The sequence below is a fragment of the Nelumbo lutea genome, chromosome 1, assembly GCF_056320005.1.
Source record: "Nelumbo lutea isolate HS-2025 chromosome 1, American lotus-T2T, whole genome shotgun sequence".
NCBI classification, from domain to species: Eukaryota; Viridiplantae; Streptophyta; class Magnoliopsida; order Proteales; family Nelumbonaceae; genus Nelumbo; species Nelumbo lutea.
The window spans coordinates 147,378,612-147,450,419 of record NC_142684.1 but is presented as its reverse complement, the minus strand read 5'-3'; the positions used below and the strand labels follow the sequence as shown (position 1 = coordinate 147,450,419).

The window sequence follows — 71,808 nt, the reverse complement described above, 5'->3', positions numbered from 1 at the left end:
TCAAATTCCAAGACTTGTGCCAAGACATGGGGATCCGACAAAACTTTACTTCAGTCGCACACCCTCAAACAAACGGTCAGGCAGAAGTCACAAACAAAGCCATCCTCCGCGGACTGAAGGCACGGTTAGACCGAGCTAAAGGGTTGTGGGCAGATGAGCTACCTAGTGTCCTATGGGCCTACTGGACCACAGAGAAGACCACCATGGGAGAAACCCCCTTCAACCTCACCTACGGCACCGAAGCAGTTACCCCCGTAGAGAGTGAAGAACCTACGCTGAAACTAGAAGCATACAACGATCAGACGAACGAAGATGAGCTACGTACCAACCTCGATCTACTCAACGAAGTAAGGGATCTCGCGTACATTAGGACCGCAGCCTACCAGCAAAGAGTAGCTCGGTACTATAACGCCAGGGTCAAGAAGCGGAACCTCTGCGTTGGCAACCTGGTCCTTCATAAAGTTATGGTACCTGAGCCCGACGCTGGCAAGCTCGGATCCAACTAAGAAGGACCTTACCGAGTGAAACGAGTGCTCGAGGAAGGAACGTACGAGCTCGAGACCCTCGAAGGGAGATAAGTACCTCAGGCATGGAATATTGTCAACTTAAGACAATACTATTTGTAACAACTGAGTAGGCATGAGCCACTCCTCGAGCCTAAGGGCCAAAATACTGAGCTAATATGGCCTTGACACAATAGACCCAGTCGCCTCTACGGCATGGGAAAATTCTAGGAGAATTGACTATAAGCCACTCCCAAAGCCTAAGGGCTAAAATGCCGAGCTAACAAAAGACCTTGACGCCATACCAGACATAGTTGCCTCATCGGCCTGAGCCTAAGGCACAGGCAGTTCGGGCAAGAACCTTGTGACAGATAGCCCACCCCGGCATGCAACAAGTTAAACCCGTAAAGGACAACTGATGTCAACTTAACCCGGGTGCAGATAGGTCGGGCATGTACCCTACTATGTCACTCACCACGGTGTACATTAGGCTACCCCTAAGTGTTGGAATACAGTTCGAGGCCACAACAGTTGAGGAACCCTCACTTCGGGTAATTAGCCTAGTAGCCTAACAGTTTAGAATAAGACAACCACTTCGGCAAGTAAAAGAACATTGCACAAGTGTTTTGCAAAGTGAATTTTTCATTACATAAGCTCCATTACATTGCCTAAATATGTTAGTACAAAAGAGAAGGAAGTTGAGCTCGCAGGCCCAGAATACAAGGAGCACCTGACTATTTGGGAGGCTCATCAGCCTTACTCGGGGCTTCTTCAGGGGCCTCCTCGGAAGAATTAGTCAGATTGGTAGCGTCAACCTCCCCGTTGCTGCCATCATCCTCAGAGTCTGGGTCATCCGCGGCCTGGCGTGCCATGTCATCCGTGATGTTGAAAGAAGTGAAGCCACTTATATCTAGGTTGAGGTTGGCATGCCTTATCCACCACCGGTCGAGCTTGAACCCCCTACATTAGGCCTTTGATATTACGTTATCGAACCTAGACGGCTTGACGTAGTCGATGACGGACTGAACCTTGGTCTGCTTCAGAGCATTGTCAAAGATCTCTGTCTTCTCCTTAATATCGGCCTTAAGAGACTCCACCTCGTGCTCCAAGGCCTCCTTGGTTCCCTCAAGGGCCTACATCTCGAGCTGCGAAGCCTTCTAGGGCATTTTGAGGCTTTCGACCTCGAGCCTCAGGGCTTCCTGACCAACTCGGAGCCCGTTCACCTTGGCCTTTAGCCTCTCTCGTTCACGGGTCAGCTCCTCCCTCTCTAATGCCAAGGCGTCATTCAGGCTCCTCTGAGCAGCGGCAGCACTCTCCAACTGATGGACCTTGTTCTGTGTTGCCTTATGCTTGGCATGAACCACGCGGGATGACTCCTTAGCAGCCAAAGCGTGCCTTAGGTGTTTGTCAGATTGGAAAGTTAAGGCGTGCACGGTAGTGTTCGCCTAGTAGAAGGAAACTGGTCAGTAAAAAAAAAGGGAGGGAGAGAAAGAGGGATAGAGTGTTGGCTCACGGAATACGAACTTACCACCATGATGTGGGTTGCAACGCGGTCCCCGAGCTGACCTGGGGGGAGTTTGGCCCAACTCACGACCTCTGCATTGATGACACCCCTCTTACTTCAGTCGAAGCTGACCTCGGGATCCAAGATGGACTCCTCCTCCTCTCTGGTCCCCGAACTGGATGCCGTTGCATCTGTAGCACGGTGAGCCGACTCTTTGGTGGCCTCGGTAGCTGCCCCAGTAGAACTCGGAGCCTCAGCGGCAGCCCCAGCTGGCTCGTCCACCAACCCCTCCGTAGCCTCAAGCTTTTGGGGTGGGAAATCACCCTCCAGATCTATCACTGGAGGGGCATTGTTGAGCTCGGGCTCAGGGGTGGGAACCCGGGGATGATCGGGCTTGGGGGAGGGAGCCCTCGGCAACTCCACACGAGCCTTCTTGGCAGCCCGCTTCTTCCTCTTTTTCATTTGATTGAGGAGTCCAGGAGCTGTAATCCTTTCTTCTTCGTCCATGGAACCTGCAACAAAGTTGGCGTCAGTAAACCCGAAGACACCAAGCAGATAAAAGCAAAGCACCAAAAGATAGAAATAGACCTACCCAGGCTCAAACCAGCCTGAACAAGCTTCTCTTCGGTGATGTACTCCCGATGATCGAGCTCAGCCTGAGCCCACGAGTGGAAGGTCTCCCACGTCTGCTGATTGAGGGTGATGTCGGTAGCCTGGGTAGCCACCCTCCAGCTAGTGAAGAAGGGCCCCCCCGTGCTGGCCCGGACCACAAAATAGTCCCGCTTCTAGGCCGGAACCTTGCTCGGGAACTTATGCAGCAGCTTGAAGCCTGGGCGAGGAGACAAGTAGTAGACCTGCCCATGCTTGGGGGGAGCGCTAGATGCGCTCTTCTTTATTAACAATATGGAGCAGAGTATGTCCGCGTCCAAAGAGAACCGTCGTTCGCGACAGAGGGAAATGGTTCCCACCAAATCCCAAATGGAATTGGGGTGAAACTGATCCAATGTGATGCTGAAACGCCCCAACACCTCGAGGATAAGGGGGTGAAGAGGAAGACGAAGCCCACCGATGAGTTGTTCCCTGAAGATCACGACCTCATTTGGACAGTGCTCCCAGGGGAAATTGCTGGTGGGGAGGCTGTAGTAGTACTCTGAAGAAAGGTTAAACTGCTGAATGAGGTCTCGGAGCCTCTCCAGCGTCAGAGTAGAAGGACTGAACTGGTCCAGCATTCGACCTCGATGAGAGGTGGACGCCAATCCCGAGGTTTCTCGTGCCTCATGGGAAGGCTGGGCAACAGTAGGGTCATCATGACCCAAGGTGCCCACCTTGGGTCCATCCGAGAAACTGCCCCCACTAGACATAAGGAAGAACAAACTGAGAAGAAAGTAAAGAGGGAAGACTCGGGGATTCACCAGAAAGAGGCAAAACCGAGCTGGAGACCTCATACGCGAGCTCAAGGCGAAAAACACTTAGCGTCGAAGGAAAATGGCCAGGAGTCCGCTATTTATAGCCACGGGGCCTGGTAGCCAATAGTCAAAGATTGGATCAATCCAACGAACCTCAAAGAAACCAGTTGCAGGACTCTCAAGGCGAATTTGGTTTAGCGTGTTTTTTAGCATCCACGCAGCATAAAATGTGTGACGTTTGTGTGTGAATCGCACAAGACACGAGTTTTTCCCTCTGCAGAGACCGAATACCCAACCAGTCCAACCGCTAAACCGCCCAACATCGCGGCGTTAGAACCGAGCCAAATCCACCCAGCAAACCGTGAACTCCTCGCACTAGGGCCCCGTCCCCATCACGGGGAGTGGTGGGCAATTGATGGAGGATGATTTGGCCCAATCTCGTAGCACGGGTACATGTGTGCATGACCTTGCTCAAACGATGACTCAGCGTGACAGCACAACAAGCGCAACCGCAACTTGGTGGGAAGGTCCCACCGAGTTCAGCCTGGCAACTCGACGGAATAGATTACTCGCCGGGAGCCGCCTGGCCTGCACCGCCACCCCGGGGGCTAAGGCATCCTAAGCTACCTCCGAGCTCGGGGCCCCCTGACCTTTCCTAATACCCGAGCTCCTCCTAGTGGATCTCGGACCACTCCCAGACAGGAACACACCGATCCGCCTATAGATACCCCGAGGTAAAGACACCTCGGGCCAGACAGCTCGGCTTAGCTTGCCACAGGCAGCTTGCTACTTACGAGATAGCGTGGCGCAGGGTAGCTCGTGGAAAGGTAGCCCGTCACATCGTAGGAAGACCTCCTGCTGACCACCGTACCCGACAAATATGGGAACAACAGCCATATCTTTCATCAGACAGCGTCATGTCTGCCACCTTCAGAGGGTGCCTTACACCTGATAGGCACGTACATTGCAGCAACGACCCCGTGTGTGCCACCTCAGCCCTGCCAGTAACGGCTACGGCAGGCTGGCAGTGGCAGTTATACCCGCCCTGTCAGAGGCCAGTAGGCCTGATACAACGGATTTTTGTTATAAGGAGCTAGTATCAAGGAATGAAGGTATGATCTTCTACTTACGCGCTATCTCCACTCTTAGCCTTCTTCTTCTCCTTGCTTCTCCTGCAGAATAGTAACTTAAGCATCAGAGTGTTCCCGCCAGGTGACCCCCCGGGAATTCTTTTTCTTCTCCATCTCAGATACCTTCCAAGAGCCATGTAAGTGTCAGCTAAGAATGACCGAATTGCGCACCATCAACTCAAAAGTCAGAACTCTAAGTATCTTAATAGAAAAGTTGAATAAAAAACTACCCAAAATGCTACATTGTTAGCTTTTTTTTTCCAAGTTTATATCCAAAAGGGACACCAAATTCCTAACCACCAATTGAACATCTATTTATATGGATCAGAAAAACAGCTCAGACTTTAGCAAATTCTATTGCTAGAGAAAGGATCGATTGGGAGGTCCTATTTTGGATCTAGGAGAGTATGCTTTGCTGGGCTAGGGATAAACTTTTCTTGTATTTTTGGAAGAGCATGAAGGGTCAATTAAAAATCTTTTGATTGGGTTAATTATCACCCTTTTACTATATGTATTTTTAACTATCTATTTTTTTACATTCTAATAAAATTCTGGTTTATTAATAGTCCAAACTCAAAATAAAGATCATTTTCTTTTGGTATCCTTAATAAATCCAGTTTATTGAAGCTAGTATCTAACTAATTAACCATAGAGCATGATTAGAGTTTAAAAAGCATTTTGCCCATTCAAACGATAACCTCTTATTGTTTAAGGCTATTTGCTCATACCAGATACTACATAATTCAGTTGGGATTGTTCTCCAATTTACCAAATTGCACTTTTTTCTGGAAGCAACCATTTCAGGCAATTCAAGGAACAATCAAAAATAGCAAATGCATCAAATTGCACTTTTTCTTTTATTTTGGTGTGTCCTATTCCACTGTCTACTGTATACTATCAAATATCCAAAACACAAAATAGAGTTCCACACCTCTCTAATTCTTTGATCAATTAGAATAGGAATGGCAACAGAGCTCCACACCCCTCCATTGATCCCTAATCCCCGATGGGGATGGGTTTCCCGTGGAGACCTGAATCCTCAAAATATTTTAGTTAACAGTATTTTTTGAAAAATAAATTTATTTACAATAAATAAAAATTTTAAAATATATATAATATTTAAATGTATTTTGATATATAAAAATAATAAAAATAATATCATATTATATATATATATATATATATATATATATATATATATATATATATATATATAAATCGAGGTCAGGCGAAGCAGGGATTTCGTTCCCTATCCTCAACACCCTGACCCATTCGGGGATCCCTATTAATCCTCTTCCTCATCCCTGCCCTACCAAAACAATTCTCATCCCCAATTCATCAAGTCATGGAAGTCGGGTACCCATTGAGGATGGAGAAAATTTCCATCCCTAAATTAGAATGGGATATCATCCATTAGTAATAAATGGTTTAATTAGCACAATATACTTCTTGCCACATGTTAAGTTGTTCTAACAGTATACACAATTCTATTCTATCTCTAGAAAATGAAATGTATTAAGTGCTATAAATATAAAAAAAAAAAATCATTATCAGGTGAAATATATCACGAAATCTATTCTAATGAAGTATGGTCACATGAATTCAAATACAAATACCAGCAGCCTCATAATCAAGTGCAAACACAAAACCAAAGCGAATTTGAACTATGACTCAATTTTGTAGGTATTGGGTAAGAATGTAATTTTGTACTAAAAAGTAAACTTTGTTAAGTAATGGTTGAGCCTAAAAGCTTAAGTTGTGAGATGAGGTTTTTAAATAGGTGTTTATGTTTTCACATGCCTTCTCATGCAAAAACTTGTTGGATTTGAAACGTGGACAAATACAAGCCCATCTATATCTTGTGCTGATATTTAATTAATCATAATGCAAGCAATAGGTTTAATACCATGTCAAAGAATCATCCAACCTAAAAACTTAAATATCAAGTGAGATCCCTGAATAGGTTTTTATTCACCAAGAGTATTTCTATTGCTTTTACATTCAAAGTAGAAGGGAAGTTTAATTCCAATGCAAAAAGATGGTCAAAGGAAAATAAGTTGATTCCAGCTTAGAAATTCAAGTTAAGACACCATAAATTTCTCAATGTAGAGCCGAACTAGGTTTGCATCCATGTTAGTACAATTACTTTTTACACTCTTACCAATTACTTTTTTTAACTAAAATTACTATATTAAGCCAAAGTTAATGAAATAAAGTTCTGTACATCTAGCAACCAAGCTGATGGTCAGTAACAGGGGATTGGGGGTTTTGGATCAGATTACAGAGATTATTTACTTTATTCACAATCCATTGGACCGATATAGTACAGTCCTTAAAACATTTCTCATTTCGCGCATGCCAAATATAATATAGGGCAACAACATACCAATTGAGGATCCATTTAACAAGATGTTTATGATGAATGCTCGTCATCAAATCTTTTAGGTTGTGTTTGGTTTTAAGGAAAAAGTAGGGAAAGGAAGGGAAATCTTTATAAATCTTGTATAGGTTTTCCTACTTTTTCCTTCAAACCAAACATAGCCTTAGGCTGCGTTTGGAAATTATGCAAATCTCAGTTCAGTGCATTATTGTACCCCCATCCATAATTGCATGTATTTGGAAACATTGTAAAAGTACTCCTAAAATCAATGTAAAAATGCAAACATGTGAGGATTTACATCGATCTAGGGGTGAAAAACTACATCCATTTTTTCGAAGTAAAATTTCATTCTCTTCACTTAGGTTTACCCTCACCTACCAGAACAGTGATTTGAATAACGACTATTTTTCCATATCTTCACAACATTTGAGATGTGAGAGTCCGATAATCTGTCCAAATGTTCAAGCATCTGACTATGCACAAGGAACTCATGGCCAGATATTCCTAATCGTTGCAACCAGTGATGTTATGTTCGACAACATAGATTTTGACACCGAGAGAGGAAAGGAGGAACACTAGGATGATCTGGCCAGGTAGGTACAACGATCGAGAGAGGAAGGTGTTTATCAAATAGCTACTCAATGCCCTTTTCCCGATGGTATCTCAACGATGCCCTAAATACCGGGTTGTTCGATTATATATGGGTTCAGTTCTATAACAACCACCACTGTAACAACTCCAATGACACCGATAGCCTAAAGAGCTCTTGCAACTAGAAGACTTCAAGCATCTCAGCGAAGATCTTTCTAGGATTGTCAGCATCCCTACAAATGTGTTAGCCTCTCAAATCCTTCGGATGATTAAAAGGGATCTCCAAGGTATGAAGGGGACATGCTTTTAGTCTAAGTACTTCGATGATAAAAGTGGGTATAGTTCCTCCATTATATGGGTACAGCTGTACAGTTCCTTTTGGTCCATGTCTACTCAATGGACAAGGACACAAGGATCAATGTGGAGTTATATTTGCTTTGTTCTAGATTTTATGGTGGTCCTGCAAGAAATCTAGCAGTCAGAAGGCCTAGGGATCCATTCAATACTTTTTCATCGGTGTAAGTTACCAAATGCTGGCAAAAGTCTCTTGATTGATTTACATCGTTGGTGCCAAACAAGAAAAGAGTAAATCAAACATAAAAAAGTGAACCGATTTGTATATAACAAAACCGGTAGAATGTCAATTTATACCTTACAATTTTGCATTTACTTAGCTTCCAAACACAGCCTTAAGCTCAATTTAAAGGAATATGTATTTGTACAGTACAAATATATACAAAATAAAATAAAATGTAAGGTTTTGCACTCTATGTATTTGTATTTGTACTCCTTCCAAATTGGGTCCAAGATTCTTGAAAGAATAGGTGATTTGTGGTCTCTATCTACTAGTTGCAAAGTGAGCATAGGATATCTTGATCACTTGTAAATAAGTTGTACTTCACCAGGATATAATTGTTTATGACCCTCCAAAGGAAAAGTTGGAATCTGGGAGGGATAAGTAGAACCCATATTCTTTAAAAAGATTTCTCTGAGCACCATATATTGATTGATTAGTGGGTTGGGCAAGGATCTTGTACGCTTGTTTTACTGTGAATTTTCCTGAGGGATGACCAAGCAAAACCCATTGGGGGGAGGGACTTTTGAAAAAAAAAATGGCGTGTTTACAATGTCTTGGGTAACAAAGGGATCAAAGTAGATCTTGATTTGATCTTCATTCCAAGAACCTTGTGATGTTAATGTGTTAAGAGGCTCATTCCGAAGGGTGGTTGGAATGGGTCGAGGTGCCAAAACAAAGTTATTACCTGATTGGATCCAAGGGACTTGGTTTAATTGGATATTGGAGTCTGCTCACTAAAAACCCTACTTCCCTAAAAGTCTCCTAGATTAGGGGGGACCACATTCTTCTGAGGGGTGAGCCTGTTGTAGAGATGGAATGTGGGACTAATGCCCGATTTTTCAAATACTTGGCCTTTCAGATTTGGGCCCAAATTTTATGTTGTTCATTCAGGAATCGTCAAGCCAACTATTTTTACAAGGCTAGATTAACATGTTTGAGCAGTCTGAACCCCAATCCTCTTTGATTTCTTTGCTTGGCTAGATTATTAGCCAGGCATACCATCTGAAATGGGTGAGGCCTAGTTTTTGACTTGGCCCACTAGAAATTTTGAATGGCCTTCTCGATTTAATTGGTTGTTTTCTGGGGGGATTTCACTATGTTCATGGGATGAACTAGCATAGCTTGCAAAATTGCCTGAATGAGGGCTTGTTTACCTACTTCACTAATGACCGAGGTCTTCCATTTATTCAATTTTGAGTGTAAAATTTCCAAGGTAACATTGCGTTTGTTCCTAGACCAAGTAAGAGGAATCCCAAGATATTTGGTATGAGCTTCAAGGATTTTCATGTGAAGTCTACAGACCACTGATGTTTAGATGAATATTTTTGCTAAATAAAATCCCAAACTTGTCCAAATTGATACCTTGACTACTAGAAAGGTTCTAGAATTCTTTAAGGAGATATTTTAGGTTATCCAAATCCTCTCTATGGGCTATAAGGAAAAGCATGACATCATCCACAAACAAGAGGTGGGAAACAGTGGGAGCTCCACTAGCTAGTTTAAAGCCTTGGATTTTATTCTCCAATTCAACCTTTAGGAGAATCCTAGAAAAGCCCTCCATTGCTAAGATAAAAAGGCAGGGGGAAAAAGGGTCTCCTTGCTAAGGCCAAATAAACTCATTTGGGATCATGTATGGGTAGGGAAATCTTTCTATACTATACCTAGATAAATTGGTTCAGACTAGATAAAGAATGTGTATTGGGATTTTCTTTTTGATTAATGCATTGTTGGGATGGAAAGGATAAAAACAAGGAATAAGGTCATATATCATATATGGTATATAAGGTCATATATCATAAAAACAAGGAAGATATGAAGCTTCTATTTGTTCTACTTAAATTAAAGGGAATAATAAAAGTAGTAGTAATATAAGTAGCAAAAGAAAATAAAAATAATAGTAATACAGCTATCCACAACAAAGAGGTGCAATGATCAAATAGCTAGCTTCAAGGCCCATCTTGCCTTTTCTTGCAATAAGTGGGTCCAAGTAGGTCACTCCTCATTGATTGGTCCTTAACTTGATCAGGTTGAGTCCAGACAAGTTACAAATCGTCAAAGCTATTCAGTTTTTTATATGAGAGAGGGTAATTGTTAATTGACGAGTCCAACCCATTAGGTGATTGGTGATGGTATTAATGTTCTATTCTTTTTTTTTTTCTAATTTCTAAGTAGTTCTGTGTCCATCCCACTTTGGTTGATTTGTGTGGGTCGACCATTTCCATTTGCTAATAAGACTGTTTGGTTCAGATCCTTGGGTAATCCTTCTCTTATGTCTATTTTTTTCATTAAGGGGGTGTTCCTTTTTTGGATTTGGAGAAAGGGGAAAGTTGGTCAAATGGGATTTTGGTTCCTAATGACCAAGAATCCCATGTGCTTTTTTTAGTTTTATATGGAGATCTGGGGAAGTTTATTTTTCTGGGTATCACTTACCTATCTCCTAGGTAAGTAAATAACTTTCCCACATAGGGGGAAAGTTACCAGCACTTGAATGAGATAAATAGTCCTTTTTAATAATGGATTTCTATGGATAAAATGGTCATTGCATTATTTACCTAAGAAATAAAAGAATATGTATAAGTGCACTTACCTGAGTAAATATTTCCCAAGAAAAAAATTACCCAAATAATTGCATTTACCCGGATAAATAACTTACCAAATCGGGGCCTAAAATGAAAGTCATTTCATTTTACTTCTCACATTCAAAAAGACAGTTAAATATGAAGCAAAGCAAACCAAAACTTACACTCAACTCTTTAGCATTTTCCACCGGTGCAAATGAAATTTGTACGGCAATCAAACCCTTTTTTATGTGTGCGAGAACTGAATTTCCAAGACATCAAGCCAAGTTAAAATAATATATATATATATATATATATATATATTCTAAGAGCTTAACATTTCATCCTATTGGTTTGATATTGATAAAAGTCGAATCTCAACCCAATTACATCCTTTTTTTTTAATAACTAAATGGAGCTATATAACTAGCTCGATCAGTTGACAAATTGGTTGACCCATTCAGTTGACCCGCTACAAATGGACCTAACCCATTTGGATCTTTATTATTTTTTTCTTCAAATATGAACTCTCAGATGACATATCTATTGACGTGGGCTTGGCTGGTTTTCGGGTTAGACCTATCCGTCTATCCCCATCCCCATCTGAATTAAATTACACAGCTAGGCCTATTTTGTGGGTTTTTGCGTTGGAATGGTGTGGGCACGGGTTTGCCCTGACGAAAGCCGTAATGAGACGCCAGTGCGTGCGCTCTCGAAATCATATCTGTAACACGTGCTAATTGATTTAATACGTGTGAATGGAGGACTTGTGTGACCTGTGAAGTGGGAGTGGCAGTGGGACTGCGTTGGTTCATCGGAGCGAGCATTGATGGCGTCAGTGCTGTCTCTGTGGGTGGGGTCGCCGGCCTTCTCAAAAAGGACAGCTCATTCATGGCGTTCGATCTCTCTCTCTCTCTCCCCTCCTTCTCATCCATCACTTCTCTCTTCGTGGCAGATAACTCATAACCAATTTTCTTTCTACTCTCCTCCTCTCTCTCTCTCTCTCTCTCTGATCATTCCGCCTCTCTCTCTTACCGTGAATACTGAACTGCAAACATGAGAGGGCGGGCGTCATTCAGTCTTTATCTTCTAAATATTTCTCTCGTCTTTCTGTAAGTATTCATGTCGCAACCTCTGATTTTATCACCTTTGTCTTTTGCTATTATTAGCTCTTATTTCTTCGTGTTTAATTTTGATTGTTTTGTTGCATAATCTGTTGGCTTTATCACTTGCCTCACCATGGAATTGGGACATTCTTTTTTTTTTTTTTTTTTTAAGTTATTGGGCTTTTTGTTTTTGTTTTTTGTTATTTTCGTGGCTTAATGGAAACAAGTTTTGGAATTTGATGCCTTATCATGGTGCTTGGTTCATATTTTTCTAGTGGATTTCGTTTTTGTTTCTTAATTGGTTCGAGTTGGAGAAATTTTCTATGGAATTCGTTGGGACTTCTGTTCAATTTCCTGCACATCTTACCTGAAGTCATTTTCATGGTTAAATTTAGTGTTACACGCCATTTGGTGTTTCTTTATCTGGATATTCGGACTTAGGACTACTGTTGCAATTCTTCCGGGTTATGCCAATGTTAGGGTTAGATTTTTGAGATAACGGATACTTTTTTGCTCTATTTTCTTTTAGTTAAATTGAGAGAATTCCAATTGTAAAACGTAGCTGGTTCTTTTAGCTATGATATCCAAAGGATTCTGGTAACTAATAATCCACGACCAGTAGGTGATGCCTAGACCTACTTAAACTAAGAAGTGGTTTTGGCTTTGGTTCAATATGTTGACTTGTTGACAAACTATCGAGATTCTTCAGCATGACTTGGACTAATGTCAAATTAAATTGATTTGGTCAAATCCGCTTGCTTGGAGATTCTAAAAGAAAATTAAATTCTTAAAAAAAAAAAAAAAAAGAGAAAAGCTGTCATTTTTATACTGGTGAAAGTGAAATATTTAAACTCTGAGTTTTTACCAGAACTTTTGGAAAACCATTAACTCGTATGTTTATCTTGAGCCATCTCCCTAAGGTTGCTTTTGTTTAACCTGCAAATGTGCCTTATAAGGTAGTTAAAAAAATACTAATTCTGTATAAAAAATTGCAAATGAGATTGTCTTTTCTTTTTTCATTTCCAATTTTCTTTTTCTTTCTTTTATTTTTTTACCTTTATACAGGTATATATTTTGTTGGATCCAAAGCAAAAGCCAAGAAAATTAAGAAAGCCAGGATGATCTAGATCTAACACATGGCTGGATGCTTTGCTGCATTGAGGTGCAAGGGCATACTTACATTTGCACTGTCCACAGAGAGTGCATATTGTGGAGCCAAACCATATTACCATTTAGACTTTTCTTTTGTTCCTTTATAAATTTTGGGTTGTGCAATCAACCTATCCTTGATTATATCACTAAGATGGCTCTAATTTTCTTTGAATGGGAACTGATTGTGTGCGATCTGGATGCTCCTAACTGGAGGGCAGCTCATTCGTTGGTTGCTTAGCTAGTCAGTCGAACTGCAAGGAAATAGAGCTCAAAGGACCCGAGGTGGCTTACCCGATGTGGGCGCTCCGATACTTAAGTTAGTACTTCTTAGTGTGCGAGCTGAAAGTCTGATAGCAAGTAGGCTAGTGAGCAATAAATCGCGTGTACCTTGTGCCGTTGGGGTTGATGCCCTTAAATAGGTGAGCTACCGTAGGTCTCATGAAAAACCTCTGAGATCTTCGGCCCGTGCTGTTAAGAGTCTGTTCCACACCACAAGGAGGACTTCGTGCTAGCCGATAAGGCTTATCGAGTTCGTCCGATCCAGGCGGTATAAGGATAAGACCTACAGTCATGTGACGTGATCCCGAAGAGCTCGGAGACAGCTGGCCTGCTTCTAGAAGATGGTTGTGTCACATCGGCAGGTTGGGCCATCACGAGCTGCTTGGACCTCGGTCATGGCCGAGGTGCCCGAGGTACCTGAGCTGACCTGGCCTACTGAGGTGGCAGAAAGTGCTAAGTCAATGTCCAATCAGTAGGTTGCTTCCACATGTCCGTATATGAGTAGGTCGGGCCAAATCACCCCTCATCAGGAACCATTTTCCATAGCTTTCAATGGATGACCTTTTTTTTAAGGTCCTTTTGGCTTGTTATGTACAGCTTCTCATTGTACAAAGGACCTTTACATTAATACAATTATACTTCACCTTTTCTCAAAAATTCTGTAAGTCTGTTCCCATCTTTATTTGTTAGTAGTGCAATTTAATTTGTACTACTACAAGTGAATGGGATTGCAAATTTTATTCAAATTTGCTTTGGATTTTACTTTATTTTTTCTCAGCCTTCAGCTTCAGGTCTTATTTTACTTCATTTGCACTGCAAATAAACAAAATAAGGTAAAAGCTAAAACAAAAATAAACCAGATCTATTGCACTATCATGCTTTTGCACCATTGTAAATAAAATTGCACTGCAAACTAACCAGGCTAGAGAGTTTCATACTTTATGTTAAGGCATGTGGAAATAATGATATCCTAGATTGCATCCTTAGTAGGTTTTAGAACACTTGCCTAAAGAGTTTCTAACATACTATCATTTTTACACACCAGTAAATCTTCACATTATTGAAGCTTTGGGGGTGGCACAACAAATATTCATTTCTTATTGATGGCGATGACTGGACTATGGGTAGTGCTTCATAATCTTCTTTGATGTGATTATTTGTGAATTTAGTTTATGTACAGTGATTTACCAAGTAGACTTCTCTATACTGTACTCCTTATGCTATATACATTGACCGTGTAATTGACACACATAATGATTACCGTGCTTCACCAATGCTTTAATGCATGTTAGAGATTCTGCAAGCATAGTCATGTCTGTTTTGGCTTTACAAATACAACATCATATATCCATTTCCTTCTCTGATAAGTTTATCTATTGTCCAGGCCTTTGTGAATATAACTGCAGCCCTTCGGGGTATCAGCAAGGTTCTGCACTATTGGAGAAAAAGGGAAATGCTATGTTGCCAGCTACCTCCCCAATTGGGGCTCCTCAGCCCTTTCTTCCTCTTCTGGCACCTTCACCACTGACACCCTTCACAAACAGCAGTGTGCCAAGATTGTCAGGTGCATTCTGCATTATCCCTCTAGTATTATATACTTGAAACTAAGTGGCTTGACAGGCAGGAATGTGAATGCAAATTCATTCTGCTATATTTCTTTCAGGACTCTGCACCTTAAATTTTTCTGCATCTGAAAGTATGATGAGTAAAACTGCAACTGATTGCTGGGCTGTTTTTGCTCCATTTCTAGCAAATGTAATATGTTGCCCACAGTTGGAAGCCACTCTTGCGATTCTTATGGGGCAATCCAGCAAAGACACTGGGGCTCTTGCTTTGGATGCGACCCATGCAAAACACTGCCTCTCTGATGTTGAGCAGATCCTAGCAGGTCAAGGTGCAAGTGCAGATCTTCAAAAAATATGCTCAATTTATCCATTAAATCTAACTGAAGCCTCTTGCCCTCTCAAAAATGTTATTGAGTTTGAAAGCACTGTGGATACATCTAAACTTTTGGCTGCTTGTGAAACGATTGATCCTGTTAAGGAATGTTGTAGCCAAATTTGTCAGAATGCAATATCGAAAGCTGCACAAATGATTGCCTTGAAAGATTGTGGTCTTTCAAGCACAGATGGGGACAACCTCTTGCTCGGGCACTCATCTAGGATTGATGATTGTAAAGGCATTGTTCTTCGATGGCTGGCTAGTAGGCTTGGTCCTTCTTCTGCAAATAAAGTTCTTAGAGGACTTTCTAATTGCAATGTCAATAAAGGTATGCTTGGAGAAAAGGCGCTTTATGTTATTGTTTTATGAATATATTACAGTTTGAAAATAGAACATTGGTGGGTTCCATCAATACTCTATTATCCCACATGTAACCATGCAGACATCTTTGATGGTCTGTAAAAGAAATGGTGACTGGAGAGTAGACTCTGACTATTCACAATGTTATGATTATTTAATCAGTGTGTTTTTTCTGTTTTTTTACTTCTGTTTTGTAGGGGATCTCTTTGTTCAGGATGTGTTGAACGCATATGTAGAACAACCTATTAGGGATGTATTTGGGTTGGATTCAGATTGGATCCATCTACATCCAAATCCATACAATTACCAAAATGTTAACTCCAAATAAGATATGAAATCTTATATGTTGGACTCGGATCGGATTAAGATTTAATCTGACTTAACGTGCATAAATTGAAGAAAAAAATTAGAAGTTTTAAAAAATTATTTACTTTTAAACTTATACATGCATAATAAATTTATTTAAATATAAAATATTCAATTTATTTGTTATAACCTTTTTATAATTGTATATAATGTCCATATATATAACTATACTGCATACATAAAATATTAATATTTAATCAGATCGGATGTTGAATCAGGTATCAGATTTTCAGAGTCCATTGACAGCCATATGGCTTGTGCCGTTCATAATAGATGGATGTCCATGGTCCATCTAGCAATGCCCTTTGTCCTTTTTTGTGATGAAACTCAGGAAAAGTTCACATGACGAGTTACTTTATTTGGTGGAACTTTGTAAAGGGGAGGTCTTTGTTGGAGTATGCTGGTTGACCCAATTGCCATCCACTCAATAGTACATAGAAGCTGGACTTTTTTTTTTTATATGGGTCAGGTTTACAACTATGACCAAGGCCTGATCTTATAAACTGGATTGGCTTGCTGGGACCAACATTAGGTAATAGTGTTTTAATATGTTTTTCAGTGATTGCTTAGGCTTAATAGCAACTTGAGGATAATTCTGGTTCTTTCTGAAGATGCTTTTATTGCATGTTTATTCTTTCCAAAGTAGTGAAATGAGGAATATATGAGAAAAGTTTCCTGATCGGGTAATTTGTTTAAATTCAATTGAGTTTACTTTACCCATTTCTGCTACATGTAGAGGGAATTGGCCAATCTAGAGCATCCATCAGCCATCCTTAGTTAGCAACATATCATCCTAATTTTTAATTGAGTATTCAATAATTCACTTAGTAAGTACCACAATTTTGTTTAGTAATAGTAGTATGATTAATGATAAGGAAATTCCATTGTTATTGTTGCTGTTGTTGTCATTTAACTCTACTACTTTTCCCAACTGATAATAGTTGTCAAAACTCTTACTTTGTTTCTAAAGATTAGAAAATTCTCATAAGCAATTTACCTCTTTAATCCCTTTTAACCAGTAAATATCAATTTTCATTAAGGATTTACCTTTTGTAAGTAACATTGAGAAATGCTAGAATCTTTAACGACAAGGAGAGGGATCAAACATGTGTTTTAGAAAGTATCTTATGTAGGGCCATAAGTTGGGTAAAATCCTTGGATCTGTTTTCCACTTACACTTTCGATGACATAAGGAGAAATTGGGAACAACTAGCTAAAAGTTATGCAATCAGAAGCAAGCCAGTGGTGGATTGGAAGCCTCCTGATGCAGGCGTCATTAAACTAAATTTTGATGGCAGTAGTTTGGGCAACCCGGGGCCATCTGGAATAGGGGGAAGTCTTCAGAAATGATGAGGGACAGATTGTAGCTCTATTTTCTGGTCCTATAGGGTGGGGAGACTCTGTAAATGCAGAACTCCAAGCTGTGTTACAAGGAGCAGAATATGCAAGAGAGTTGGCAGTGGAGCATTTAATGATTGAAGGTCATTCCAAATTGGTTATTGGATGGCTAAAAGAACCAAAGGCGGCAGCCTGGCCGTACAGGGGGGCTTTGAGAAGATTTAAGTGGCTGACTTCAAATATTTCAGTCACAGTTCAATGGGAAAGAAGATCGGCAAATGAGCTGGCAGACCTTCTAGCTAAACAAGGAGTACATAGGAATCAGCTCTTTTGGGCTCAATTGTAAGCTTTATGATGTAGTTTGGAGGCTGCACCTCGCACCTCTTTGCGGGGAATTGTATGATGAATACTTAGTTCTTTATTTAATAAAATTTTCATTATCATTGTCTATCAGAAAAAAACATTGAGAATATCATCAGCTATATAGCAGTGGAATCTCCACCCTCTTTCTCTGCTTTTTGAGAATTAATACTATACATACTTTACCTTCTCTTTCTCTCTCTAGTGAAATACACATAGGAATATGTAAACAGTGTATGTCTCTATAAATACGCACGGAACCAACTCCTTACTGCTCTTTACAAATTCCAATCCCCAGAATCTCTCCAATCTGCACAATCAAATTTTAGTACAAGCAGATTTACTCTGAAGGGTATTCACCCCAAACCAGGTGCTGTGTGCTTACTCCTTGTTGAGCTAGAGAGTCATGAAGAGATTTGGCTGAGTGGGGGATCTAGATAAAAACATCTTCCATTTCATTAGCTAAATTCCTTACTTCCTAATCTGGTGCATAAAGTGCCATGGTTTACCTTTCTCGCTTTTCCTTTTCATCTTTTAAATAACCATTAAAATTTCCTTTTTTTCATCACCACCATCTTTTAAACGACCATTGTTGTTGTTATTGTCAATAGAATAAACTGACTGGTTTCAGTTCTTACTGAACAACTTCCCTCTATACTTCTGAGTTTCGGGCATATTTGATGTTATGAAATTTATTTGATCTCATTGTTCATGTTCCCAACCCTAAAGCTTTTACTGATATTGGTTACTTTTCTCCTGCCTTAGTCTGTCCACTAGTTTTTCCTGGCATAGAAAATGTTGCGAAGGAGTGTGGGAATGGGATAAGTAACCAGTCAGCTTGCTGCAGTGCCATGGAAAATTATGTATCTCACTTGCAAAAGCAGAGATTCATAACCAACTTGCAAGCTCTTAACTGTGCCGCAATGCTTGGCATTAAGTTGCAGAAAGCCAACATTACCAAAAATGCTTATAGCCTATGTCATATCACACTCAATGATTTTTCTCTCCAGGGTTAGTTTTGTTTCTTTGTTCCCTTCCCATGGGAAAAGCTACTTTCCAGTGTTACATTTAATAATTTAACAGTATTTGATACTGATACTTTATTCGTTTTTCTTTTGACTGTTTGGATACAGTAGAAGATCAAGACTGTAATCAGTCTTGAATCCTAAAAGGTTTTAGGTTTGTAAAACAGAATAGAAGATGAGAGAAAAGGGAGAGAATAGAAGAGAAGCAAGAGAACGCAAGTTGCTGAAAGGAGGGACAGATTCTAACAGATCTTCCGCCGCCACTCTCTTAATATTTATAGGTTTATGTTTAGTACATGATGAAAGGACACATCTGCCCTTGGTACTTACATAATAAAGAAAGTAAATAAAACTGAAATAAATAACAGCTGAATTAGCAAACTGACTCAAACTGACACTACTATAACTGAAACAAATACTGCTGTCCTACGAACACAGTGGGGACCACTGCAGTGGGGCCCACATCAGTGTTCTCTACACTCCCCCTCAAGTTGGGAGTAGATATCTATCATGCCCAACTTGGATAAGTCTGTCTCTAACTTCTTCCTCGGTACAGCCTTGGTGAGGATATCCGCGAGCTGCATATTGGATGTGATGTACGGAAGACACACTTCTTGTGATATAACTCTTTCTCGCACAAAATGTCGATCAACTTCGATATGTTTAGTTCTGTCATGCTGCACTGGGTTGTGGGCTATATTAATAGCTGCCTGATTATCACAATACAACATTAAGGGCTTTTCATAGTCAATACCCAACTCTTCAAGTAGTGACCTCAGCCATAAGATTTCAGCCACTCCTTTAGCCATTGACCTGTATTCCGCTTCAGCACTGGAGTGGGAAACAACACTCTGCTTCTTACTCCTCCAAGAGACAAGGTTACCTCCCACAAGGGCACAATATCCAGAGGTAGACCTTCTGTCATCAACACTTCCAGCCCAATCGGCATCTGTATAGACTTCTACCCTCATGTGATTATTGTTCTTGAGTAATATACCTCTACCCGGGCATCTCTTCAAGTATGCTAATATTCGTTCTGCCGCAAGAAGATGAGAAGTTCTAGGGGACTGCATGTACTGGCTGACAACACTAACTGCATAGCTGATATCCGGTCGAGTGAGACAGAGATATAGAAGCTTTCCAACCAACCGTTGGAACATAACTTTGTCCTCAAGAGGGTCCCCACCCTCTGCACTAATCTTGTGATTTTGTTCGATGGGTGTATCGGCCGGCTTAACACCCAGCTTTCCAGTTTCCGCCAACAGATCTAGAACATATTTTCTCTGAGAGATAAAAATCCCCTGCTTGAATCTAGCAACCTCAATACCCAAAAAATACCGTAGTGCACCAAGATATTTTACCTCAAACTCTTGATGAAGGAGCTGCTTGAGAGACTCAATCTCATGACTGTTATTTCCTGTCACCACAATATCATCTACATATACTGCTAGTAGTGTCAGAGAGGACTCCATCCTTTTGATGAATAGTGTATGATCTGACTGGGCCTGTACATAACCAAACCTTCCAAGGGCTAATCTGAACCTATCAAACCAGGCTCTAGGTGACTGCTCCAAACCATACAATGCCTTGTTCAGTCGGCAAACCTTCTTACCTGTCTCTGTATCATATAATCCAGGAGGCAATTGCATGTAAACATCTTCTTGTAAGTCTCCATTCAGAAAGGCATTTTTAACATCCATCTGAAACAGGGGCCAAGAATGATTTGCTGCAAGGGATAACAAAACTCGAATGGTGGTCATCTTGGCTACTGGGGCAAAGGTCTCCAAGTAGTCTATACCATAAGTCTGAGTGAATCCCTTTGCAACCAGTCGGGCTTTGTATCTTTCAATAGAGCCATCAGCATTATGCTTCACAGTGAATACCCATCTGCATCCCACCGGTTTCTTTCCTTTTGGTGGGTCAACCAGTGTCCAGGTATTATTCTTCAACAGGGCATCCATTTCGACTTGCATTGCATCTTTCCATTCTGGAACCGATAAGGCTTCTTGCACTGTTCTTGGAATAGGGACATCGGCAATGGAAGTGAGATGGGACCGGTAAGATGGTGATAGACGATCATAGGATAGGAACTGTGAGATGCTGTGAGCTGTAGAAGTGGTGCAATGTCGTTTCCCTTTGCGAATGGCAATAGGGAGATCAAGGTCATCCACAGGAGGGGAAGTGGCAACAGCGAGAGGTATCTCAGTAGGCTCTGGATCTAGAGCCTCAGAAGGAACTGGATCTGGCCGGGACTGCCGAAGACTAGGATCAACCTGCCTACATCGCCTGTGATAGACTCTCAACTCCGGCTCCCTCTGACCACCCTCACCACTACAACCTTCATTACCCAGTGGAATAGGTAAAGGAACAGCCCTACTTCCACTCTCACTGCTCAAAACAGCCCCACTTCCACTCTCATGGCTCTCCCCCTGAGGAAAGAAACTCAAAACAGCCCCACTTTTACTGCTCTCCCCCTGAGGAGAAACCCTAGGATAGTAGGGTGTCTCCTCAAAGAAGGTGACATCCATAGAGACAAACTGTTTCCCTGAAACCGAATCATAGCAGCAATAACCCTTTTGAGTTTGTGCATAACCAAGGAAAATGCATTTGGAGGCCTTAGGGTCAAACTTGGAATGATGAGGCCTGAGAAGCTGGACGAAGCAAGTACAACCAAAGGTTTTAAGGGGAACAATGAACAACTCCTTGCCTGGGTAAGGAAGGGAAAAGGGGGTTCTCATATGAAGGACCCGGGAAGGAACTCGATTAATGAGATAAACTGCCGTGAGGATAGCATCACCCCAGAAGCGAATAGGTACATTGGAGGTAAACATAATGCTTCTAGCCACCTCCAAGATATGCCTATTCTTCCTTTCGGCAACGCCGTTCTGCTATGGTGTATAAGGGCAAGTGCTCTGGTGAATAACTCCATGGCTACGAAGGTAGGAGGTCAATGGTTGAGCAAAGTATTCCTTTGCATTATCAGATCTGAGGACTTTGATTTTAGTTCCAAACTGAGTGAGAATCATCTGATGGAATTTTTGGGTCAGAGCAGGAACCTCATCCCGAGAACGCATAAGATATACCCAAGAAAACTGGGTATGGTCATCAACAAATAGTAGAAAATATCTGTACCCACCCATAGAAGAGATATGATATGGCCCCCAAACATTAGTATGCACAACATCAAAAGGGAAATTACTCCTTTTATTACTTAAAGAATAAGAGGTTCTACAATGTTTGGCAAGCTCACAACTCTCACACCTCAACTCTGATAGCTCAACAGACTCAAATAAAGCAGGAAACAGACTCTTCAAAGACTTAAAAGACAAATGACCTAATCGGTTATGCCAAAGCATAACCGAACTCACAAACTGGGAAACAAAAGACTTCTTATCCACAGACTCTTCCCGTCGGGTACTCTCCCCAAGCAAATAGATCTCGTTCGTCTCACGGCCAGTTCCAATCACCTTCCTCGTCTCCAAATCCTGAAAAACACATCGGTTAGGGAAAAAGGTTACTGAACAGTTCATGTGTTTGGTAATACTACTAACTGAAAGGAGGTTGGTATCAAGCTTAGGAACATGCAAAACAGAAGATAAAGAGATAGTGTCCGATAACTTGATGTCCCCCTTGCCCGAAATGGGAACAAGAGAGCCATCAACAATGGATACTCTATCTCGGCCAGAGGACAAGTGATAAGAAGTAAACAAATATGGCAAGCTAGTCATATGGTCATATGCACCTGAATCTATTACCCAGTAGTGATCAGTATTACCTGGAGCTGAAGCATGGTAAGCTAAGGCTCGAGTACCTGAATGTGCAAATGCAGATGTAGCAGGAGCTGATGGGGAGTGGGATGGCTGAGCTGAACTTCCAACTTCCTTTTCCAACTGTATGAGGGCAGCCCGAACAACAACTAAAGTCTCCAGGGATGTACCTGATGAGGATGTTGAATCAGTGTTCACTGCCATATGAGCATTACCCTTCTTATTTCTCAGTTTTGTTGGGACCAAGTGAGGATGTAGCTTCCAACAAGTATCTTTTGTGTGCTTGGGTTTCTTGCAATGTTCACATACCAGATCCCGTTTATCTTCCTTCTTCCGGTCCCTTTCTGAGTCACCCCCTGGCTTGGGTTTAATAGTTGTCAAGGCTGGGAAAGAAGGCTGAGGCTGCATCATAACTTTCCTCCTGGTCTCTTCACTATGCACCAAGGAGTATGCTTGAGAAAGGGTCACACTATCTCTTGTCAATATCTGTTGTCGCACAATGTCATATTCTGAATTCAAACCAGCCAGAAACTCAAATACCCTATTCGTCTCAACTTGTTTTCTGTGAGTCTGTGCATCTTTGGGACTCTCCCACTCAAGGGTCTACAGATGGTCAATCTCATGCCACAAGGATTTCAAGGTAGAGAAGTAGACAAAAACTGGCTTCTCTCCTTGTTTAAGGCTGTTCACCTCACACTTCAGTTCATAGGCTCTGGCAACATTGAGGGGTTGGGAATAGGTTTCTTTCACAACATCCCATATTTCTTTGGTTGTCTTTGCCCACAAGTAATTTCGGCTAATATGTGGCTGCATGGAATTACACGGCCATGCCATAACTAAATAGTTCTCTTGAACCCACTTGGTGTATATTGGGTCCTCCTTGGAAGGTTCTTTCACATCTCCCAAGAGGTAACCCAGTTTTCCCCTTCCTCCAATAGCCATCATGGCTGATTGTGCCCACTCCAAATAATTTGACCCATCAAATTTCATAGTTGTAATCTGAAACCCGGTTTCAGATACATTACCATAACTGTGGATTCCAAAACTACTATCTCCCTGACCCTTGAACTCCATCTTTGATCAAGATTCAGTGGCCACAAACTGTTAGAACAATTATACCAGAAAACAGAGTCAAGGAAGTAAGTCTGAAAGCTGATCCGAAACTGATCTGAAACTGATCTGAAACTGATCTGATCCGATCAGAAATACCAATACAAAACCGATCTAAAACTGGTCTGATCCGATCAGGAATACCAACACAAAACTGATCTGAAATCAATCGCCTATCAATCTGAGATGCTGTTCTCTGAAACCACTACTGTGGGGCCCACTACTGTGAGAGCAAAAATAGGGTTTCAACTGTAGGTTTGAAGAAAATTAGTGATCTGAAATCACTAAAGTGCTCAGTTGCACTCTCCAAGCAGTCCGCACCAGTAGGACTTGTCGTAGGGCACTGTGAAACCCTAAAAACTAATCCCCTTTGAAGAGGGGGTTCAGCCCAACAATCAAACCCTAGACACAAACTTAATCACAGTTCGGCAAGCCAAACCCTAGAGCAAACTTGAACACAGTTCGACCCCTCTTTCTAGATAGGTCCAACCTATCTCGGTTGATTGCAATCTCTAAAAATCAGTAAAGAAACAAACTTACTTACTGATTACCTGCCTTCGGTGTACTGTCTTCTAGGGTTACCTGAACCCTAGCCTTCGCTGCCTCTTCCTGATTACCAACTCTCTGCAGGCTGCGGCAAGTCTTCAACTGTTGCGAACCTCTCCTGGTAATCTCCAAAATTCAGCCGCCGAAAAACTTCTTCAAGGCTTCCAGCCCTAGCTAGTTCTCATGTGATCGGCTGGACTAGATACACATGAGAAGCCCTAGATAGGCTCTGATACCAAGTAGAAGATCAAAACTGTAATCAGTCTTGAATCCTATAAGGTTTTAGGTTTGTAAAACAGAAAAGAAGATGAGAGAAAAGGGAGAGAATAGAAGAGAAGCAAGAGAACACAAGTTGCTGAAAGGAGGGACAGATTCTAACAGATCTTCCGCTGCCACTCTCTTAATATTTATAGGTTTATGTTTAGTACATGATGAAAGGACACATCTGCCCTTGGTACTTACATAATAAAGAAAGTAAATAAAACTGAAATAAATAACAGCTGAATTAGCAAACTGACTCAAACTGACACTACTACGAACACAGTGGGGACCACTGCAGTGGGGCCCACATCAGTGTTCTCTACAGATACGATGGAACATATGATTGACTACATCAGTTGGGTCACAAGGTAATCTCTGACATTCTATATATTTGAATTTTTATTCTTTGATTTCATGAAGCTGGTCTGTTATTTTTTTTCGCAGGGTGTTTTTCTAGCCAAAATACCATTTTATTTATTATGTGCTCCATTCCTTTTTTTAAACCTCCTCTCACCGAACCCCTGTTTAAGAGCAAGGAAGTTCTAATATTATGCATTTCTTTGAATTGTATTTTCCCGAATCTCTTTGTTTGTCACAAAATTTCTTCTTGGTTACCAATAGAACAAGTGTTGCTTGGGACGAAGTGTTCATGCCAGATTCCAATGCTCCATGGATTCTTGAGGGATGCTTCTACATAACAATTTCCTTGCTTTCTTTTCTTTATCTTTATCTTTATCTTTATTTTTTGAGGAATTCCTTTCTCTCCTTGCTTATTTGACATAACAGTAGGCTAGATATTCCAGGCTTCCAGCATGCTCCCTACTTAATATCACATATTACAATTCAGTGCAAAATAACTGATCCCTAGTTACCCCTTGCTTGGCTAGCAGATTAGCCAATCCATTTGCTGACCTAGGAACCCATTGAAAAGTAACCTCCTCTAGGTGTCTAGTCAGCCGCTTAATTTCCTTTAGGTCTTAACTGTACTGCTACAATCCCTGGTCATTATGCTTCAGCCAGCCAATTACCATCTTTGAGTCACCTTCTATCACTACTTCTTCCATGTTAATATTTCTTTTCCAGCCTCAATCTCTCTAATACTGCCAACAGCTCTGCTCTTAGAGAGTTCTCAATTTCTCATTAACTATTGGAGCTGAAAACATTGCTAAAACCATTTAATTTCCATCCCTCCACACCCTCCACTCCAAAAGGACCTAGTTTCCCCATACTGTTGCCATCAAAGTTGATCTTTACAACACCTTCAACGGATTTATTTGAATGGTGGAAAAAACATCTTGAAGTCCAAAAATGCTCTTGAAATAACGCAACAAACCAGATGGTTGGAATCCATGCCATCATGTTGATTTTGGTCGGACCAATTTGGTTCCAATTCGCTGGATATGATATTACATGGTGTGTTATGGGGTCCATGAACCATAAATTGGATTTTGCTATTTAATTCTTAGCATTTCAAATATTTGTGACAATTCTAAATGCTTTTACTGAATCATTTTGATACAGTTAGAGAATATCTGACATGATAGTTTGTTTGTCACTTAAAAGCATAATTTTCTGAGTGTAAGTTAAAAGTATATTTGCAAGTCGCAGGTGTACAACAAAAAGTATGCTTCACTTCTATTTTATTTCATTTTTTATATTTTTGGTGGGTAAGTGGATTAGTGGTAATTGATAAGCGGTTGAAAAAAGGGATTTGGACTAGATCTCAGTCCTTCCTAAAAAATACATCAACTAGCTACCTCTAGCTGATGTCTTCTCCCTAGTGGTTGATTTTGATGCCACAGGTGTATCTCCTGATTCTTTTGTTTGGATAAGTAATGTATTTTTTTTTATCCTGACTATATGCCATGTCCCATGGATACAATTGATCCTTTGTACTTGTTTGTTTTGTCATTTTTTTAACATAGTTTGAGTTTGAATTGCAGTTAGTATCTTGTACCTGTTATTAATATCTCCTAAGTTTTATTGGGAAGTCGTTGGATTACCCTATTCTTAATTGCAGTTTATACTAACCTTCTCCCACATTTTTGTTTTAGAGTCTGGATGCCTTTTGCCAAGCTTACCTTCAGATGCAACATTTGACAAGTCTTCAGGAATCAGCTTCCTCTGTGATTTGAATGACAACATTGCAGCTCCTTGGCCCTCTACATCTCAGAGACCATCTTCTTCCTGCAATAAGAGTATGCTGCACACTCTATATTCTTCCTTCAGATTGGGTTTTGTATATTTGTTTCTGTGTGTCTATCATATTTTGATAAAACAAAATGGGGTTATCCATGGATAAGAGTGTTTTGTGTTAATGTTTAAAGCAATCTCTTCCCTTTTACGATTTTTCCATAAAAGAGTAATCTTTGCCTATAGCTTTAGATCTTTATTGGCATCTTTCTTACTGAATTATTGCTAAAATTGACTGTAAGTAAATTCATGGGATTGCAGCAATCAAACTTCCAGCACTTCCAGCTGCAGCATCTGCACAAGCAAGTAATGGACTCTCTCTCTCTCTCTCTCTCTCTCTCATTAATAGGAAAAGTAGACTGGACTCTGTGCAGTCAATCATATATAGTTAGGATAAGGTTTTGTTGAGTTGAGATTAAACTGTGTAATGATTCTACTGGAAAAGTTTAGAAGCCTGGCTTTATCGAAATTCCATGAGTTTACACACACCATATAGAGTTTACATAATGCTTTCCAGATTCATGTAGAATATAGTTGTTTTATGACCCTTTTTGTCTATTTGCACTTGAAGTTGGTGACTTGGTAGCCTACTATGTGACTAATATACATTGAATTTTAATGGCTAATGCATATTCTTGTAATTCATCCTCTAAACTATCCTACAATTGTTGCAGCATTCCATTATGGTTCTCTTTTGCTCTTATTCCTATATAAGAACTTACGTTTACATCTGTCTTGCAAGTAATGCTTAGTGGTGTGTGCATATTTCTTTAGCTCATCTGCTAAACCATCATACAATTATTTACAGCTTGTTCTTCTAACTCATTCAGTACAAAAATATACCTTTTTCAATATATTGTGCTCTTAATGAGTCCATGACTCACTACTCAATTAATCAGTTTGCTAATTTGTTTGTCATCAGTAGCATTAAACATCTCTTATATAAGATTGTGGTTCATGTCATAGTTCTTAAGGTCTGTGGTAATGAGATGTTTTTTCTTCAAAAGGTTTTATGAGCCAATAATTCCATTAAACCTCCTGTTAATTAGGAATATCATGGCCTGTATCATCATCATCATCCAAGCCTTGCCCAACTAAATGGGGTTGGCTACATGAAGTTGAGATAAGGCTTGGATGATGATGATGCTGCAGGTCATGATGTTCTTAAGCAACAGGAGTCTTAGTGGAATTAGGTCATGGTGTTCTTAATTAACAGGAGGTTTAGTGGAATTATTGGCTCATAAAAATCCTTTGGAGAAAAAACATCTCATTCTCAGACTCCAAGCATTATGACATGAACCACAATCTCATATAAGATCTTCTCTATCAAGTAAGCTACATGTCCAATTTAAGTTTACTATGAACTCACACTCATCTAAATGTTTGATAGATACTTCAATTTAAATATTTACCCAATTTTTTTACGTTGCAAAATATTTACCCAGTTAGTTTACGATTTCTTGTTTTCCCATAAAACATTTATTTGGCAATGTTTTGAACTATCTCAATCTAATCACTGAAGGACATGAAAAAGAAAATTCTAAAAAATCCAAGTGAATGTAAAAATATAAGGTCACTTTTATTGCAACTCCAATCACATTACTCCCTCTAAGAATATAGCTTGACCTGATATTGTCAAAAGCTCCATGTCTGTAATACCTGTCAAGTGCCAAGGATTAATCTTGCTCTGAATACTTGTTTTGCAGGTCCTTCCAGAGAGGATTTGTTGGTTCCACTTCTCATTGCTTTCTTGATGGCTTTCATGACATTCCTGTAGTTCTATGATAAGGGGCCATTCATGTTTCTCATTACAATTGACAATGGCATGTTCTTCATCCTCGAGGCAAATATATGATCTTACATATTCTGAAGTGGAAAGAGGAATTTTTTGAAGCACCCTGCGGCATATCCAACATGTATTTATTCTGAGGTCTAGTTACCACTTTAAAAGAATCACTTTCTGAGGTATGTCCAGATTTTTCTCCACGATCACATTAGTTCACGATTCTTGCGGATTGTATGTAATAAAAATTTGTATAAAGTAAGTTCTGGAAAGATGAAGTAGTTACTTGTGGTAAGTACCACTCTGCAAGACACCATGGTGTAAATTAGTAATGTTGGGGGCTCCGGAGGTGGGGGGATCTAAAGAAGAGTCAAGTATGCTTGATAAGGAGATGACCACAAGATTGTAGTCAAGATGTATGCATGTTTTTTAACATACATTCACAGGTGCATCAGCCCTTCTTTATTCAATGTTATTTTAGTTTCTGAGAAGTGCTGCATTCATCCCGATCATTCAGTTGGGCTCCTCTCTCGATTACATTTACATCAATCGAGGTACTCCGTACTCGTGAATCTGTCTACTGAATCAAACAATTGTATGGCCACCATTCCTGATATTCATTGGTGGGGCATCTTGGAAACATCATTGGATGATTTCATTTAGAATCTCGTAACGGTTTAACTTCAATATGATCCATTAGGGGGGGCGCCTTCATTGACTCATCTCCGAGATACCAAGTGATGAATCAATTTTTGGTGAAGTATCAATTTTTTGTGTTAAATACTTCATCATTCGGTCTGTTTCCAAGTGGCCGATGATTTAGAGGCCGAAGTGGAGAATTTTGTTGGGCGAGGACCTAGAGGCCGAACTGCCTATTAGGTGCCAAGTTGCATATTAGGTGACGAGCTGACCAGAGGACCGAGCTACATATTAAGTGACGAGCTAATTAGAGGGTCGAGCTGCCTATTAGGTGCTGAGCTGACCAGGGCCGAGTTGCCTATTAGGTGATGAGCTGACCAGAGTATCGAGTTGCCTATTAGGTGACGAGCTGACCAGACCAAGAGATGAAGGGTGATTTGTCCCGACCTAGTAAAAAGGGGACACGTGGACACGACCTGACCAAGAAATGACAACTCAACTTGACAAGTTCAGTTCGCAACAATGGAGCTCGCGTATTCAGTCACCTTGGCACAAATGCCATGGCTTAAGGATCACCTTGGAGCAGAGCCACCTCGATGCAGGTCTCACCTCGGCATGAGGCACCTCGGTATTCAAGCCAGTTCGGAACTAAAAGGCCAAAGTACCAGTTTGGAACTAGCAGCTTGAATCGACATGTAACCAACTCTAAAGTTCTCTCCAACGACTCCCGAATCCCTCGAGATCATGATAAATTAACAGACCACGACCTTTCCGAGATCACGATAAGCACTTATCCTCACTCTGCCAGAATTGGAGGAGGAACGAGATAAGCCTTACCTATATGTTGTTCCTTCAAAGGCGGAGCGAACTCCATCTCCACATCCCGGATACCTTGGAACTCTTTCGTGTGCCCCATGAATACTCAGCTATATAAAGGCTCCAACCCCGATGGCAAAAGGTATGTGTGATTTCTCTGCTCTCTAACTCTCTACATTCTCAAAACTATTTCAGCTCGTAACAGCTTACTAACTTAAGCATCGGAGCGACCTCGTCGGGCTAACCACCCCGGGTTCTCGTCTTATTTTGCAGATTTACTTAGCTCGTCGTCCGATTGGAAGCCAAATTATCCTCCAACAGGGAGTAGTCAGATCGCGCAATATTAATTGGCGTCGTCTGTGGGAAACGCTACAAAAAGCTAAGTTCTCATCTTCTGAAAGGCTAAGTCTTCTTCCAGAAGGCTAAGTTCTCACATTTTAGAAACTAAAGCTCTCACTTTCTAATTTCCATTTTTTATGAACTCAAAGACTAAGCAGGAAGTTGATGGCCAACAGACTAAGCAGCTCTGTCGACTTTATTTCAACTTGGATAAAGCCTCATCAGTCCTCTTTGCGAGGTACCCTCTACAAGATGAGCTCTTTGTGGCTCCCGCGAGAGTTGGCAGCCAACGGACTGCATGGACGCCCTTGCCGGTCGAGCCTTCGAGGGCTCCCGCGCGAGCTGGTGACCTAAAGTTAGTAGTGTTGCCCCCGTAGGTCGAGCTCCCAATAGCTTTTTGTAGGAGTGGGTGGCCGACGTCACTAACGAGGCTGATGCAACGTAGCCGTAACTCTAAAGTATCGAACTGATAAAAGACTTCGGCACCACATAAGACCAAGTCGCCTCTTTGGCATGGGCAAAATCAAGGGTAAGGAGAGTGGACTGCGAGTCGCTCCTAGAGCCCAAGGGCTAAAGTACCGAGTTGATAAAAGACATCGACGCTACATAAGACCCAGTCGCCTCTTCGACATGAGCAAAATCAAGGGTAAGGAGAGTGGACTGCGAGGCGCTCCTAGACCCCAAGGCTGCAAACACTTGGACTCTTCCGACTTGAGAAGCAAATTGGACCGACGCTTACGAGCTCATTGAATTAGTCATTCCAGGCCAAAAGGAACAATCTACTCCCTTCGCCGAGTTACTTTCAGCTCGGGAGTGGGGGGCAATTGATGAGGGCAGATTTGGCCCTCCAATGACATTGTGACACGTGATATCTCGGAACAATTGGGTGACACCCGGAACCTCTTAGGCAACAACTTGCCTTAGCCAAGATGATGGCGACCTGGCACAGGCGCCAACTTGGCGACCTGGCACAGGCGCCGACCTGGTGACCTCGACCACAATTCAAGTCGGCAAGAAGCACCTCATCACTAGCCAAAGTGACCTCGACGCAAGGAGCGACCTCCCTCGAGGGCATGCCAGCTTGATTGAGATCTAGGTGGCGACCTACGAGACGTGCTCGCCGACAAATTCGGCATGCCTATCCCAACACTCCCACGATCCTTGGAAGTTGTCCCACGCACCAAACGTTCCGGAGGGTGGTCAACGTGCATGGCGGTTGCCTCCGGGAATCTCGGACCACTTAGGCGACCTCTCTGAAATCTCGAATGCGGTGTGTGAAGCCCACGCCAAACAATACCTATATAAAGGCACCAACCCCAATGGCATAAGGGGGGGGGGGAGCAAGTAAGCATACTCTAGCTCTCATACTTCATGATTTTTAGCTCGCAGTCTACTATGAGAGTACCGACTTAATCATCGGAGCAACCTCGCCGAGTTAGCCACCCTGGGTCCTCGACATTGATTCCTTGCAAGACTCTAAAGAACTACGAAGCTCAACAATCAATCCAGCTCGTCACCTAATAGGCAGCTCGGTACTCTGGTCAACTCGGCACCTAATAGGCAGCTTGGCCCTCTGGTCAGCTCGTCACCTAATATGCAGTTCGGCCCTTTGGTCAGCTCGACACCTAATAAGCAGCTCAGCCCTCTGGTTAGTTCGGCCTCAAGGTCCTCACCCAGCAAAATTCTCCACTTCGGCCTCTGAGTCATCGGCCACTTGGAAGCAGACCGAGTGACGAGATACTTAGCACAAAAAATTGATACTTCACCAAAAATTGATTCATCACCAAGGAAAAGGAATCATATGATGGCCATTACATGCATCAACAAAGTTTAATTGTTAGCACCAACTCCTGTTTTGGATGAATTAGGATAATACTATTACAGTATTTCTTACCTTGGTGACAAATAGCCATGATTCTACATTTTACACACTACTTGGTTGAAAACATTTGAAATGGGCCCGAGCCTAAAACACTGTAAAGATGAGCCTGAAACCCAGCCCGTAAACAGGTCGTGAGATAAAAACATACCTACGGGATGTGGCATGGGGCATGGCTTTTAAATTAAAAACTGCGCAAGCAGCCAGAAATGGAAATTTGGAAATTGGGGCAGATGGCAAAGTTTTGAGATTCTTTTATTTGAGCTCAATTCTTTACTATTTAGGGGAGTGGGATTTGGAAACTCTGGGGTTGGGGTTTCTTTGTTAATCATTTGGGTTCCATGCTGTTGGCCTAATGGCTTGAGACTTTGAAACTAGAGAGTAGAGAGTGGAACTAAATTCCCATCGGCCATCGTGACTTCTACAACTCCAATTGTAGCTTAAAGTGGGCGCTATTTTTTGAATTTTGAGAGGGGGAAAATTGGTAAACTCGTGTTTTTTTTTTCATATTTATGTGGGGATTAAGTAAATTTTATTTTCTCCATCTCCTAGGTGGGTAAATAATTTTTCCACCTAGGGGAAAGTTGCCAACGCTTGAATCGGACAAAAATACCCCTTTTAATAATAGATATTTGTCTAAAATAGTTTTTGTTTTATGGGTAAATTTCTTACTCTACCCTTTCTGTTTACCTATTGTCTTAAAGTACTCTTACTATTTCTAACAGTTGACGTTATCATTAAGTACTGACAGAAAAAACAAAATGTCTAATTTGCCATTCACTATTCTTCAAATTTTCAAAATAAAACTCAACTGATAAAAAATTCCAGGATTAGGAAGTAGATTGTTGCTCTGTCTTCGTCTTCGTTAAACACTAAAGCCCCCCCCCCCTCTCTCTCTCTCTCTCCACTGGTTGCTCCTGGGTAGAATGAACATCAAGGCGTTTATTTGCTTTTTTTTTTTTCAGCAGCAAGAGCCAAAAATCTATCGGAGACCTGTTTCAATGAAATTTGAAGACATTTTGATAATTAAACCACTATGTTTATCTGGAGGAGCATCATTGTGTCCATAACGCATTCAACATCATCGCCATCATCAATGTTTCACTTCTCTGCAACGCAAACAGAAGTTACAAAACAAACGAAGGAAACCAGGGGGCCCTCAGAATCCCACTTCTATCCCCAAAATTAAAATCCCCATGAAAGTTCAACCTCTCAAACTATCGGTTTTCATCTTGCCTTCTTACTTTTTTTTTTAACTCATCATTCAAACATTAATTAATCTCATCAAAATGCCTGTGAAGTGGGCTTAGTTGAGTTCTTAGTTGATTAATGTGCAAAATACATAAGGAGTGCTATTCATTCATGGCTTGCAATAACTAAAATCCTAAATTCAATGAAAAAATGGGCAAAAAGGAAAACATAGAAACATCATCCACCTCAAACCTTACTTTCATGTGGTGCTGGTGCTTGTGCTTGAAATTGTTCCTAATGGTGTTGTCGGTCCTCGTATGGATCCAGTGAGGGATGGGCCTATTCTGCCTCATCTTCTCGGCGAACTTCTTCTTGATTCTGAACATTTTGTGCAATGGCATTGTTGATTTCAATTCAGGTCGCAAGAACCTCTGCCACATAAAACTTAAACAAATTAAAAACCCACATTGTTAGATATTAATCGATGACACGGTTGAATCGAACTGGAGTTCAAAAAACTTGTAGAGAGAAGAAACAATACTAAAATATTATGTGTAAAGAGATTTCTAACCAAAGGATGGGTTACAGACGATGAGCCAGTAGAGCCAATGGTTTCCAACCAAAAGAATAACAAAGTTACGATGCAAGATGTACAAACCTCTGAAACTCGAAGTGATATGGTTATCATAACATCGGTTTTGAAGGTATTGCAGTCTTGAGATGGTTAAGCTGTCATGATTTGTTGTATAACTTGTTAGCCAACTGGACTTTGTCACATCGACTTGTATTCTCTATATATTCTCCAAAATGTTAATACAAAATATAGAATTCATTTTTCTCCTTAGATTCTTAGATGGTATCAGAGCAGTGAGAAAGGTTTGTTGTTTTCACTCAAACTCTGAGACAGTGTGACGAAGTGCGAAAATGGCACTAGAGATTGGAAATGAGGACATCATCGACAAAATTGCAAATCCATTGTCATCATTCTTCCTTCACCCCTTCAATTATCTTGGCACCGCCCTAGTTTCTTGCCTATTGACAGGGAAGAATTACCAAACATGGAAACACGCTATGATCATCGCACTTGGTGCCAAGAACAAAGTCGGATTCGTTGATAGCACAATCAAGATGCTAGATCGCACGAAGACAATAGAATTGGCATGCGTGGTCGAAGTGCAACTCGATGGTGACATCCTAGATTTTTAATGTTGTTGCTCAAGAGCTACACTAGAGCATAATCTATGTGGAGAATGCCTACGAGGTATGGCTTGATATGGAACACTGGTTTTCTCAGGGCAGTGTCCCTCGTATCTTCTAGCTGAAGAGAGATCTTGCGTTACTGTAGTGATAAAATATCTCTGTATCTGTGTACTACACCAAAATCAAAGGCATGTGGAATGAGTTGGCAACCTTCTCTGGCACACCGGTCTGCTCCTGCGGAGGATTTGTGAAAGAGTTCTTTGTTGAAAGAGAAAGAGAACGTGTTTATCAATTTCTTCTCAGCCTAAGTGAGAAGTTCAACGCCATCAGATCTAGTATGCTCAGTATGGAACCACTCCCAAGCGTAGCAAAGGTCTATGCCTTGATGTTGCAAGAAGAAAAACATCAAGATTTGGTGAGTCAGCAAGTGACAACAATTGAGGCCGCATCCATTGACGCAGCAACACCAAGAGCTGGAAGCTCCAAGAATGGCAATGATCGACCCCGACTACATTGTGACCACTGTAAGAAACAAGGTCACACTAAAGATCGTTGATATGAACTCGTTGGATATCCAGCCAAATGGGAAGCAAGGGGGAGATCAAAAGGAAAGCCACCTAGAAATCCATCTAACTCAAAATTCTTGACTGCCAATCAACCTACCAGTTTGAACACTAGAATATCATCGATAGCCAACCTCCCATATGAACAATATCAACAACTGTTCAACCTTCTCAATGGTGGAAAGTCCATCATGTCCAACTTTTCATGTAAGGTTACTCAACTAAACTGGTTTATGAATTCAGATGTTTGGCTACAAGACAGTGGGCCACTGATTATATGGCACCCTATCAATCTGATCTTCATACCACCAGTGATATTGGTACATGACCAATTCAATTACCAAATAGGACTTGTTTACCAGTCCAGTCCAGGGGTTATGTAACTCTTAGTCCTAAACTGATCTTGAAGGATGTGCTATTTGTCCCTAGTTTTTGCTACAATCTAGCCTCCATCAGTAAACTCACATTGCAGCTTAATTGTGCTATCATATTTTTTTCCAATTTAACACTAAAGTTTGATATGTTTGTTTTGATAATGGTTTGGAATTTCTCTTCAGGCCCATGAAGATTTCTTGGCTAATCATGGTATCATATAGCAGACCTCTTGCGTGGAAACCCCACAACAAAATGGGGTAGTGGAAAGGAAGCATAGGCATCTCCTGGAGATAGCCAAGGCCTTAAGATTTCAGTCCATTCTACCAATATAATTCTGGGGGGGAGTGCATTTTAAAAGCGACGTATATCATCAACCACCTCTCTACCCCTCTTCTTTCTGGAAAAACTCTATTTGAAATACTATATGGTCACACTCCTTATACCCATTTTCGTACTTTTGGTTGCCTTGCCTACATTGCCACAATCCAACATGACCATGATAAGTTTGCATTTCGATCCTAACGTTGTGTTTCTTGGTCTATCCACATGGACAAAAGAGATATCGACTCCTTAACATGGAAACAAATCAACTATTTGTTTCATATGATGTCAAATTCTTTGAAAATCTATTCCCTTATGCTAATGAAAAATATTTGGATCCTACTACACACATTCCAATCATCCCAACACCAGAAACTGATGATGATAATATGCTTCAACATGATTCTATTATTGCAAACTCCATCCATACAGTTGAGCCTTACAATATTGAAGTGACTACCACCACCCCATGCTTACAAGAAATTGAGCCCACACCTGATCACAACTTGCCAGATCCCACACATGTTGCAATAGGCCCCTCTCGGCCAATGTGTGTTAAACGCATCCCAACCCATCTTTCCGATTATATCTATCCCATCATTAGACCCAATATTGGCCCATGGACTTCATCCACTAGCCATCCTATATCTAATTTTCTACTCTCTTGCTTAGCTTTTCAAACTATTCAACTACCTAAGCCCACCACATATTCTCAAACAGAGTTGCCACCTAACAATATTCCCATCTTCCCAATATTGTCAACACTTGAAAATACTTATACATTGACTTTGACAGATTGCCACCTAACAAAAAGCCCATCAGATGCAAATGGGTTTACAAGATCAAGTATAAGCATGATGGTACAATCGAGCATTACAGAGCACGCCTTGTTTCAAGAGGCCATACACAAAGAGAGGACATTGATTATGCTAAGACCTTTGCCCCAGTTGCCAAATTTGTATCAGTACATTGCTTATTAGCACTTGTTGTAGCCAAAGGTTTGGAACTTCATCAAATGGATGTAAACAATGCTTTTCTTCATGGCTATCTTCACGAAGATGTGCATATTCTTCCTCCGCTAGGTTTGCTTCCTCTGGAAAGCACACATATGTGCAAATTGAATAAATCTATCTATGAGCTCAAGTAAGCATCGAGGAACTAATTTGAAACACTCATTCATGCTCTCAAACAATGTGGTTTTCATCAATCATTGGTTGACAACACACTCTTTACTAAATGCAAGTCAGGTTCATTCCTAGTTGTACTTGCATATGTGCATGATTTAGTCATCACAGGTGATGATCCTATTGCTATTAATGACCTCAAGAAATATCTCAACCATTGCTTTCCTATAAAGGATCTTGGCCATCTACAGTATTTTCTTGGGATTGAAATATCCCGCTCATCTTTTGGATTGTTTCTTAGTGAACGCAAATACACATTGGATATTCTTCAAGAAGTTGGTATATTGGGTTACAAGCCCAACTCCTTTCCAATGGAATAACAACATCATCTTGGGCTTGATTCTAGAAATCCAATAAGTGATCCTGATCGATATAGGTGCCTGGTTGGTCATCTCATTTATCTAACCATTACAAGGCCAAAACTCAGCTATGTCGTTCATACCCTCAGCCAGTTCATGGGGGATCCTCAACAACGTCATCTTGAAGCTACCATGCGTGTGCTTTGATACTAAAAGTCTTCCCCCGAGCATGGTATTTTATTGTCTTCCTCAAGTGACTTACTCCTTTGCGCCTATTGCAATTCAGATTGGACTAGATTACTTTCCTATGATCCTCTCCTTTGTCGTGGAAAATTAAGAAGTATAACACAATCTCCCGCTCTTTAATAGAAGCGAAATACCATGCCATGGTTGCAGCCACTAGCGAGCTGACATGGTTAAAGCAACTATTTGCTAATTTAGAACTTACTCATTCTTAGCCTATGCACCTTTTTTGTAACAACAAAGCTATGCTTCACATTGCAACCAGCCCCGTGTTTCATGAATGCACCAAACACATTGAGGTTGACTGACATTTCATTTGAGAGCATCTACGTTCCAAGGCTATTACCACAGTTCACATTAGCTCTCATTTCCAACTAGTTGATATATTCACTAAAGCGTTAGGGCGAGATCACCTCCATCATTTACTTTCTAAGTTGGGTGTCCATGCTCCAACTTGAGGGGGAGTATTACAATCTTGAAGACGGTTATGCCATTTTGATTTGTTGTAAAATTTGTTAGCCAACTGGACTTTGCCATACCAACCTGTATTCTCTATATATTCTCCAAAATGTTAATACAAATTATAGAATTCATTTTTCTCCTCAGATTCTTAGACAAGGAAAAATAAATACATAGACTGGAATATAGAGTACATTGGTTTTGAAGGAGAAACTCAAAGGGTATGTTAAATAGTAATATATTTGGCCACACTTGGGAATGATAAAGCCATCGGTTTTTTGGAAGCACCGCTGATAAAATTGGAACCCAAAATGAAACTGGAGTAGCACGCTAAAATTGATGTTTGTTAAGAAGATGACGATGGTGATGCTTGTGGCATCTCATTTTTCCTCTAACATTTTCATTTTCCTCCATTAAGTTTGACCTCACAACCTTTCTCGGTGGTCCTTGAAAAAATCCATAACAACTTTGTGGGCCCTCTAGAAAATCGACCTTTCTCAGTGGTCCTTATTGGGAAAAATCATTTCGAAATGAAGAAACTTTGTGGGAAAAATCTCCTCATACGTAAAACACCATCGCCACCGCCTGGTATTACTTCAAGCTCACGTTGGCCTTGAAACAAAATGGAAAAGACAACTAGATAAAGGAGAAGAACAGAGTTGGGATACTCCCTTTCACTAGCTACGAGCTCTAGAGAGGGCAAACCAAAAAGGAGACTAGCTTCCATCAGGGCAAGCTCATGCCCACAACGTTCCAACTGCCTTTTGCAACATTGCATTGGGAATATCTCCCCATGAAATAAAGCATACAAGTACGGAGATATTCTCATTGCAGAGTTGTAAAGATTGCTCGAATGAGCTTTGCCTGACCGAAGCCAAACTCACTCAAAAGGCCATTTCCAACAATAAAGGGGTAAGTTAGGGATTTTTAAAAAATATAACAATCACATGATGTCACATGTAAATGGTTTATGATGGATCATTAATGGTAAGGGAGGTTTTAGGTAATTGTTAGAAACATTGGGGTGGTACAAGACAATAATTAAATAGTAAAGGTATATTTAGTCAATTAGCTAAATAGTAGGGGTAGTTTAAGAAATTTGCCATTGTTTTATTTACTTGGGAAATAAAAGAATACGAGTAAATGTACTTATATAGGTAAGTGTTTCACAGGAAACACTTATTTAAGTGCATTTACCTAGATAAATAACTTACCAAAGAGTGAAGAAAGTTGACGTACTTCGGGAAATGCTTCGCCCAATGAAAGAGTTAGATGATTGAAGATAATGTTTGGTGAGTTAATAATGAATACACACAATCAGTGGTTCTATAATAAAATTAAGGGAAAATTCCATATTAGTACCCTGTACTTTAGGTGTAGTGTCAAGTTAGTACCCAAACTTCAAATTGTGCCACTATAGTACCTAAACTTCTAAAAACTATTAAGTTGATCCAAAACCGTTAATAGACGTTAATTATCATGTAAAAGGACCAAAATGCCCTTCACCTATCATATAATTTTCCTATGAATCGTATCGTATCTCTAACAACCTCCAATGTTGAGCTAGTTATGGATTCATGTATTCACGTCAACCATAGAAATACAAAAAAAAAAAGTGTGAATTTGTCCTTTCATAAGCGTTCACACCTTATGAAACTTACAAATAGGGGTGGATTTGAGCCGAGCCAAGCCGAATAGTACCAGGTTGCTCGGCTTGAGACTATTCTATAAGGCTCAAACTCGGTTCGAGCAGAACCTTGAGCTTGAGCTCGGCCCGAGTCAAGAGTTCATAAGCTCAAGCTCGGTTCGGCTCGGCTCATTTTATATTTTATTATAATAACATTTTATAAAAATAAAAATTATATATAATTTTTTATTTTATATTTAAAATTTTAAAAATTATAATATTTTTATAATATATATTATTTTCTATAATTTTATTCATTAGGGGTGGATCTGAGCTGGCTTGTGAGCCTCACAAGCCGAGCTCTAGTAGGCTCGAGATCGATTTTTTTAATAATCGAGCCATTGAATTAAGCTCGAGCTTGGCTGAAACCGAGCCAAGCTCGAGCAACTCGTGAAAAGCTTGGCTCGTTGCCACCCCTACTTACAAAATAGAAACCCAGAAGCCAGAACAGCCTTCGAGGGAACACCTGATTGTACCTGTTTTGCTACTGCTAGTAGGGGGAAGAACAACAAGACCCATTAAGGACATAGGCAAATAAAAAGACAATGCAGGTGGGGAGTTGAATTTCTACTCTCTTTTGTTGAAGAAGGATTGTACCTATTTTGATGCTCTTGCTGGGTTTGAAAGATTTCAAGTACAGTTTATTAGGTTTCTGGATGCAGATAGACAAATTTAGATTGTTGGGTTTAATTTGAATTGGGTTTTGGGTTTGAAGAAGAAGGGAATCTAATGAAATTCAGATAGAGCTTTTTCTCGGGTTTTAACTTTGAATTGGTTGACTTCGAATGGGTCATTATTTTTTTAGGGGGTGAGTTTGGAACCATGAGAGTTGGATTAGCATGATCCAACAAACTCTAACATCGGGGGCAGCCAATGTTCTCAACCACTCGATTATTGTGGTTGTTCATCGAAACCATGACCAGACCACTCCACTTTATGTTCCTACTACCCTTTAGGCTTCGCTATCTAGTTACCTTCGCCAGGCATGTATCCGATCCCACCTCAATTTGTCCTACCCGCTTTAGTGACAGGTAGGTTCTTTCATGTTGTTGGTGCTATGTTACCGTTCTTTTTGGGTTTTCCATCCTCATTGTTGTTGTTGCTTCTTATGATCATAGAGGATGGGGATTTCCTTTGTACTCTTATAATTTCTTTTTGTTAAAATAACCGAGTTCCATGTAAGCACCTGATGAGGGCAGATTTGGCCCTTCACTAACATCATGACACATGGCATATCAGAGCAGCTAGACAACATCCCAGCATCACCTAGGTGACAACTTGCCTTAGCCAAAATAGGGTCCCAGCTGGCGACCTGCCTCTGCCGTCGACCTGGCGATCTGCCTCTATCGCCGACCTGGCAACCTACCTCTCTGGAAGCTTGCTAGTTGTCTCCGAACCTTTTGGGATCACGTTGCGTAACCGTAGGCCTTATCCTCATCTTGCTCAAATCGAAGGGAAATGGTAAGCCTTATTAACTGGCACGTTATTCTCCTTCCAAAGCAGAACGGACCCCCTACATTGTGAGCCGAGGATTTGGGGAGTGTTTTGCAATACCCACGGTAGCCCAATTATATAAGGGCATTAGCCCCTAAGACCCAGGTAGATGCGTAATTTATTCTCGCAGCTCTCCAACTCTCTCACATTTAGCTATCTTAAAATCTCTTATTCGCTAACTTAAGCATCGGAGTGCCCACCCTGGGTAAAGAAACCCGGGCACTTTGACACTGTTTCCTTGTAGGTCGCATTAGAGCCACCTCTCCAGCTCGCCACCATTTAGCAAGGCATCAGAGCCACCTCTCCAGCTCGTCACCCTTCAGCTAGACATTAGATCCACCTCTCCAACTCGTCACCACTCAGTTAGGCGTCAGAGCCACCTCTCCAGCTCGTCACCACTCAGTTAGACATTAGAGCCACTTCTCCAGCTCGTCACCATTTAGCTAGGCATCAGAGCCACCTCTCCAGCTCATCACCATTTAGTTAGGCATCAAAGCCACCTCTCCAGCTCGTCACCACTCAACTAGACATCAGATCCACCTCTCCAGGTCGTCACCATTTATCTAGGCATCAGAGCCATCTCTCCAGGTCGTCACCATTTATCTAGGCATTAGAGCCACCTCTCCAGGTTGTCACCATTTATCTAGGCATCAGAGCCACCTCTCTAGCTCGTCACCATTCAGCTAAACATCAGAGCCACTTCTCCAGTTCGTCACCACTCAGTTAGGCGTTAGAGCCAACTCTCCAACTCGTCACCACTCATTAGGCATTAGAGCCACCTCTCCAGCTCGTAACCATTCAGCTAGGCATCAGAGCCACCTCTCCAGCTCGTCACCATTCAGCTAGGCATTAGAGCCACCTCTCCAGCTCGTCACCATTCAGCTAGGCGTCCAAGCCACCTTCCAGGTAGGAACCATTTAGTTAGGCATCCAAGCCACATTCTAGGTAGGGATTATTCAGCCAGGCATCCGAGTCACGTGCCATCCAGGAGCTGTCAAAATGCGCATCATCAATTGGCGTCGTCTGTGGGAAACACTACAAAAGGCTATGTTCTCACCCAATTCTTTGAGCCTCAAGTAATAACATATTCAAGCAACAACAACAACGCTTGATCGAAAGAACCCCCTAGGCGGGCAGAAGCAAAATGATTAGCCCAAACGAGTTCTCATAGTCTTGCCTGGACAGAATCTCCCTAATTGTGAGGCCACCCCCATATGTCGAGCTCTATGTGCTTTCTGTAAGAGTTGATGGCCAATAGAATGTGAGGCCACCCCACAGGTCGAGCCCTCTGTGGTTCCTATGGGAGTTGATAGCCAACAAATTGTGAGGTCACACTGCAAATCGCCCCCATATGTCGAGCTCTACGTGCTTTACGTGGGAGTTGATGACCAGCAGGTTGTGGAGCTGCACTTGCAGGTCAGTCCTGCCGAGGTGACGAGGCGTCTATAGGCCAAGGTGCTGAGAGCAAAACTAGACAGTCAAAATTCCGATGACCTGGAGACCTGCTTCCGTCGGTCTAATGACCTACTTTCACCGACCTAGCGATTTGCCTTTGCCACCGAGATGGCGACCTACCTCTGCCGACCTGGCAACACACGTAATCAGCCCAGACGAGTCTTGTCAGCCCTATTCGCGAGGTCCCCTACATGCCGAGCCCTCCGTGGCTCCCCTGGAATTGGCGGCCAATGGACTATAGTCACCCTTGCGGGTTGAGCCTTTCAAGGTTCCCATGCGAGCTGGCAACCTGTAGTTAGTAAAGCTGCCCCCACTAGTTGAGCTCCTTGTGGCTTATCGTAGGAGTAAATGACCAACACCTTAGAGGACTGACACAATGCAGCCGTGACACCGACCCACTATTTAAATTCCAACATCAACACACATATCGCAAGGGGAAGCCAAATCGCTTTCAGCATCAAGGACCCCTAAACTGACCTCGAAATATGTTGGTAACAGGCCAAAGGACCAACAACGAAGCACGAATCTACTCCCTTTGCTGAGATGATCTCAGGTCGGGAGTGGGGGGCAATTGATGAGGGCAGATTTGGCCCTCCACTAACATCATGACACATGGCATATCAAAACAACTGGACTACATCCCAGCATCACCTAGGCAACAACTTGTCTTAGCCAAAATGGGGTCCTAGCTGGCGACCTACCTTTATCGCTGACATGGTAACCTACCTCTACCGCCGACCTGACAACCTACTTCTATTGCCGACCTGGTGACCTGCCTCTACCGCCGACCAGATGACCTACTTTTGCTGCCGACCCGACGACTTGCCTCTGTCGCCGACCTGGCAATCTGCCTTTGTCGCTGACCTAGAAACCTACCTATCTAAAAGCTTGTCAGTTGTCTCCGAACCTTTCGGGATCACGTCGCATATCCGTAGGCCTTATCCTCATCCCGCCCCAACCAGAGGGAAACGGTAAGCCTTATTAACTGGCATGTTATCCTACTTCTAAAGCGGAACTGACCCCTACGTTGTGGGCCGAAGATTCCGGGAGCATTTCGCAATACCCACAACAACCCAACTATATAAAGGGCATCAGCCCCTAAGACCCAGGTAGATGCACAATTTAGTTCTCGCAACTCTCCAACTCTCTCACATTTAGCTATCTTAAAATCTCTGATTCGCTAACTTAAGCATCGGAGTGCCCACCCTGGGTAAAGCAACCTGGGCACTTTGATACTATTTCCTTGCAGGTCGAATCAGAGCCGCCTCTTCAGCTCGTCACCGTTCAGCTAGACATTAGATCCACCTCTCCAACTCGTCACCACTCAATTAGGCGTCAGAGCCACCTCTCTAGCTCGTCACCACTCAGTTAGACATTAGAGCCACTTCTCCAGCTCGTCACCACTCAGTTAGACATCAGAGCCACCTCTCTAACTCGTCACCATTCAGCTAGACATCAAAGCCACCTCTCCAACTTGTCATCACTCAGTTAGGCATAAGAGCCACCTCTCTAGCTCGTCACCACTCAGTTAGACATCAGACCCACTCTCCAACTCGTTACCATTCAGCTAGGCATCAGAGCCACCTCTCCAGCTCGTCACCATTTATCTAGGCATCAGAGCCATTTCTCCAGCTCGTCACCACTCAGCTAGACATCAGAGCCACCTCTCCAGCTCGTCACCAGAGCCACCTCTCCAGCTCGTCACCATTCAGCTAGACATCAAAGCCACTTCTCCAGCTCGTCACCACTCAGCTAGACATCAGATCCACCTCTCCAGCTTATCACGACTCAGTTAGGCATCAGAGCCACCTCTCCAGCTCGTCACCATTTAGCTAGGCATCAGAGCCACCTCTCCAGCTCGTCACCATTCAGCTAGACATCAAAGCCACTTCTCCAGCTCATCACCACTCAGCTAGACATCAGATCCACCTCTCCAGCTTGTCACGACTCAGTTAGGCATCAGAGCCACCTCTCCAACTCGTCACCATTCAGCTAGGCATCAGAGACACCTCTCTAGCTCATCACCATTAAGCTAGGCATCCAAGCCACCTTCCAGGTAAGAACCATTCAGCTAGGCATCCAAGCCATATTTCAGATAGGGATTATTCAACCAGACATCCAAGTCACCTGCCAGCCGAGAGCTGCAGAAATGCACATCATCAGCACCGTTGTTTTTTACCTTATATGGTTATGACCTTCATAGTTCATACCATCCTTGTCCTTATCACCGTTTCCCATCCCTCCTTGTTTTGGTTAGAGGTGGGCCTACCATTTAAAGGTAAAACCATAAAAGACAATGAACAGTGTCTTCATTAGTCCAAAATCTCAAACACCTCATCTAATTCAGTCTCAACAGTATATTCTTTGAAGGTATAACACAATGAACAATGTCTTCTTTTGAAGGGCAATTTTGACATTTTCAAAAAAATTAAGTTGCACATGTCATCAAATGATTAAATAATTGATAGACTGCTAACTATAAGGACTAAATTGATAGTTTTTTACAATTTAAGTACTACAATGGCATGATTTAAAGTTTGGGTACTAACTTGACACTATGCATGATACTCATCTGAAATTTTCCCTAAAATAAAAGTTCTGTTCGGTCCAATATTCAAAATTTGACAAACTCTAAGAAAAGGTGCACATACCTTATAAAGTCCAAATAACTCAATTCATAAGGGGAATACATATCTTACCCATCTAAACACCAAAGTGAATGGGTTCTCTGCTACCAAACCAGGCCCACGGGCTGCCACATTCATCTTTGGGCCTATAAAGAAAAGGATCTATTATGCATTTGTAATTTACGGAAATATGGATGGGTAGTTATGTCATTTCAAATTGCTCGATGGAGTCGCTGCTCCAAATTCCGAGTTTCCAACCCATCCCCGCTCGCCACGCTCGCCACTCGCTCCTTGGCCCTTGCCTGCAAAGTGCGAGCCCATTACATTGTCGTTCAGTTTTTGGCGCAAAAGGGTCGAAATTTTTATGTAAAATTCAACTCAAATTTCATTCAAAATCATCTATCCTCCCTCCAATTCTCTCTCTCTCTCTCTTTATATCTCGTCCCCATCTCTCTCTCTTTCTCTCACGACATTTCCATGGAGGATTTTACAGCTCCATCGTTTTCTCTTGGCCTGGATTTGGACTTCGATTCAGAACCCCAAACAGCTCCAATAGAAGCATCGCCTTCTCAAGAGGCCCCGGAAACATCAAATAATGCAAGCTTTGAGACCTTCCAAGACGATGGAGATTTCCAACTTCCAGCTTTGGATCCAGGTCTACAATCTGAAGATCCTCCTCCGAGGCTCAAGCGGCTTAAGCGGGGACCTGCGCCTCAGTTGTCTCGTGTCTTCGATAAACAACCTGCGCCTCCCTATTTGGGTTTTGATGATGACATTGAGGAGTTCTCATCCCAAGAGGACCCACGAGAAGGTAAGAACTTACGACGCTTTTGTTTTTGTTTTGTTTTTTTTTTTATGTTTTTTTTTTTTAATGCTGGAATTTCTTTCCGTGATTAATTTACACGGAGTGGAAAAATTCTCATTTGAAATCAATTCTGTTACGTATATGCCAGTAACTCAAACTTGGGAAATGTGTTTGGGAGTCGATTTAGGAGGCAATAGTAAACGAACAAAAAAATTGTCACAGTCTAGAGTGGACTTCGTTGCAGATGTTCGACTCAACTAGTTCAGAAACGAGGGTAATGGTAATGATCAGCCTGAAGGAACAAAAGAGAAGAAAATATTTTAGAATGCAGTAGTGGCTTCAACATCATTGATGTACCAATATAGAATCCGAGAACCGTGTAAATTACCGTATTAGCATCCTGAAATTCTTAAAACCTAGATGTCATGGATTACGTGCTTGATAAAATATTAACTAGACCCACAAACAAAGTCACTTAGAACCAATTTTTAGGCAAGATGGTATTGTTTCAGGAGCAACTAGTAACAACATACGGTCCAATGGGAAATGGCAAATGGCACAATCAAATATAAGCACAAGAAACGCTGGCTATTGCATCCATATCCTAATTTGGAGCAGTTGTTGACATCGAAACAAAGAAATTACTTATGTGGAGCTCTCTAATTGCATTTGTAGTTTCAGGTGTGTGGGTACAGAGATCAGAAAATTATTTGCTGATTTGCTTGCTAAACATGGTGCAATTGTATTGGGGGATAACAAATTATTATTATTTTTTGTAAATCTGTATGCAAAGGGGTTACTGGGTTAGGTGGTGCAAAACCAGCCTAACAGAACAATCATTTGTACATAACATTTATTTCATAATTAATAAAGTTTTCTGTTAACAATAGAAAAAATATTTGTTGTTGATTCCCAGCTTTTGTTCTTAGGATCTCCTTCAAGTAGTTCCACCTTTGGTGGTATGTCTTTATTTTCATCCCTCTTTTCTAGGGAAGTAGGGATATTATTGTTGACTTAAAACTTTACGTGAGATTTAATCCAATTACCCTTGCTTAGGTACATTTATAGCCTTTTCAACATGCTTATCAAAGAATTCATTGTTGTTTCATTTTTTTAGTTGTTAAAACAGTTAAGCATTCAGCAAGACAAAATCGTTCTGCATGTAGCAGTTCAAAGTTTCCATTGCATGGTCATAGGGCCCTTATGACACAGTCAAACCGCAAGGCAAAGGTACAGATAAGCGCACCAGTGTCCAATGCCTCAACTTCTGCGAATCTGGATGCAAGCAGCAGCAAGTTGATGTTTCCAAATTTAACCATTAGCCCCCTTAGGAGATTCCAATTGCTTGATTCTGATTCAGAGGATCCTTCTTCCAGTGTAGATGCATGTGAAGATGCTATTAAGACTAAGACATCTCCAATAGAGAGACAGTACAAGCCTACCCAAGTTGCAACTTGGAATCAACAGAAGGGAGTAGAAACTTCAAAAGTTACAGTCCAAGATGAGGATTTATGGAAAGGTTTTTGTCCACAAAAGAATATAAGTATTTCTACACCTGGTCTGGATGAATATTGTGACGAACACTTCCAGTCATTGAAGAATAACAATTCTTGGCAGAGGATGGAGAGTGATATATGCCTAAGTTCCAAAAGCCACATGAAAAGCAATAGCAGCAAAGTAAATGTCTTTCAGAGAATGGAGGGAGATGTATGTGCTAACAGCTCCAGAACTGATCAAAAGAGCAGCACCAGTGGAAAGGATGAGTGGATTAGGAACCTGGAAGATTATTTTCCTCCTGCTCGTGATTATCAAAAAAAATTTCCTCCTGCTCATCAGTATTTTTATCATGGTGACCCAAGGATTAGGAGATTAGTCCGCAACCGCTTATGTAACTTTTTCCCTCTTGGTGCTTTGAATCACAGAGAAAGGATGCAACCTGATGCAGCAGTAATTGATTACATGTAATTCATCTATTTCATCTTACATTATATATTTGTAGTTACTGATATTGTGGGAAATTTTTTATGCATGTTTTAACACTCCATATAAATGTCACTGCAGGAGTCAATTTGGCCATAAAGAAGGCCATCAATTACAAGAAAATGGAAAGACAAGCCTTGGAGGTAGCAAAAAAAGGGGCAGACAGAACTCAAAACTTTCGAAGGCTGAAGAGATCTCACAAGCTTCTGGAAGCTGGGTCAACCCTAGAAGCAATGCTAACAATCCAAGAGATGCTGGAAAAAGACGAGTTCATGCAAATGGTTGCTCTAGTGGTCACTGGTTTACAGGACAAGATGGAAGAAAGGTATACAAAAATGTTATTTAGTGCTTGGTTTTTGGTCATTCAAATCAGTTCTATGTTTAACCAAATTGAATCCATTTTGTGTCTGTTTCTTCATAAGCATTTCTAGGAAATTCATGGGAACCATAAAGTTACTCTTTATGCACCAAGTAGAAACATCACCACTCCAAGTAGGAATGGCAACGGTGCGGGGCGGGGTTGGGTTTTGCCTGCCCCATACCCAACCCTGAAATCAAATTCCCCGCTCTGTACACGCCCCAAACTTCGGCAGGGCTAAAAATCCTAACCCCATCCCCGTCCTCGTGAGGAACCGGGATCCTCGACTTTGCCCCGTACCCCCACCCAGCCCTGCCCCTGTCATTCTTACTTGTATACTTATTAATTAATTTATTTTTATTTTTTTGAAACCTACCTAGAGGCTAGAACTATTTTATATTATGTAATACAATATAGTATAATTTAATATATAATACAATATATATTAGTATATATTAATTTGTGATTTTTATTTATGTGTAATGTGAATTTCTTATTGTTTATTAGCGATAGGAATTCTCTTGTTGAGACCCTATGAATAGATTGAAACCTCAGATTTATACTAGAACCACGATGATTCAATAAAGCCCTAAGCTAAGTCCAAAGGTTCTCTGAGTAAGAACCATTTGATCATCACTTATTCAATGAATAGATGTAATGACTCAAAATCCTGAGAAACGTTTGTCTTTTGGTCAAAATAAGCATAAGAAGGATTTAGCGCAGCCGTTTTCTTGCTGAGTGCTAACGCGCGCCCTTCCGTTTTTCAGCCGGGCGAGACAAGCTACCTTTAGCTAGGAGCCTCTTTTCCTCCTGCCCAGCTCCCCAAAAACAACGTTCGACTTGCATTCAGCAAACCGAGGCCCTGCGTGCGCCAGATCGCCGACGAATAATAGGTACCCCCACCCCAGGCAGAGTTAGTGAGCCATGTAATAGGCGACCATTTTGCGTGGTTCAGGGGGCACTTGAGTCAGCCCCTTCTTTTGCAATACTTAATAAGGTCTCTCATGGCCCAATTATTATTACATATATATATATATATATATATATATATATATATATATTAAGTTATATAATATAGTTGGGGCAGGGTGGACAAATACCGTCCTTGCCTTGTCCTTGACCCTAGGGTTTCGGGCTTTCCTTGAACTCGCCCTGAGCCTTGATCAGTTTTAAAAAAACCCACCCCGATTGGGGTGGGGCCCCACAGAGACGGGTCAAATTGCCATCTTTAACTCCAAGGCATATAAATTAAAATCACTAATTTCTTGTAACTTTCACACTCCTTTAGAACCTTAATTAGGGTGGAAATGATTAGCTATTTCTCTTCAATATACTATTTTATAGGTTACCACTTTTGAAAATGAAGCATATTCACTTAATTATTTTATAGGTTACCACTTTTATAGGGTGGAAGTGAAGCATATTCACTTCATTATATGTTACCACTGACTTTTGATGAATGCCAGCTGATAGGTTTCCACTTTTATGATACTGGTTGATTAGGTATCATGTCATTTTAGTATCATAGTTGGACTCTTTCTTTAAATAACTCAGTTGAACCTAGACTATAGAAATTTATTAGGATAAAAGTTTATCATAATTCAGGGGCAGGTAGTGTGTTCTGTAATATCTTTGGAAGTGAGCAGGATGGTTCAATTGTATTTTAATGAGGGATAATGCATCTTTTTCTCTGTATTCTTTTTCCTTAATCTGATTTTAGTAAATTATTACAGTTGTTCCTTTTGAGCAAATGCCATACATCTTGTCAAATTTCGATCATCAAATTTTAATACAATAGGGTTCCTGAAGCACATGCACATAGATCTAGAATGGTCATATTAAAATAGTGTATCCTTTATAGATTATTCTCTTTTATAGATCTAGCATTTGAAACTATTTAGCACCCTTCTCTTATATGAATTTCGCAGTCACTTCTAGGGTACTTAGAAGGCTCCAATTTGTTCCACACTGTCCCTTGGATAAGACAACTTGGTTGGAGCATTTGATTTAGGTTTTGGCCCTATGGTTCTAAACTCTCCCACATTTGGAATTAAGGGGTTACTCTACATATTAAGATCCACTCAAAAGTTGACCAACCAACATGCATCTTTAAATTTTCAATAAGATTTCTCTTCTTACAAGAATATCCACCAACCCCCAAGAACCATTTTTGTGCAAGTTGGAAGTTAAGCTCTTTGAATGTAAATATTTAGCTCTTGTTTTTGCTCATAAAGATTGAGGTTCCATAAAGAGCCACTATGCAAATTTGGCCAGCAAGGCCAAATTAAAATGATGTGTTTATTTGCTAATAAGATCCCAGCTCACCCAATTAATTCTATTCTTTATGGGCATGGGGCAAAGTCTTTTAGGTTCAACATTTTTCCATGAATAAAGGTGAGGACAGGGATATGAAGACACCTTTGCAGCACCAAACTAAGTTGCAGCATGTCTCCCAAGGTCAATTAGGGAAACTAACTAAATGATGTGATCAGCAAACTCTTCTTCTTTACTAAATACACAGCTGCTAACAGTTGGCGAATATTGTGTAGGTTTCTTTTAGTTCCCCTCTATACACACACTGAGACACATGCATACACAGACGGGGAAAGGGAGAAAAAAGCATGACATAGTGGTAACGTCATCAGATTCATCACTCATCAGAAGTGCCAACTATGGTGTCTGGGTTGGTTATCTTTTTTCCCTTTTTCATCAGTTTAAAAAAATGAAAATGCAGGAATACAAAACTGAGTGAATCAGAAAGAGTGATCCATGCTGGAGAAAAAATCCCATAGAAGATAATCCCAACATAGTCTACTATGAGTGGATAGGCACGAAATTCATTATTTAGGTCCATGAATGCTAATTTGACAAGAATTTGTTTTTACCTCTGACATGTATGATTTAACAATATGCTTGGAAGCTCTGTATTGTTGAGTCTTTGATAGCTTAGATGCGATGGGTTGATGGTTTTTTCAGTAGTTGGAGATCTTTGTCACCGTCTCTTGTTGGCTGTTTTTGGTTCAGAATCATGGGTGGGAGGTTCAGTGTTTTCTTCTTTGGGATTTGTAAGGGGAACTCCTTGTTGGGGGAATGGACCCCTCTGGATCTATGTTGTTGTCTGGATCCTGTTTTACTATGAATTTGATCTTCTATTAATAAACTTTACCTTCAAAAAAAAGTGCAGGGCATATACATGATGCTAGATACATGTTTGAACCACACAAATGCTAACCCTTCAAATAATGTTAATGATGAGTTACAATTGAGTTCTATGTTTTACTAAAAAGAAAAGGCAAAAATGAAGATTCCATACTGGTTTCTCATAGACAGACACATTCTCCAGTATCATGCTTTTCCGCTTTTTTTTAATAATCTTATGCACAGTTTTTCAAATATGTTTATTGTTGATGCATGCTTGGTTGTTTCTCCTGTGTTCATGATTTATAACAACCTGTTTTTAAATGTGCGTTTCTGAATTTTTTCAGGTTTATGTGACTAGGAATGGACAAGAGTTGACAGGTGCAACTGCTTATAGGCATTATAGAAAGGTACATGTAGATAAATGTGCTGGTGTGTTATCTCTGTGCATATGAACTAATTAAAAAAGGCAATTACCCAATATTGGTCCCAGCTATCTGGGGTCTTGGGGGGGTAGACTGGATACAGAGTTACAGACCTAACTTTTGACATTTTTTGAACAAAGTTGTTGCTCTCACACTTGAACCCATGTTCTTGCATTTGTCAGCCTGAAATTTTATCATTTACCATGCAATGGCCTCTTGTGTCTGAACTAATCAGCTTTTATTTATTTCACTCTTTTGTGCTATTGGTTCACTGAACTCACATACCAAGTACCAACTAAGCTTTGCTTGTTCTTGAAAAATCTAGTGTCAATTTTCATTTAAAATCATTTAGCTCAGAAAATATTAACGTTCTTGAACAAATTGGTCATTTGACAACATTAAAGACAGTAACTCAAGCCCTTTCTAGTGCAATTATTCATATGTTCACAATTCAAGATTCATGCTTCCTTTATTACCATATAATTGCCACTGCCAAGTGGCTGCAAACATGAGGAAATGGAAGAATCAACAATTTGTGAAGGATCAGAGCTATAAAGCACAAATCATTCTGTTAGGAAGGCTTAGCGTTCCATCAAGTAGCTTGAGCTACATTGCACCAATGGTTGTCAATGGTTTGGACCATGATCTGGATTTGATCTGATTGATCTGGATACGGATATCAAAGTGTAAATTTGTTTACAATGAAATCTGAACCCCCAATCACATCCTGTAAAGATCTGTTTCAACAATATTTTTTTATTGGAAACAGTAACTTCCATTGGACTTGATAGTTAATCATGTACACTGTCAACCATTCAGAATACGAGTGGACCCCAAACAACTTTAAATTCTTGCAGCACAGCCAAAAAAAGGTTTTCCCTGAAGGTCCCCTGCTTTGCTAGTGTATCAGCCACAGAATTGGCTGACCTTCTTACCCACTTGAGTGTTACTCCAGCTTCCCTTGCTAGGTAAAGTATTTCCTTCATTTGTTGTCTAAGAGTCCATACACCCAAGCTTTTTGTCTGTAGCCCTCCTATTAACAGTTAGTCTCCTTCCACCTCAATGAATATTACAATGAATATGATTGTATCTTGTTACTGAGCCAAAAGAAATAATTGTACATTGTTTAAAGTCAGTTTAATGTGCTATTTTAGTATTGTTTAACTCATGGTTTTTGAACTACTGTTGACCTGGATGGTCAGACTGTTTGGCCTGGGAACCATCCAGGCAACTGGTTCTGTTTTACCCCAAACCTGGTCCCTGTCCAAAAACCGCTGAATTGGTCAACAACCTGTTGACCTGGGTGGGCAAACCGTCGACCCGTTTGACCTGTTCAATGGTTTTGGCCATTTTTTATTTTAATTATTTTTTAATTTTTTGTCAGAATGGGCACCACCTGTTCAAACCAGACAGTTGAACCATTGACCCAGAAACCGGTGGCCAGAATTGCTCTGGTTCTGGGTCGTTTTTTAAAACATTGGTTTAAGTAGATAGTTGTAAGTTGAAGTCCCATGGAGATGAGTTTGTAGTTGATTTCACTAAGAACATACAATATACAAATGCAGTCATAGTCCGACCTGAGTAAAGTAGTTGGATTTAGGTCAAATTGTCAGATGCTGCATCCTGCATATAGAAAATATATAATCAGATTGAATTCATATCTGGGTGTATTGGATCTGAATCTGACCTGTTTACTGCTGTACCTAGGTTGAGCTGTCATCGTATGGGATTGGCTACATAAATCCTGTTTCACCATTCCATTCTGTTCAGCTATACCAATTAATTATGAGACCTAGTCTGAGATGTATCTTACTGTTTAATGTAATAAATTAATAATTGTAATTTGTAAACACCTGTTAATTTTATAGTTACTGATAATGCTTAGCTCTAATGCTAAATATAAGAAAAGAGAAACAAAACCAAAATAGTTAATATATCCCTTCATGTATAATTGCCTAAAATTTGATCAGGTAATTCTACAACATGATGCATATGCATTTGTAATACAAACATTGTCCACTAGGCGAGGCCTGCATGGATTTTTTACTTGCTGTTTGTTTACCAGGATCATCATGTTATTGGCTTTAATGTTTTGGCCCGGTTGTGATTGAAATATGGCATCTGCTGTGGTTTTTTTATGTATCAACCATAAATTTGTTACATTTGACAGTTTTACTCTTTTCTTACAGGAGAGTGGGAAGGGGTTTAAGAAGGCTAGGAAGAAAGTTACTGCCAAGAAGTCAAAACGATAGGATTTACCATTGCCTTGTATTGCTTTGTCATTCTCATGCCTCATGTTTTCAATTATACAACTTCGTCGAGATTACTCAGCACAGAAGAAACTGGAAGAGTAGTTTTTCACATTCACTGATTACAGATGGTGTACCCTGCTGACCTGCTCTAATGTCCCTGGACTGAACTTCAATTATGTGCTTAGCTTAGAACCACTATGGAAGTTGGGAGCCATATGGTACTCTACGGATTGTGAAGAGATTGTGATGGCCCATCCTATTCCACTTTGAACCTAAAAACATGAAGCCAATAAAACGTGGTATACTTGTAACATTGGTCTTTCTCTACTATTTTCGAACCCAAATTTCATCAAATAAGCAACAAGTTCGGGTTGAATATTTCTTGCTGTTTCTTTTCCTGTTTGGCTGTTCCAATTGTGGATGGATCGACTTTTAAAATATTATCTTCCTCTGGTCATTATGTTGCTTTTCTATAATGAAGATTTGCCAATGGTTTATTGGGAGAAACCAGATGTTGGGAGTGAAGGCTAATGGAGACAAAGGTCAAGGGAACATGGTAATTGGTATGGTTGGCAAGCCCAACAATCTTCAATTGCAAGCTGGAAAAAAGGCTGTTTCTGGAGCAAGAGGGAAAAGGAAACAGAACAAGAGAGTATGGGAATAGGTATCATTTCTGAATGATTAATTACATAATGGTTGGCAATGGTGGCCAAAGCCGCCACCAGATCACTTTGATTTGGGTAAGAAAAGAAACCTGAAAAGATGTTCTCCACAAACTTGGAACTCTATTTTGCAACATTGTTAACTTGCTAAGCAATGAGCGATTAATTGAAACTTCGAAAGTTTTTACAAGCTACCTATTATGAATTTCAGTGGCTGGAACGGGTATTACTTTGAAGCATCCTGGTCAAACATCTTACTCCGTTAACAGTGTGCATATTCTCATTAATATCATTTTCAGAAAGAAAGGCAACCTCGGAAGATAAAAAGGGGCGATACTAATAGTAATACTAGTTTCAGACTCAGTTTTCAAGATTTGAACCAGATAATACTTTATGAAATGTGTTAAGTTATTAGCGATTGAATATAGGGTTTGAAACTTTGAAAGCCGATATGAATCGGCTGATATGTATTAAATACATTTCGATACTTTGTAGCAAGGAACCGTGGTTGTGTTACATTGTCTCTTTTGCAAAGGGTGGGGTGGGCAGCCGGTGAGCAGACTTAGGTTCTGTACGTGGCGGTGGTGATGGAAAATTTTGTACGTGGGTGGCAGTGGTGATATTAGTGGGTGCGCGTGGCTTGGTGGCCAGGGAAGGAAACTTCGTTACTTAGGTTCTGGTATGGGTTGAGGTCACTCCGACCAACCGGTCCAGCCAAAATTTAGCCGGCCCAACCACCCTCTCTTTCTTGTAATCAAAATGCTGATTTGGTACCTCATGAGCTGCCCACCTAAATGGCTTGGGTTCCTCATCTTGTAGCTCGGTTAGTTGGTTTCCCTTATTTTGAGGTGAGCGGTGGTAGGCTCTGTGAATGCCAGTGAGCCTTGTGTGTGGTGTGTGTGACCAGGTGGCTGAACAGGTGGACGTACATGGACGGTCAACTCCTGAGTTTTTGACACTTCCGTTTGTTTCTCCATGCTAACCACCTGGTTGCAGCAAACATGTCTCCCAGACAAGACCGGATCTGCTTCTCACATATAGCGCCTTACAGGCACATGCTACCATACATTGTAAATATCTCCCATACTTTTTAAGTTATCATTCACCGGAGATGTTTCCATTGCACGGTGGATGTGCATGTGAAGCGCCGAAGTGTGAGGAGCAGTCCCATTCCCTCCCAGCCACCTTTCTGGTTTGAGATAAGGCAATTAAACTCTCCCAACACTGTCAGTCACAACAGGTCACTTCAGCCGTCCATTCAAAATACTCATTTCATGAGAAGTGTTTTCAATGCGTGGCTGCAATAGCATATTGTAACATGATAAGGCTGCTAATAGAGGTGTAAAGTGGGCCTTGCTGTGCGGGCCTGATTTTGTGGGACACCCGTGCTTTAGCAGGCTTTGTCATGCAGGTATGCAGCCTGGGTGGGCCGTGCCTGCCTGGCCCAGGACCCTTATAAGGTCAGGTCCGGCACGGCCTGTGGCATGAGCCCAAGTGGGCTCGTTTCATGCTGTGAGAGGTATGACTTTTATAAAAGAAATAAAAATAATAATGAAAAGATTAAAATAAATTAACTAACAATCTGGCAGGTGTCAAAAATATAGGATGGGTTGGTTAGTTGGACCAACATCCGAGAATAGGAATGCTAATGGTATGGGTTTGCCTCAACCCTAACCCGACCCTCCAGCATCCCAACCCGACCTAATAATATGCAATTTCCAAACTTGAACTGATCCTATAGGGCAAGGTTCAAAATATCGACACACCCGATACACCGATAGAGGCATATCAGGCAGTATCGGTAGTTTTTTAAAGTTTTTTAGATATTTTTTTTCCAAATCCAGTTTAAGGTCCATCCACCCCCTAAAATGGTCAAAACCCTGATACACCCTCTGTAGAGGCGTATTGGCCAATATGGGCCGACACGTATTGATATTTTGAACCTTGCTATACGGTTTAACCTGATCTTGACCCACCCGATCCACGTCCTTTCAATTGTACTTTTATAACACATTTTGAAAACCTAAAAACCCTTAATTTAAGTTGGAAATCGGTGTATAGGTTTTAAAATGTCACTTTCTCCATCATCAAGAGAAGAAAAACCAAAAGAAACATGAAAAGAAATCCTAGATTTTGAAGTTATGGACTTAGAAGTTAGCAAATTACAAGAATGCCCTATATATGTATGGGGTAGACCTGTTCATGGGCTGGTAGCCCGATGGGTTGGCCCAACCTGGCCTATTCTAAGTTGGGCTTGAACATGAGTTTAGGCCCATGGGCTCGAGCTCATGCTAACAAAAAAATATATTTTATATAATAAATATATATGCATAATATATTGTTTTCTTTATTTCTCTTCTCTTTTTTCAAGCTATAGTGAGAATTTTCATTATTTTTTAGTTTTAATGTTTTTTAATATAAATAAATTAGTTTTTATTGAATAAAAAAGAAAAACTCATTTTTCCAATTTTTCTAGTTAGGTTCGAGCTCGGGCTTAGATGTTTTATGTTAATAATTTTATATAAAGACAAAGCCTGACCCAAACCCGGCCCGTAAACATGTCTAGTGTGGGGATATCATGGCCCAACAAGGTGGGCTTACCGCTTAACTCAATCCATTAACATCCCTATCCGGGAAGAGCCACATCATTTGAGTGTGGATAACTAATAGTGGTCAAAAGCAATACTAGTTATGATTTTTTCGCTTCTAAAATAAATTTCGTTAATTAAACAACTAATACAATCACAAGAGCATTTAATCCAATCACCACTAGGGGTGCAATCGAATTGAACTCTAATCTAATAGTTTGGGCTCAAGTTTTAAATCTTAGGATAAGTTTGATTAGTTATTTGAATTTGAGATCAATCAAAAAAAAACTTGACTCGAAATCTCATGATATATTATAGAATACAAAAATATATTTTATTATATATTATATAAATTTTTTTATGTAAAATATGTTTTATATTTTATATATAATATAAGAATATATTATATATTATAAAAATATATCATATATTTATAAAATATAAAAATATAATAATTTTTTATTATATATTATATAAATCTCATGATATATTATAATATTTATAAAATATTCGATAATACGCACCATTAATAACTTCTCCGTGACCATTTTTCCCCAAATTGCTGGTTGGGGGATTTGATTCCACGTCAACTGGAACAAACCAAGAAGCCAGCCCTCGATTGGTTAAGCCAGTACATTCAAAGGTTTGCCAGTTTGTCTATAACGTAAAATGAAATATGATCATGAATAGATGCCAAAACATTAGCATCCGTGAGCCAATTGTCTTAGGGTTAGAAGCATAGGGCTAAATCTTTGTTTAATTTTGTCACACTTGGTTTAGGGACCTGAACCTAGCCATGGAGTCTCAACATATCCCGTGGCATCTGCAAATGAAATAATAATTAGGGACCCTCTTAACCCTCGATCGATTGTGGGTTTAAAACATATAAAGATCAAACTGACTTCTTTTGCAAAGGACATTGTACACATTCAATTTCCTCCTATACATTGGATTTTCTCCTATAAAGAAATAACTTTTGAGAAGGTTTTTGGTTTGTGGGAAAATTTTAAATTACTTGTGGTAAAATAGAAAACCTTCATTTCCAAGTAGATAGTTTCTAGAGGCAGGGCAAACAACTGAGACAGAAGATTCGAATATTGATAGGTAGCATGAGAGAATTTGTATAATTTTTCTATCGGTTGGTGTGGAGTGTGGATAGAGCTTACAGAGAAATTTTTTCTTGATCCTTGAAGAAATCTGAAAGGGGCTTTTTGTATATTAACTATCAAGCACAGAACAAAAGATTTCTGAGAAGAGAAGAAGAAGAAAGAGAATGGGGAAGAAGAATTTGGGCTTAAATGAAATATCTAATTTTTAAGAAAGGTTTAATTAATGTTTGAAGAATTGATATATTTTAAAAAGAGTATTAACGGAGGGATTAAGCTCTTGGGTAGTTGTTACACAAAAGTCGGACTCCACTAAAAACAGCTGCAATCATTTTATTGGGTTAGTAGAGAGGGGAGTAGAAGGAAGTTAGTAGGAAGTCCGGACTGATTCTAGTAGCTGAAACAAGGGCCACACACATCTCGTCTCCATCCGTTTCTTCTCCTGTAAATTAAAATCCCATTTCAGACTTTCAGTAAGCTACTCCTACTACTCTCTCTACACTCTTCAATTTTCTTCCCCAGCCACCATCCTTATTATACAAATATATCGCCATCCTTACCACCACGACCACAACAACCAGAAAAGAAAAAAAGAAATGGAGGAGTGCTCTCATGAAGAACTCCAGCAACCTATCTTACAATTAAAATCACCGTCCGTATCACGGCAGTCGTCGGCCGGGGAGTACAGATGGAGCGACCAACTGGAAAAGATACTAACGGATCCCCATATACCGACGTTGAAGCGCTATCGGATGGCCACTTGGATCGAACTAAAGCGCCTCTTTCTCCTCGCTGCCCCCGCCGTGGTCGTATACATGATCAACTATTCCATGTCCATGTCCACCCAGATCTTCTCTGGCCACCTCGGCAACCTGGAGCTCGCTGCTGCCTCTCTGGGCAACACCGGTATTCAAGTTTTCGCCTATGGTCTCATGGTACATAAACTCAAACACACAAGTTCTAGCTAGTACCGACTACTTCTACTTGCTTATTCTCTGTCTGATACATATATAGAGTTCTGAAATTGTTTTCAGCTGGGCATGGGGAGTGCAGTTGAGACACTGTGCGGCCAAGCATACGGTGCTGGCAAGTACGGAATGCTAGGCATCTATCTCCAAAGATCAACTGTAATCCTTATGGCAACTGGGATTCTACTCATGGTGATATATATCTTCTCCAAGCCCATCCTGATTGCGCTTGGTGAATCATCGGAGATCGCATCGGCGGCGGCGTTGTTCGTCTACGGCCTTATCCCACAGATATTCGGCTACGCTGCCAACTTCCCAATACAGAAATTCCTGCAGGCGCAGAGCATTGTGACTCCCAGCGCCTATATATCAACGGCTACCCTTGTGGTGCATCTCTTCCTAAGCTGGATCGTTGTGTTTAAGGTGGGTCTGGGCTTGTTAGGAGCCTCGCTGGTTTTGAGTCTGTCGTGGTGGATCATCGTGGCGGCTCAGTTCCTCTACATCGTGGTGAGCGAGAAGTGTAAGTACACATGGACTGGTTTTAGCATGCAGGCGTTCTCTGGTTTGTTCGATTTCTTGAAACTATCGGTAGCTTCAGCGGTGATGCTGTGCTTGGAAACTTGGTATTTCCAGATACTGGTTCTGATTGCTGGGTTGCTTAAGAACCCCGAATTGGCGCTTGATTCGCTCTCTGTTTGGTAAGAAAATGATGGTTTTGCTATGGCAATTAGATCTGGTGATGAGAGCACTTGGCTACTGCCATGTGATAAATTGTTATTCATTAACATGTGAAACTACTCTTTGCCCTGTTCAGCATGACGATATCAGGTTGGGTGTTCATGGTTTCAGTTGGCTTCAACGCAGCTGCAAGGTATATATAGACAGTCCAAGTTAATTAGTTCTATCACCTAAGAAGAAGATGGTGATTAAATAAGTAATGCTTATCAAATATTATTGCACAGATGGTGAAAAATAACATACAGATTGAAGTACATCATCAATGGTTTTTTAAGCTTTGGATCTGTTTTGCTTTCAATAATAATCGTCATGAGTAGTAACTAGTAAGTATTAATAATTAATCAAAATGATATATGTAACAGTGTTCGCGTGAGCAACGAGCTGGGTGCCGGAAATCCAAAATCGGCGGCATTCTCCGTGGTGGTCGTTACTTCATCGTCCTTCATAATAGCTGTGATCGCGGCCATAACCGTGCTGGAGCTACGCCATGTCATCAGCTACGCCTTTACCAGCGGCGAAGCGGTGGCCAACGCGGTTTCAGACTTGTGTCCGCTGCTGAGCATCACTCTCATCCTCAATGGAGTCCAACCCGTCCTTTCAGGTGCTGCTTAATTTCTAGCCTTAAATTTATGTAGACAATTGCAAGGGTTTGCTAAATACCTTTACTGAAGTTTGGTTATTCCAATCACCTCCCTTAACTCTGACATTGTTGTAACTTTCATATGATGAATCACTACCCCATTTTCGATCTCTTAAATTGATTTTTTTTTTCAAATTTTTTCTTTGGATATCAATCACTCAAACGTAAAATTGTAACTTCAAATACTTTTTTTTTATATAAAATCCTTATAAAAACTAGCTTCAATAGTAATTTCACGAATATTTTAGAGATTTTGTCTTTTTTAGAAGATTCTAGTATAGAGGGACTACTTACAACTATATTAGAAAATTTAGGGGAAGTGATTGCAATCACTAAACTTCAGAAAATATTCCAGCAGTGGTAAGAAACTTCAGGATAGGTTTCATAAATTTACCCTAATTTGAACTTGTCCACTTTGGCCTTGCTTGTTTGCTATGCAATTTTATTTGCATTGGTGCAAAAGTATGGGACCGACCACAAAGGAGTTAACGTCCAAATTTTGGTTTCATTTTGTTATGGGTTTTATTTATTTTTTATTTACAATAAAAGACAAAGAAAAATAGAATCAGCAGTTAGCTAGCAAAATAAAATAAAATCCGAAACAAAAACGAACAAAAAATTATAATTTTCTCATTTACATTCTCACGCATTTGTATTAATACAAATGAAATTGCACTGCAGAACCAAAAATAAATTGGGAAAGGGACAGCACCCTGATTCCTTCTTGGCGGTTGAATTCTTTCTACCTTTTCTTTCTCTAACGGTCTAACCTACTGAAGAAAAAGCTATTTTGTTGCCTGGAAGGTGTGGCGGTTGGATGTGGATGGCAAGCTTTTGTGGCGTATGTTAACGTTGGATGTTACTACATTCTTGGAATCCCACTGGGAGCCCTGCTTGGTTTTAAGTTCGATCTTGGTGCTAAGGTACGTAATGAAATAAAATACAGAAGTTAATTATCTCTCTCTCTATTGGGAAAATTACTCAAACATCTGCCATACATTTTGAAACAGATCGGTAGGACTTTCCTAAGACAGCCCTATTAAAAGATACATGAAAACTTATAAAGATAGATAGAAATTTGTAATGACAAGGTGCTTTCGGAGATGAAAACTTGGATTTCTAATGGAAGGAGGTCTGTGTTGAGCAGACATATGTGATAGGGAAGTTTGGTGGGGCTGCTTTGCTGTGTCAGCTTTTGGCTTTGAGTGTCAGGCCTCCTTACTCAGTTACTCGGACGTTTGATGAAGAATCCAGTAAAACCAAATTAGTAGCTTCTCCAAAGCAGTTCACTTGAAAGCAGCTCAACCAAGGCTTCAGTTTGCTGGTCAAGCGTCACATCTTTAACGTCCATCATATACACCACACACCATCCTTCCGATTTGCCAAGCGTCTCCTTTCCTTCTCAACATCAAAACCATACCCACCATACAAATCAATCAAAACTGCATAAAAACCCAAGAGTCCTTTTCTTTGTTTTTTGTAAAATACAAAAATCTCCTTCAAAGTTTTTGACAATAATAAAAACCTCACCTCATTATAGTTTCACTTTACCAAAACTCTCCCCCTACATTTTTAAAGAATACACAAAAACCTCCTTTCACCAATGACGAAGACGGAAAATATCAATAGATACAAATACCCTAGGCGTCATTTAATGATTTTGTAAAGTACCATATTTGCCCTAATGGGGCGACAAAAACCTTCCTTTCCCGGCCCTCTTTCTTTCAACCTTCTTCGTTTCTTTAAAGAGAAAAAAAAAAAAAAAAAAAAATTCTTTTACTCTATCCTTTTCCCGCTTTCCACCTTTGTTAGGAAAAAGAAAGAAAGTCATGTAAATGAACAAAAAAAAAGGGCTGAGTTCTCTGCTATTCGATCCCATCCAATGTTTTTTCTAGTCCCACAACTGGTACCAAATCATTTCAATCAATCACGACCAACTAATTCGGTAAGAAATCCATGTCTGGAAGAACCTGATGCTCCCTTAACTAGAATTGCCTTTGTCTCCGATGTCACCTGAGCAGTATATGTCAGCCGGTGCATTCAAATCTTTCGCTATAAAATTAACAAGCATAGTGAAATTGGGAAATCAATGCAAGGAAAAAAAAAACAGGGCAGAGAGAGAAGACAATTCAACTAGTAAAGGAGAAAAAATGCATGCAATGCTTTGTTATGAATAAACCGTAGGCTATAGCAATTATGCAAATGCATTAAAGTATGAAGGCTACCTTCAACATCGGGCTTCAATCAATCTTAGAAGTTGTGGACTCAGTCAATCTCGACCAACCAATTCAGTCAAAAATCTCACAAACTTTCCTGTTTTCTCGATTAAATCAAAGAAATTCTTAATACTTCTTCTGTACAAATAGATCGAGAGAGGTTTCTTCCGGCCAGTGAAGAAACAAGGCAAAAATCCCCTTTTCTTTTGTTTATTTGTTTTGATTGTGTAGTTAATTATACAACAACGGTGGGTAGCAAACCACATGTGATCTTCAGCATCTTCAAGTGTTGGAAGACACACCATAGGGACGATGTAGGTGTTGAAGCAAGAACAAGGGATGGTTGTGTTGTAAGAAGCGCTTGGATCCCGGTTGGAGCTGAGTGGTAAATGGAAGAGGTCAGAAGACGAGACGAGGAGCAGCAAACAGCGTTGAAAGAGCAAGTCACCAAGGTGTAGTAGGTCCCCCTCACAACCATCGTAGTAGGTCGCCGTAGAGAAGAAGCAGGTCTCTGTATAAAAGTAATAGGTCCTCGAGTCAGCGTTCTCGTACTCCCCCATCCAGAACCGTAATTACACCGCGTTGAACGCGAAGAAGGGGGAAATTCTAATGCAGACTAAGATGGCCAAGCACGTTAGATGGCCACCTCGGATGAGAAGAGACCCCGCCAACAGGAACCTGAACAAATACTGCCACTTTCATCGGGACATCGGCCACAACACTGAGAACTGCCATAACCTCAAGGACTTGATTGAGGAGCTGATCCATTGAGGTTATTTGAAGTAGCTCATCAAGTGGGAGGACTAAAGCCGACCTGCCGACCAACCAAGAAAAGTGCCACAGTCGAGCAGGGACCAGAATAGAGACTAGTTTCCTCGGACCCACCACCAGCAAAGCGGCCCATCCATGGTGTTATTAACGTGATCATGGGAGGGTCCATAGTAGCAGGATGTAGTACCTCGACGGGAAAAAACTCAGCTCGGGAGCTCGAGCATGAGGACAAGAACCCGCCGAAGCGCCTTCGTAGGAGAAAGTGATTTACTTCACCAAGGATGACGCTCGCAGAATCCAGTATCTGCACGATGATGCCCTCGTAGTCAAGTTGATCATAAATGACTTCGAGGTAAAGCAAATTATAGTTGACTCCAGAAGCTCGGCCGATATCATTTTATTGGAGGAATTCGAGTGGATGGAGCTCGAGAGGAGGGAGTTACAACCAACCGACGTCCCCTTGGTAGGCTTTAGCGGAGTAGTCCGACCCCTAGACCGGGTGTGAGTGCTAGTAATGATGAGCTCGAAACCGAACTCAGTGCATTTTGATCACGACTTCCAAGTGGTCATGACCCCGTTGCCCTACACGCCTCATAGAACCACTATACTCATAGGCTAAATGTTGACCCTTTAGTTAGACTAGTCAGACAAAGGAAGAGGAACCTCACCCAGGAGCGGTGGAGGATAGTAGATGAGGAGGTTAGGAAGCTCTTTGCAACAAACTTTGTTAGAGATGTCCAATACCTGAGTTGGATTGCCAACCTAGTGCTCGTGAAGAAAGCCAATGACAAGTGACACATCTGTGTCGAGCTATTGAGTTTCATGAATACATGCTCCGACTACAAATCCAAATGGATCTGGTCGATGAAGAAAATACTGCTTTTGTAACTGAGATGGGCTTATATTGTTATAAAGTTATGCCCTTTGGTTTAAAAAACGTTGGAGCGACCTACCAACGCCTTATAAACAAAGTTTTTTCTAATTTAATTGGAAATAAAATTGAGGCTTATGTTGATGATATGTTAGTGAAAACCAAATTTTCAAATTCTTTGATTTCTGATTTTAATTGTGTTTTTGACATTCTAAGAAAATACAACATGAAACTCAACTTGAACATGTGTGTCTTCGGGGTCACGTCGAGGAAGTCCCTCAGGTATATAGTGAACCAACGTGGCATTGAAGTTAATCTGGATAAAATCCAGGATATCCAAGATATGAGACCCCCTAGGTCAATTAAGTAAGTTTAAAGGCTGACAAGTCGGATAGCTGCACTGAATCGGTTTATGTCTAAGTTGGTTGGGTGATGCCTTCCGTTCTATAAAGCTATCAAGAAGAACCAAGACTTTGAGTGGTCTAAAGAGTGTCAAGTCGTGTTTGACGAGCTCAAGAGGTATCTCAGTCTGCCATCTTTGTTGACCAGGCCAGAACCTAGAGATGAGATAAAACTCTAGCTCTCAGCGAGTGACGAGGTAGTCAGCTCGAGCTCCTAATTCGCGAGTTAAACAAGGTGTGATGACTTTTCTACTATGTAAGTAAAGTCTTGTGTGCTACCGATATGAGGTACCCAAATATCAAGAATCTGGCCTTCTCGCTAGTGTTAGAGGCCTGCAAACTGTGCCCTTACTTCCAGGCCCACACAATAGTAGTCCTGATCAATTTCTGAGGCAAGTTCTTTAAAAGCCCAAAGTCTCGGGAAGGTTGACAAAATGGGCAATCAAGCTCAATGAGTACGACATCTGGTTTGAGTTGTACCCAGCGATTAAGGCATAGGTCCTGGCTGACTTCGTCGTCAAGTGCACGTTCAACACACTGATTCCTGAAGTCGGCGAGGGCACATCCAACCAATGTGGCATCTGGCTCGACTTGGGACGAGAAGCCCTGGATCCTCCATGTGGATAGGTCATCCAACTAACGCGGAAGCAGAGCTGGGCTAATACTTTACGGGCCTAGCAAGGTGAAGCTGGAGTATGCTCTCTTGTTCACATTCCGAACATCAAATAATGAAGCCGAGAGTACTAGGCATTGATAGACGGGCCACCATTGGCAAAGGAGGTCGGTGTGAAACACCTCGTGGTGTGCAGCGACTCGCAGCTAGTGGTGAACCAAGTGAATGGACAATATGAGGCCCGGGAGCCCACCATGTCAGCCTACTAGGCCAAAGTTAGGGAGTTCCTACCCTACTTTCACTCTTGGTTCATCCAGCAAGTACCGAGGTCCAAGAACACCAAAACCGATGCACTTTTGAAGTTGGCTAATGCGATGGACACTACGAGGAGAACGACCTACATTGAAGACCTTCCACGACCTAGCATAGAAAGGGTAAGAGTAGAGGTCGCTCTTTTTTTTGCGGCAAAGTCGAGCTGGATGGATTCACTCGTTGACTATTTATGCCACGAAAACCTACCTACATAGTGTAATGCATCTCGAAGGGTGGAGCGGCAGTCAGCTCACTATGTAATCATAAGCGAGCAATTGTATCGCAGGTCATTCATAATCCGTTACCTGCACTGCTTGCACCTAAGTAAAGCAAGCCAGGTGCTATTAAGGGTGTCTACGGTTCGGTTAACCGAACCATGGGCAGCTTTTGTAAACCAAACCAATACCACTAGTTAATTGGTCTGTCAGTTTCGGTTTTTTATATTTATAATATATATTATATAAATATGTGTATAATATTATATTATAAATAATAAATTATATAAAATATATTATAAATATTATAAAAATATATAATATATTTATATTTATATATAATATATAGAATATATGTGACATATATTAAAAATATATATAAAATATACATATAAATATATATACCGGTTGTTTTGTAGGTTAATAGAAAATCGAACTAGTCCTTTAGTTTTTCAAAAATATTTAACCGATTGGTTCGGTTAACTGCATTTTTCGGTTCAGTTTTTTGATTTTTCATGGACACCCCTAGGTGTTATGTGAGATCCACGGAGGTCTCTGTGGAGGACACCTAGGGGAAAGGCGCTATGACTTACTAGCCCATGATGAAGGCAAACACACTAAAATTTGTTTGAAAGTGCGACAAGTGCCAACAATAAGCCAACATACCACACTAACCCGTTGCCAACTTGAGGTACCTTATTAGCCCGTGGCCATTTACACACAATGGGGGATAGATATCATTGGTCCCTTTCCACTTTTCACCGGACAGAGGATGTTCTTGGTCATTGTTGTTGACTACTTTACGAAGTAGGTGGAGGTCGAGCTGCTATTATCCATCATAGCTCTGAACGTGCATAAATTTTTCTGGAGGAACATTATCTATAGATTTAAACTCCCCAAGGTGTTGATATCGAACAACGGGAAGTAATTCGAATACATCAAGTTCTAGTATTGGTGTGGCGAGATGGGAATCCAATAGAACTTCACCTCGGTAACTCACCCTCAAGAAAATGGTCAAGCCAAAGTGATGAACAGGGCAATACTTCATTGACTCAAAGATCATCTCTCCCGAGTTAAGGGTTTGTGAGTGGACAAGCTGCCCAGTGTCCTTTGGGCTTATCGAGCTACCATTAAGACGATGGCCAAGGAGATTACTTTCAACCTAATGTACGGGATGGTGGTTGTCATTCCAACCGAGATCTAGGTGTTGACCTTGTGGTCTGAGACATATGATGAGGAGGCTAACGATGATGAGTTGTGGACTAACCTCGACCTAGTAGAAGAAGTCTGATAGCACCAACCAGGTCCTAATAGAGTTGGGATGAAACTGACTTAAGCTAATGTTATAATAATTCAATACCTCAGGAATAAGCAGATGAAGAGGGAATCAAAGACCCACTTTTAGGGCCTCCTCAAAGACAGCGACCTCGTCGTCCTCGTGCTCCCATGGGTATCCCTCAAGGGGAAGAGAATATTCGAACTGATTTGGAATCCTATACCAGTCTACACGCTCGTAAACGTTATCGGTAGAGAGCCTGATGGGACTAAACTAGTCCAGTGCTTTAGCCCTACGAGAAAACGAGACCCTCTTATGAGAACCTCACCGGTCTTGAGTTGAGGTCCCTTCCTTGGCCTGACAAGACGGACCACCCTCTTCCTTTGACTCACTACCAGACATTATGAATGAAACATGACTAAGGAAGATGACTCACCTAGGATGAATAAACTGACCTCGTCAACAATATCGATCACTTTGACAATGCCGAGCTCCGCGATCTCACCAAGAACTCCAAAGACAGGGATGAGAGAAATGGGCCCCCGAGGGTCCTATTTGTAGATGGATGAACCAAACTATGGACGGTTGAGATCAATTGGATCCAATGGTTCGCAAGGGTGCAACAGTTTGTATTTTGAGGTGAAATCAGTTTAATGCGTTTTTTACATCCGCGTGGCCTAATGGTTGAATGACATCCATGTGTCCCCAGTACGCTACCTTGTGCCTAGGTCAGACTGACCGAACCAACTCGATCCCGAACCATTGGTCGGACTACAAACAACGATGGAGAACAAACCAAATCATCTCGGGTTAAGACTACTCCCTCACCAGACAGATCACGCTGGACTTGGGAGTGAGGGAAATTGATGAGGGATCATTTGGTCCTCCAATGATATCATGACATGTGGCATCGTAGAACAACAAGGTGACACCTCGACACCACATAAGCAGACCCAAGAGCACTTCAGATACTTCTCAATTGCCTCAATGACCTCGGCACCATCCTAGTAGACCAAGTTGTGAACAGCTAAGCAAGACTTCAGGTGGATGTAAAAGGCGACCTGCTTTCACCGAACTGCCCTGGCTTCAGTTAGTGATTTGCCTGACGCATTGAGTGACCTCCCCCTTAAGCAGTGTATCGCCTCCAAATTCCTCGAGATCACGATATCATGATACAAGAGCTGGTTATCACTCCGCCTGTTTCAAACGGGATTGGGTAAACACTATCTGCTTACACAGAGTCCAACTCCAGGCGTGAAACGACCTTCGAACCAGACAGGCTGGAGATCTCATATGCATTTCGTGAGGTTCAAGACAGCTCGCTTATATAAGGGGGTCACCTCTAACCTTATAAGGTAAGTGGAATTTAGTATTCAAGCTCTCTAACTCTCTCTTACTTTTTAGCTCATATAAAAACTCTAATTCATTGACTTAAACATCGAAAATATCTACATCCTGTAAAGTTGCCCAAGTACTTTGATAATCTCCGGATTGCACACAGTATCACATGTCGAGATCAAAGGCATACGGGCCGTAGTCAAATTTAAATGCCCAGGGACCTTTCTGTCTGATTCCATCAATTCAATTATAAAGATACAATTTAATGGAGTTAGCCCATACGTACCCGGCCCATAACTTACTTGCATAGACGGGCAGCATTTCTCCACGTAACTTGCATTCCGACGAATACAAAAAATAAATAAAATAAAATAAAGCTTTTGAAATTGAAAGGAAGGATTCTGTCTTAATTACATGATCATTATAAATGGCGTTGTGCAGGGCATATGGTCTGGGATGATCGGCGGCACTATGATGCAAACTCTGATTTTGCTCTGGGTTACGTATCGGACAAACTGGAACAAAGAGGTATTCCTACTACCCATTAATTCTTACTTATCAGTTATCACTAACCACCTGGGGAACTGATTTGGGCACTTCCAATTTCTATGAGACAAAAACACAAACATCTTCGTTTTGTGAATTTCGTCAGAATCAACAGTGTTGTTTTCCTCTGCACTGGAGTCTAGAGATATATGCCGGACAGGACCTGTAAAAATGCCACCCTTCATTTAGCTGCATAATTGTTTTTCGTTTTCAACTTAGTTCCTGAGTTCTGACAAGACAAGAGTCACTTTTCGTATTGGCTAACTAACTAATTCTCCACAAGAAAGTTTGATGACATAACCTCTAGTCGCAGAGACGAGACGACCAACTGTTAATATGTCTTCCAAAAGCAAGTTCATGTTCACTCTTGCTCTTGGGCCGGTTGAAAATACCGCCACGTTACTCCTGTTGGCTGTTATCACATCAAAAAATTTAAGAATTGAGCGACGTGGACCGATCCACTACCCACCGTCGGATTTTCGGAAGACGGTTTACTAAATGGAGGAAAGGAAGAGGCTAGGCCTACTCCCAGAAGGAGAAGATGGGTCGATATATTTTACAGTTTACAAATCATCACAAACTTCTTTATCTCTCTCTTTCTCTCTCTCTATATATATATTGCCAGCTTTTTGGAAATTGATATTTCAGGTGGAGGAAGCCACAAAGCGACTTGATAAATGGGAAGACAAACGAGAGCCACTTTTGAAGGATTAAACCATTGATGATGATGATGATGGATCAATTTTACGTCGTATAATGGCAGCATTTGATTTGATATTCTTCTACCCACCGCGAGATAATGCCATCGATATTCTCGATATTAAGTTGAAAGCCTCTCTCTCTCTCTCATATAGGGTCGAATCCTTTGTTAATGTATGTGAATTAATTGGAACTTCTGTAATGAAGAGTGATAAAAAGGAGTCTGTATATCCTGCACATGTCTTCCTATACATTTTCCTGCGCTGACCTATCAGAGTGATACACATCAATTATCATGCGGATTAAAAAATTTATACATTAGAAGCATGAAATACCACCACAAGGTTAATAGTTGAACACTAAAAGATGTTCTGTTTAAAGGTTCTCTTTAAAAACACATTAAAATAAAAGTTATAAAAGTTTGCTAGAAGGTTTTCTCTAAGGCGATGTTGCCAATAATTTAGGAGCTTATGATAGATAATTATAGTTTTAATCTTGAAAGCATGATCAAACTATTGAGCTAGTAAAGGGAAAAAGAAAAAAATAGAAAGCACGCAAGAGAAAAGAACATTGAATGTTGGAATGACAGCTGAAAATATAACAGAAAGAAAGAAAAAAAAAAAAGAGAACACCAGATTTAACCTGATTTGGTCAAATTATGTATATCTGCAAAGAGAGGTATAATGAGTATTATGAAAAATAAGTCTTCACCGCTAATAAAACTTAAATGGTGGATTTAATTGATGTGCCACCAATTTGAATGTGGTGGGCTTAGTCGGTGGGCCATTGAGAGAGGGAGAGAACTGGACATTTATAGAGACTCGTGTTAGTTTTAAATGTTCGCAGCCGTTGTATAAGTCTGGGGAGATTTATCCTGCCAAGGCTGATACTGGTGTGCCACCAAGTGTTGGGATGGCCTGTCTCAGCCATCAGGGTAAGACCCAAGGCACATGCAGTATGGGATTACTTGAATCCTTGAACCGGACCAGATTTCCAGTCTTGCCCTGGACCTTGGAGATAGATGGGCAAAACTGAAAAGTTACACCTGACCCCTAGACTCGATTATGACACTTCACTAGGTGTTGGATCAGGCTGCCTTTGATATGCCATTCAGTGAGATCCTTAGCAGGGATCAAAACCTGGGTATGTTGGGGCAATTTGAGAATTCATCTGAGTGGGTGGTCATAGTGACAGAATCAGCCACTTTGTCGGACAAAGGGTAATGATCAGGAATGCACTCTCTCTGATGGAAACCAAACTGCCGGCAGTTGATTTCAATTGTTGGAATTTTGTTTTGCAAAATTAATATATTTATATATATATGTACAGTTTCAAATTGTTTGCAAATGGTTTTAATTCCCGGGATCCATGTGAGAGGAGAGTGTGGCACTGTTCCTTGCAGCCGAGGGAGAGGTCCTCTCTTGTCGGGCAGTGCTTGATCATTAAGGGCTGAGAGGTTAAGTGTAAGACCATTGAGGATAATACCTGATGGGCTAATCTTGCACCTGCCCACAGTCATTGGGTTTTTATAAGATGGCTTGGCCCAGGGACCACTTATTGTAAGTGTTGGGCCCATAGGGTCGATATGATGGACTCAAGGGGTTCATTGAGTTTTTCAGTGAATTCGGTTGGGCCTTGTATTAAAGACTGGGCCGAACCCATGTGGCTGGTGTGTAGATTAATGCTTGGGTCCCACGCCATACAAAGAAGCCCAACTGGGCAGCAGATTGGAAAGTAATTAGACACTGAACACTTAATGGGCCAGAAGCCCATTTCGAGGTGGGCTGATATGATCACCCATCCTTGGGGCGAATCTGAGATTAATGTTAGTAAAAGGATTTGGCCTTTAGCCTTATCCACTCTTGGAGACCAAATTCAAATTA

At 40.9% G+C, this 71,808-nt stretch overlaps 3 protein-coding genes and 1 long non-coding RNA gene across 11 annotated transcripts; all 4 read left to right on the top strand.

The window, feature by feature from the left end:
- The first annotated feature begins 11,403 nt into the window (after window positions 1–11,403).
- Window positions 11,404–28,727, top strand: LOC148878230 (putative GPI-anchored protein At1g61900). Of its 5 annotated transcripts, none has more exons than XM_088951332.1 (7): window positions 11,555–11,761; window positions 14,232–14,310; window positions 14,571–14,750; window positions 14,850–15,455; window positions 26,315–26,458; window positions 26,715–26,759; window positions 28,160–28,727. In XM_088951332.1, the coding sequence occupies exons 2-7, from the start codon at window positions 14,307–14,309 to the stop codon at window positions 28,228–28,230; spliced, it is 1,050 nt and encodes a 349-aa protein (XP_088807458.1). In that variant the 5' UTR covers window positions 11,555–11,761; window positions 14,232–14,306; the 3' UTR covers window positions 28,231–28,727. The 5 variants fall into 5 exon arrangements, with proteins under 5 accessions (XP_088807461.1, XP_088807471.1, XP_088807458.1 ...); XM_088951338.1 differs by having other exon boundaries at window positions 11,612–11,761; window positions 14,937–15,455; XM_088951335.1 differs by lacking the exon at window positions 14,232–14,310 and having other exon boundaries at window positions 11,404–11,761.
- Window positions 28,728–28,938: 211 nt separating this feature from the next.
- On the top strand, window positions 28,939–30,153 carry LOC148878229 (uncharacterized). The gene is made up of 2 exons (XR_016101066.1): window positions 28,939–29,833; window positions 29,965–30,153. It is a non-coding gene; the product is annotated as an uncharacterized LOC148878229 (long non-coding RNA).
- Window positions 30,154–45,082: 14,929 nt separating this feature from the next.
- On the top strand, window positions 45,083–54,343 carry LOC148878228 (Rho GTPase-activating protein). 4 transcript variants are annotated; one of them, XR_016101064.1, is made up of 7 exons: window positions 45,084–45,818; window positions 46,930–47,773; window positions 47,874–48,117; window positions 50,520–50,607; window positions 50,700–50,833; window positions 51,636–51,698; window positions 53,903–54,343. XR_016101064.1 is itself a non-coding variant. In XM_088951325.1 (6 exons), the coding sequence occupies exons 1-5, from the start codon at window positions 45,212–45,214 to the stop codon at window positions 51,647–51,649; spliced, it is 1,797 nt and encodes a 598-aa protein (XP_088807451.1). In that variant the 5' UTR covers window positions 45,084–45,211; the 3' UTR covers window positions 51,650–51,698; window positions 53,903–54,343. The 4 variants fall into 4 exon arrangements, 2 of the variants coding, with proteins under 2 accessions (XP_088807451.1, XP_088807445.1); XM_088951325.1 differs by lacking the exon at window positions 50,700–50,833; XR_016101063.1 differs by lacking the exons at window positions 50,700–50,833; window positions 53,903–54,343 and having other exon boundaries at window positions 45,083–45,818; window positions 50,520–50,695; window positions 51,636–51,685.
- A 4,262-nt stretch (window positions 54,344–58,605) lies between these two features.
- LOC148878227 (protein DETOXIFICATION 40-like) lies at window positions 58,606–70,194 on the top strand. Its single transcript, XM_088951316.1, has 7 exons — window positions 58,606–59,256; window positions 59,356–59,987; window positions 60,104–60,160; window positions 60,390–60,628; window positions 61,472–61,590; window positions 69,122–69,208; window positions 69,875–70,194. Exons 1-7 carry the CDS (start codon window positions 58,918–58,920, stop codon window positions 69,938–69,940), a joined length of 1,539 nt encoding a protein of 512 aa, XP_088807442.1. The 5' UTR covers window positions 58,606–58,917; the 3' UTR covers window positions 69,941–70,194.
- The last annotated feature ends 1,614 nt before the right edge of the window (window positions 70,195–71,808 follow it).

Excerpts from the sequence above, each read along its gene's own strand:
- LOC148878230 (XM_088951332.1), top strand. Across the intron at positions 14,751-14,849 it reads CAGTGTGCCAAGATTGTCAG|GACTCTGCACCTTAAATTTT; the intron begins GTGCATTCTGCA and ends TATTTCTTTCAG. Across the intron at positions 15,456-26,314 it reads TAATTGCAATGTCAATAAAG|AGTCTGGATGCCTTTTGCCA; the intron begins GTATGCTTGGAG and ends TTTTTGTTTTAG.
- LOC148878228 (XM_088951319.1), top strand. The coding sequence starts at position 45,212 with ATGTCATTTCAAATTGCTCGATGGAGTCGCTGCTCCAAATTCCGAGTT. Across the intron at positions 47,774-47,873 it reads GCAGCAGTAATTGATTACAT|GAGTCAATTTGGCCATAAAG; the intron begins GTAATTCATCTA and ends ATGTCACTGCAG. Across the intron at positions 48,118-51,635 it reads CAGGACAAGATGGAAGAAAG|GTTTATGTGACTAGGAATGG; the intron begins GTATACAAAAAT and ends GAATTTTTTCAG.
- LOC148878227 (XM_088951316.1), top strand. The coding sequence starts at position 58,918 with ATGGAGGAGTGCTCTCATGAAGAACTCCAGCAACCTATCTTACAATTA. Across the intron at positions 59,988-60,103 it reads CTTGATTCGCTCTCTGTTTG|CATGACGATATCAGGTTGGG; the intron begins GTAAGAAAATGA and ends TGCCCTGTTCAG. Across the intron at positions 69,209-69,874 it reads GGACAAACTGGAACAAAGAG|GTGGAGGAAGCCACAAAGCG; the intron begins GTATTCCTACTA and ends TTGATATTTCAG.